Genomic DNA, 72,089 nt, shown 5'->3' on the forward strand with positions numbered 1-72,089 from the left:
AGACTATGGGGATGTGCAAAATGGCGGGCACAGCCCGCCAACACCTTGACTCTTATATGCAGGAATTTGTGGGGCGAAAGTGCCTGGCGGGTGACAGCCCATTTAGACGCATTCTACATGCACTAAGTTTGTTGATGAAGTAATTATGGGTATTTATTATTATTATATTTATTCTTGTTGTTCTTTAATTATTGCTATATTTAATCATTATGTTTGTTTGCAATTAATTTATTTCTGATATTTGTTCATTTTGTTCTTTGCATTAATACAGTTATTCCTTAACTCCTGTTGTCCTTAATGTGTCAGATATGAATGATATTGGATGTTCACAACCAGGCCACTATCAACGTGAACCCGAAGCGTGGCGAGCGCAGCGAGCCTGTGAGGGGCAGCGGTACGCGTCCTCCGACCTTTTAATACCCCCACTATCCACGTGGAGTTGATCTTATATAGTGTGGCGAGCGCAGCGAGGCACCGAGCCCGAAGCGTGGGGACGCGTATTACTCGCCACGCTTTGGGCTCAGTGGCTCGCTGCGCTCGCCACACTATATAGAGACATCTCCACGCAGACGTGGCTAGTGGGGGTATGAAAAGGTCGTAGGACGCGTACCGCCGCCCCACGCGGACTCGCTGCGCTCGCCATGCTTCAGGTTCACGTTCATAGTATAATGGCGTTAACAATGGGGGGTATTTAGCCATCAGGGTGGGTACACAATTAAAAATGGGGTCTGGGGGGCCATTTCACATATCAAACAGGCATCTGGGTGCCTGTACAATCGGGTCAAATCGCGTTGCATCGCATCTCATGCAATATGATTGTATGCGATGCGATACAACGCGGTTTTAAGGTGCGATGAAAAAAATCGGGCGCCCAGATAATACACAAGTACCCATCATTTTTACATCTGCAAACAACTTTTACTATCACTGTTAATGCTTGTATTTGCACTGTCAGTTTTGAAAATGCCCAGCTGTACCTCTAATGACCTCACCTCTCCTGCTCTTCCATTGATAGTAGGTGTCCCCCAACATTTTATTCTTGGCCCTCTTCTTCTCTATCTCTATACGTCCTCTCTGGATGAGCTTATTTGCTCACTCGACTTCCACTATCACATCTATGCTGATAATACTGAAATCTACCCCTACCTGTCCAGACCTCTCTCCCTCTATCCTCACTCATTTCTCCAACTGTCTCTCTGCTGTCTACTCTTGGATGACCCAGCGCTTTTTTAGATATAAAATATCAAAGACTAAGCTGACCTCTTCCCACCCTCCTGCATAAAACCTGATCATCTCTCATCCTAACTTGTTTAAGCCCACCTCTACCCCTTCTGTGTCACCCCTGTCTGTCTAACCCTCCCCTTTAGAATGTAAGCTCTCACGAGCAGGGCCCTCTCTCCTCATGTGCCTTTCTTAGAATATATAAACCTCTGCCACCCTGATGATTGCTGCAGTGTCCTGTCCCCTGATGCAGCTATCCATATTTACCATGTACTTGTCCTAAACTGTCTTGTGCTTTAATTTGGTATGTGTTTTTGTTCATAATTATTCTCTCTAGAGCGCTGCGGAATATGTGTGCGCTATATAAGAACCTGCTTGGGGGAGCGAGTGGCAACAGGGGGCTGCGTGGGCGCCGGCACCCGCCCGGGACACTGACAATTAATAACTAACCAGGTTTGCCGCCTACCGCCAGTGCCGTAACAAGGGGGGGAGCTAGGGTACAGTGGTGTAACAATACTGCGCAGACCCCTCGGTGGCTTTGTGCAGCCAGCACCGCCGGGGTCTGCGGGAAGTGCCGCCAAGTCACTGGCTGCTGTGCAGGGACGGGTCAGAGTGCAGTCAGTGCAGCGCACGCTCCACCCCCAGTTCCCTGCTGCCGGGATTCACAGACGCCGACTGTATAGAAAAACAGGACAGCTGAGCGACGGCTCAGCTGCCCAATCGTGTATCACACAGCAGCCTGCCCTGCAGCACAGTGGATGGCTAACTGAATGAATAACTCTCTGAAATTGTTCGCTCCGTGGGTTTGCACGTGTGCATTATGGTGAATGCGCAGCCCCCAGCATCAGGGAAGGGGCTGAATTAGTCCCTATGCGAACAGTTCTGAATAGGCCGAAGTGTAGCTGATAGTAGATGAACCAGAACCTAGTGCCAAGTGATGCTACACTTACACCTATACTGTGTTATGTAAACGGCATGTACTGGGACCTATTATCTATCTGCCCATCAAAGGGCCTAATTCAGACCTGATTGCACGGCTGCGAATTCACAGGCCGGATGATTATCCATAGACTGCGCATATGTACAGCACATAGTATGCACGCACGACGCCATCCTGCAATAAAAACCTGATCACTGGCCATCCTCAATTTGATTGACAGAAAGATGGTGTTTGAGGGGAGGTAACCGGCTGTTTTCTGGGAGTGTCAGGGAAAAAACAGGTGTGCCCAAGTGTTTGAGGGGAAGGTCATGTGACATCAGCACCGGCCCCGATCTGACGGATTCTCTTCCAGCCGCCAAGTAAGTCCTGGGCTACGCACGGACTGCACACACTGGGAAAATCATTGGATGGGGAGCACATACATGTGGATTTGCAGCTATTCGCCGACCCGGCTAATTTTCGCATGCATTGCTAAGCAATTTGCATGCTTGCACGGGGCCAGATTTATTTCACTTTGGCGGGCCGTCGGCAATCTGAACGCAGGGCTCCAAAAATTAGCAGCACAGTGATCAGGTCTGAATTAGGCCCAAAGCCTCAGCTAAGAAAAACCGAGCTGGAGGCTTGTGGCCGATCAGAGGTAGGGGAAGGTGTGGCTGGTTGTTACAGAGGCAAGTGGTACTTGTTTCCTATCTGGGCGCCCAGGTTTTCTACGTACGGCACCGTACTGAAATTGGATCGCATCGCATCGTACACATACACGATATTGAACGATGCGATGCGATCCGATTTCCCATAGGAAACAATGTGAAATGGCTCAATTTAGCCAAATTATAATAGGAACAATAGTAAATGGGCCAAAAACACCCCTGAACATTAAAATGTCCCCCCAAAAGTAGTTGACGCCACCCCGCCATCAACGTGAACCCGAAGCGTGGCGAGCGCAGCGAGCCCGCGAGGGGCGGCGGTACGCGTCCTCCGACCTTTTCATGCCCTACTATCCACTAGGGCGTGGAGTGAGAATAGAATAGTGTGGCGAGCGCAGCGAGCCACCGAGCCCGAAGCGTGGCGAGCGCAGCGAGCCCCGCGAGGGGACGCGGATACCTTCACAGTTATACGTGTCCCCTCGCGGGCTTCCCAGGTGTCCATGGCGACGCGGACACCTGGGAAGCCCGCGAAGGGACGCGTTTACCTGTGAAGGTATCCGCGTCCCCTCGCGGGGCGCGCTGCGCTCGCCACGCTTCGGGCTCGGTGGCTCGCTGCGCTCGCCACACTATTCTATTCTCACTCCACGCCCTAGTGGATAGTAGGGCATGAAAAAGTCGGAGGACGCGTACCGCCGCCCCTCGCGGGCTCGCTGCGCTCGCCACGCTTCGGGTTCACGTTGATGGCGGGGTGGCGTCAACTACTTTTGGGGGGACATTTCACTGCTCTGTGGGTTTTTTGGGGGTTTCTGGCCCATTTACCATTCTTCCCTATGCTGATTTGGGTAAATTGATCCATTTAACATTGTTTCCTATGGGAAATCGAATCGGATCGCATCGCATCGCATCGTTCAATATCGTGTATGTGTACGATGCGATGCGATCAGATTTCACTACGGAGAATAGCATGGTGCGCAATTAACTTAGTGGGCGCCCAGATAGGAAACAAGTACCAGGCAAGTTGTTACACAATATCAAAGGCAAGTAGCTACTTGTATCAACATGCCCCACAGTGCTACGTAACTCTAAATTATGGAATCGGGACTCCTGCACATGGCTTGCCTGTGCTCCCAAAAAGGGGGTGTGGCTCTGGCAAAGGAGGTGTTGCATCACAGCAATGCTGCAAATGCAAGCCACACCCATATTTGTCATCACTATGGGGGCATGCCCAGCAATCTGTGAGTCCCTCTGTCTGCTTTTAATAGATGCTGTGCGTGAGTGTCAGGGGTCTCCCAACTGCCCCCACCACGTAAAACTGTTACCCACAGGTGGGAAAGCGGGACAGTTCCAAAAGAATTACACTGTCCCACACAAATTGGGACAGTTGGGAGGTATGGTGCTACCATTTTTCTTTTCAGTTTAGGTTTTTTATTCTTTTCTATATAGGTTTGCCATGGTTAGAAATTATAAAAAAGAAAACAGACAGGGGTATAATACTTGAAACTACTTTTCAGATGGCAGCAAATTATGTAATCAATGGATTTTTTATAAAGAAAACCAGCTGGTTTTTTTTATCAAACTAAATTTTTGACACTACAACACTATACTATAGTGTACTATATGGAGTGAAAAGATAAATTGGTAGGAGCTGATGTCACAGATCCTCCCCTAAAAACCCTTTTCCGACACTCCCAGAAAATAGCCGTGTGAAACCCTCGAACACCGGCTTTCTGTCAATCAACTTTCGAATGGCCAACAATTTAAAAAGACACTGGATTTTATCACAGGATGGCCTTGCGCATGTGCACTGCAATTCCATGTACAGCCATTCATTAATTACTCAAGCTGAGAATTTGCAGCCATCTGAATAACCCTCTATTACCAGTTATTTTTATATAGCGCACACATATTCCACAGCGCTTTATTTGAACACTCACATAGTCGCTGCCCCAGTGGAGATTACAATCTCTATTCCCTACCACATGAACACGCACACACAGACATTCAAGGGTTATTGGGAGCCAATTAACCTGGCAGTATATGGGATTGTAGGAGGAAACCGGAGTACCCGGAGCACACCCAAGCAATCATGGGAAGAATATACAAACTCTGCACATATGGTCATTGTGGGAATCGAACCCATGACCTCAGTGCTGTGAGGCAGTAATGCTAACCATTACACCGTCCATGCCAAATGTAATTTTGTGTACAAAAGTTTTTAAATGAACCCTTTTTAATATTAAGATGTTGTGTTGATTATTTTATCAGTAACAACTTGCCCCAACCCCGTAACAACTTACCTTCATGATGGCAGATTGTTATGATTATATTTGTTCCAAAAAAAACCCAAGATTTTAACACCGAGTATAAATAGAAGAAAGAATACTGTTTTGTGTGTACATTTTTCTGTTTGGTTGTGGTGAAAGCTTTTTTTGAGATATTTGAATATTTGTATTTTTGTAACCACTAGCCCCGCCTTCCCCTATTGTAGACTCCATGGAGAAATGTACAAGATATAGAGCTGCAAATTTGGGTAGGCCGAGAGGGGAAATGGGAAACTTACTATTTGAATAAATGTGTTGGCCCCATCTGTAATTAGTTCTGGTATTAATGAAAGACACAATGGCATTATTGAGCTGGGGATGACAGTATTTTTTTTAACAGATTAACTTTATTTTTCCCCCAATTTATTTTTAAGATTTTTGTTCAAAGGAAACTTTATTACAAGATCTAGCAATGAGAACAGACGGTTTTAAGGCAAGAGGGGCTTAGAAATGCTGTATACCATAGCAGCATCATGGGTCTGATATGGAGTATGTGAGACAGAAGTGAATAAAGAGCTTGTCGTGGGAGGAGCTAGGTAGAAAATCACTGAGCACTGAGGGGCAGATGTATTAAGGCCTGGTGAGGTCATAAATTGGTCGCTGATAACGGACCAGCCAATCCGCTGTAATTTTTCAAACGCAGCCTGTACCATGGCAGTTAAGAACTGATTGGCTGCTGCGTTATTACCTTCCACTTTATCACTTCACCAGGCTTAATAAAGTTCTGTGTCAACATAAGCCAATATAGAGATATACCATTTCTGAAAATAGAGAGACGCAGGAGTAGAAGTTCCAGTGACCACAATTCTAAAGGTAAGATTTTTCAACCTTTCTAAAGAGGACAAATGGGAGGCTCTTGCCCCTAGCCTGATTGGTTGCTATAGGCAACAGCTCTAGTTATCATCTTCCGAACATTTGATATACAGTATCCTTGCTGTACAGAGAACTGAGACAGAAAGTGTTGCCGTCTTAGGGTGAGACTAGTACCTGAGGCTGTGATCAGTGGCGCCAAGAAGGGGGGGGAGCGGATACTTTTTACCTGTTGAGGGGGCTGGTCCCGCTTTCCCCTTTCATTCCCCCCTGCCAGCCTGTTAGTTCTGTCTTCAATTCAGAGACTGCAAATATTACTTACGTAGTACTATTTGCACAAGGGGGGAGTGGCTATACCCTTCAACATTAGCCACGCCCCCTCACACAGCTGTCGGTGCCCCTGACTGTGATCACCGATTTCATGGTTACAATCATAAGCTAAAGGTGGCCATGCATCTACAGATCGATTGTCAGATTGGGCTGGTTGGAACAAAAACCAGGTAATATCTGAATGACAGGTTTTGGCAGTTTTCAAGCAATTCAAAGCAAATGGTCAACTGTCATTTGCTCTCATCCATTACCAGGACTTTGTTCCAACCAGCCCAATCTGACAATTGATCTGTAGATGTATGGCCACCAGAATCATTTCTTGCAAGGTAATGGAATTAGGCTGCCATGTACATTCAAGAGATGTATCTATACTTTATGTATGATATTTCTATGAGGCCATTGTCTGAGCAGGGCACATAATATATCAAAGGTCACCATCTATGAAACATCATATATTAAAGGTCTCAGGGGCTAATTCAGGTTGGATTGCATAAGCGATCCAACCCGCATTATGCCCAATTCTATTGATGTTGTAATTGGTTGCTTCATTTAGGGTTAAGTGGTAAAATGCGATTTATAATGCATCACTACTCTGTTCTGGAAAATATGAAAGTGTGTGTTCTCTCCTGTGCATCTGCTGTGTGATCTGGAAACTGTGACAGTTATTTGCAGGCACACCTTAAGCAGGGTTTTGTTTTTTTACTCCTAAGGGGGGTATTCAATCCCCCGCCACTATTTCCAACGGGGGAAACAGTGGTGGATGCCTATTCAATACTGTCTTTCCCGACAGCATTGAACAGGGATCTCGGCAGAACGGAACCGACTTTAGAAGCAGTCAGGCCCATTCTACCGAGAACGTACGTGGATTGTCGAGCTCCCGGCTGCAGCGCAACGATTTATGGCCGTATCTCATGGCCACGGCACCTTTTCGGCTTTCGGCAGGTGGGACATTGCATCCCACCTGCCGATTCCTAGTGGAGCTGGCTGAAAACAGGACAGGGTCATGGCTGTCGGGCCAGCCTGACAGTTGTGACCCAAGATTCAATATCCCCCTAAGGCTGAAACTGGGCACATCGCCTTGTTTAACATATTTATATATGTGGCAAAAAAGACGTGGCGCTTATTATTTTCATGAATGGTTCTTCTGCATCATTTTACCTGCTAAATCTGCATTACATCAATTATCAAGTCTAGTTACTCAAGGACACTGGTTCCTAACTGACCTACAGTATCCAAAGGGGAGAGAGAATGAGCTACAGTTGGGAGGTTGTCTCAATATCAGGTAGGAATTGTGCAGTGCTCACTCTTTCAAACCGGGAGTTAAAGCAGGACATCTTTGTGGTTACTGTGTTGTTATCTCTATGTTAACCACATTAATAGCTGATGTATTGCTAGGAGTTACTTTATACATACATCTTTGTGCTCTATCAGTGGGACAACTTGGTCTTGACCAGAAAAGGTCAAAGGACATTCCTTGATTTTAGGCAATGCCAATGCTCAAACACTACAGTAGGACTGTGGAACAGTTTTGTCCTCATTTATCTTTAATACAGTTGTGCCAAGCAGACTCTCTTGGCACGCCAGGTGCTGTGAGACTCTACTAACATTGGGCATCTTTTTTTTTGCATCTTTTGCTGAGACGTGATGCGGCTACAATGCACAAGGAGATTGCTGAGTACCACGGAACCTGTCTCCCACTGTTTGGTGTTTTGAGGCTAGACGTATGAGGACACATGTAGTTTTAATTCACCAGTGATGTAGTGTTTTGTTTTGTTTTTTATTTAAAATGTGTTTATTGCATGTAAAATATTACCGTCTTATGCCTTCTGGTTTGACACTTCAAAATAGAAAACAGTGTAGTTTACTGTACATGGATTGTTTCAGTAACTTTTTCTTCTTCTTTTCTTCATTTATGTGGTGTGAAAGCTGTAGTACGGATGCTTTTTTTTTTTCTTTTAACCATAACAAAAAAATACCTGTAATTGCCTTATTCTGGAAGAATGAAATACATAACCTTGTTCCCAATTACGCATAGCAGAACACTTTTAAATAAATATTTATTTCTATGCTTATTGCTTAAAAAATATTACAATATTTTTTTATTATTATTTTCAAAATGTACCACACATTTCAAACTTGCCTCTGAAGGATCCAGTATTTCTGTTGTGCAGACAATTTTAAAAACACAAAACCAAAAAAAAAAAAAGGAAAGTAAAAAAAAAAAAAAGGATAAATTAAAAAAGTATAATACTTTTCCCCTTGTCGTTATTCGTAAAGATTTATTAGGTTTATTTTGCAAGTTACTGTTTGAAAAAGAAAGATTATGGTGCTAATGTTGTATGACAGTTCACGCCGAAAGCAATTTCCATAAGACAGATCTTACATTGACCCCTAGATAGGCTGCATTTTCTGGTAGAGAGATACTGGGTACACAATTAGACATGTTTACATACAAGAGTTAACCCATTAACCTGGGTCTTGCATTATAATATCCACCACATTTTATTTAAGCTTTAGCATATGGGGCAATCTAGAGCTGCTGTGTGACATCCATTATCCCCATAGACATTTCCTATATAGCTGTGAAAAAAAAAGGCACCTACATTTGATTTAACTGGACAGAGCCTTTAACTATAACAAAAACATAAGATTATTATATCGTGCTCCTTGGAAATTTTCTAAAAAAAAATTGAAAAAAAAATGGTAAAATAAAACGACAATAATTTACCATCTGTTCTGTAATATGTAATAAACAGTTAGATTATATATATTATATATATATGAATATATAGTAAACCTTTAGGTGCCTCTCAACAGCAGGTAAGTTTGAAGATGGTGGAGGAATATAAGCCACTTATTGGAAAAGGAACTTTCCGTTAAGGTTACAGCATAAAAATTGGAAGCCCGAATCTTTCCGAAATGATCTATGAGTTTAACATTTGTGCGAATGAATACTTGAAGGATGGCAGGAATAACGTTCAGCACAAGGTAGGCCTCCAATGTACTGTAATATCATCCATGCTGAAATTTTAAAAATAAAAAATAAAAAAATTCCAGTCTCGCTTTTAAAAAAACAAAAAGAGAAAAAAAAAACAGCCATTGGTTTACGGAAACAAAAATCGCAGATATGGGTTCACACAGTTCTTGTGTATCTTATGACTGTTCGAGGATATGAGCGACAAATTAACAGCGAGACCAACAGCAGCTTATTCGGTGACTCTAAATCAGCGGATTCCACATTTCACTGGGCCCAGTTGCGGGTTTAAAAAAAAATAAAAAAAATCCACCTTCTTAAAGATCAGCTGATTTAAAGTTACTTGAATAAGTCTATAGGATGTCTTAAAATGTGGTTGCACAGAGTAATGGACACAGAGTAGATTGTCACTTTGAGGGTCATTTGTTTTTTTTTCTTTAATCCATGCACCTTAATAATAGACTTGCATGAATTTACCACAGGTTCATAATGGCCTTAAACAGATAATGCTTACAGAGCCTAAAGCTTCGAAAATGCCTATCTGGCCTGTACATATTTCATTAAAAATAAACTCTATATAATAAATAAATATATAAAATAAATATAATGTTGCCTTTGGAATTTCTATAAATAAATTTAAGGTTTTTTTTGTATTGTTTGTTTTTTTGTGTGTTTTTTAAACTTTTGTCTTTATTTTCGCTTCCTTTTTTTTTTCTCTTTACTAAGAGGTCTTTGATTTATGCTCGGTGGGATGGCACCTTAATGAGCAATTAACCGAAAAGTCTTTTTTTTTTTTTTAAAGTAAGACTGCACCCATCCATGCCTTGGTAAATGAGCGTATAACTTGAGCAGGCCTTCAGCCGAAAATCCTGATGAACCGAAGTATGGCAGCTATGCTGATATACGATGAATTAAGGGGTGATCAAAAATTTAAAAGCTTGTCTATTTCCCAGCATGCATCAGGCCTCATTCCTCCTTGCTTTTGCTTCTAGGATTTTTTATTTATTTATTTTGCTCTTTGCCTTGTAATAAATCAAGCACGAGTGGGCACAGACTTTTCATTCTGGAGGACAATCCTTTAAGTGCAGAACAGAATCAGCATGTTCGATCCAAGCCTCCATCATATATTATGCATGCGACAAAGTTTGGCAACAGTGCAGCTGAAGTGATGACCCAGCTAACCAATAGGAACCCACCGGTGAAACTTTTTGAATTAATATAGTGGTTACTTTTTAAGGGCTTGAGTGAAGGAACTTTCTTTGTCAACTTTGGCTTAGAATATCTTTATATAGTTCAGGTACTTTTTCTGGGTCCACTGGTCTAGGTAAAAAATGTGTAAATTTCTGATGCCGTCTAGTCCTATTCCCTTCTCTTGGAGTACCATCTTTATTCAATGCTACATAGTATCGACGTCCTGTATCCACATGTTTATAGAGGTTCGATGAATAAGTGTTGTACCAATTTTCTTCGAATTGCTCTCGAAATACACACTCCTGGGTCAACTTCTCCTGCAAAGAATAGACAAGAAACATCCATCAATGACCATGGCCATATAAAAAATATCATGTCATTACAGTGTTAGTTCAGTGTTCAGCCTAACAATGGTTACTGGTGCTATCATACCAAGCAGCATCTGTAACGTAGCTATGATTTGCAGGCAAAGCAGGTTATACAAACTTGCCCTGTCTGCTACTCTTCAATACTGACCAATTGTTAGGTACTACTTCCATTATGCTATTTTGTGAACATAGATCAAGGTCAGCAGATCATTTCTCCATGCAAATAATTAAAATTTCTTCATGTACATATTCCGCTATTCAGGATCGTTTCTGCCATGAGGAAAGTTAAGAAAAAAGTGCTAGGGGCAGCAGGCAAAAGGACATTTTACACAACTTTTTGGCACAATAGTTCCACCACAAAAATGATCATCTTTTCCTGTATCTTCTATATAATCTTTTGCAGTCAATGCACAATGACAACATCCCAGTATAATACAGTGCCAGTGTATAATTCAGTGGTTCCCAACCTGGTACTCTGCAGACTGGTTGGTGGCACTTGAAAATAATATTGGTAATGGCGGAAGAATAATTCTCCCAATGGCAGAAGTCTCCCATTCCGCGCAGATAAACCATGTTTTGTCACTTCCGGTTCTATCTGCAGCATCATCAGCATCTCCTCATGCTTTTGCCTCTGGGAGCTACCTGTGCAGGTATCATCTGCTCCAAGCTGACACAGGAAGTGGAAACAGCGCCATTCATCTGCTCCAAGCTGACACAGGAAGTGGAAGCAGCGCCATTAATACTACAGGTTTTAGCGGGAACCCAAGACACAGTACATAGCCAGCGGCCAGACACAGAGAGAGACCCGATTCCTGACCGCACGCTAATTCTCTGCTACTCCTCGTAAGTACTGTGGACAATTAAATCGAGAAGAGGGGGGGTACTCATAAATGAAAAGTCTAATCAAGGGGTACGGGAGAGAAAAAAGGTTGGGAACCACTGGTATAATCAATACCAAGGCAGCTGTTTGGGGTAGACAAGGTGGTCTGTTATACCACACTTTCTTTTACAAAATTGCCAAGATTGTATCACATATTTCACATACATATTACGAGACGACTCTGACTGCACAACTCTACATAAATTATGCAATGTGCCAATTTCACATCCTGATGAATTATAAAACATCTGCTCCATTTGCGTGGATTTTTTTACTTCATTTTATGAGACTGTAAAACCCCCAAAAAAATACTTTATAGGGTTTTTGGAATTTGTTTTGTTTGAGAAACATTAAATATCTTTTTTTCTCCACATTGCTGAAGCTAAGTGACTCTAATATTTACATTGAGGTTTGTTATTTTGGACAATTGCTCTAAATGTGCCAGTTTTGCATCTGTGTGCAGTAATATTTCTGTGTGAAGAAAACAGCGAGCGATTTCCGTGCTGCTTACAGACGTGGGAACCAGCTTAAAAGCCTCATTACAACTACCAAAAGTTTAAGTTTTTGCAGTGTAATACTAAAAACAGGTTCCTCAGCAAAAATCCATACAAATATCTCACATTCGTAGTTTTTTTTCCGGTATTGTTTAACAAGATTATAACATCTCGTTTTGCAGAGTAGGTGATAAATTAAAACCGCAAACTATTTTAGGCAGGTCGCGGCTTGCCATTATTACGCTGTCATTTTAAAGAAGCGTTCCAATAGTACGAAGAAGCCTTTGACAGCAACAGACTGTGACAGCAGCATCATCGCTGGCGGTAACATTTCCAGGTGTAAGTAGGCTTACCATATCATCCCTTTAAACCGGGACTCTAATGGATTACACAGGTTCTGTGGTTGACTAAAACCAGGTGAAATGCAGACTTGAATTAAACCAGCCACAGAACCTGTGTAATTCATTAGTGTCACGGTTTAAAGGGATAGTATGGTAAGTTTGGGGGCAAAAGATATTTATGCCTTTTGGTAAACCTGCCCCCAACTCTTTGTAACGCGTGTGCTTGGTTTTTTTGGCTCACAAATCTTGAAGGCCACAAACCAGAGCTATAAACTGCCTTACATAAGAGTGAATGATTATATATTGAAAGAGAGTGAATAGATAAAAGGTGGTCTCTAGTTAGAGGCGTTATGGAAGAAATCTCATGGTCAATTAATTAATTATAACAGAAAATAAAAGGCACAGTAAATGTTTTTAAAGGCCGTAGTACAGAAAAATGTTACTATACAGTACATAGCAACCACACGGTTATAAGGCCTAATTCAGCACGGATTGCTAATTGGAGAAGTTGCAGTTGACTGCACAAAGAAAGCCACTGCCCGGACAGAAGTATTTAATTAGTGGCATTTTTTTTTTTTTGCCGAATGTGATTTTTGACCTATTCAATTTGACACACAATTTTTCGCCTGGGTGAAGAATTCAGCAGTGCTAAAAAACTTTTTTTGTGTGGATCTACAGTACGTGTTTCCGTCAAAATTGCAGTCCTTTTTTGCAACTTTTTGAGGATATTTTTCTTCGATACCTTTTTAACATAAAAAAACCTGCATCATCAAAAAATGGCTTCAATGGCAATGGCATCCATATGCATTTTTAGTTGCTTGTTCCCTTCGCAGATGCACAAAGCAAATGGTCATTCGATAATCGCTCAATTTGGGAACTCTCTAATCAGCGATCCATTCTGAATTAGGTCCATGGGGGTCATTCTGGTGGGCTCACTAAGCAGAAAAATGTAACTGTTTAGCGAGCCATCTAGCGCTGACCACCTCTGCTGCGGTCCGCTTATCCCCGCCGCTTTGTGAATGGCTGTTTTGCATAAACATCCATTTGCAGGGTAGCGTACGGGGCCAAAATTAATTGATGGTCACCGACCATCAAATGATTTTTCCACTGCTTGCAAATATAACTTAGTCTGGACTGACCTAGAATTGCGACGTTCGGGTGCGTGAACACCTCTGGAAGGCAAGTGCCTGTCTGCATACACATGGGGACGCCCAGCGTTTTCCTGGGCACACCCACCATTTTCGTGGGTACGCCTAGAAAAAGCGTAATGCCCCCATCTGCATCCATCCTGCCCCCTATCCTGCCTGCAACTATGCTATAACTATAGATCGTACGCTAGTGAGCAGGGCCCTCCTACCTCTATGTCGGTTTGTTACTACCCAGTTTGTTTTATAACTGTTTCCTATTGTAAAGCGCAACAGAATCTGCTGCACTATATAAGAAACTGTAAATAAGTCACCGAAGGCGCCCGCACAGAAGCCCTGCACATGCATAAGAGAATATGGGCATGCACAGTGCTTTAACATCGGTCCACGTTGCAAATTCGCTGGGAAGCGAGCTAACTAGAATCACCCCGATAATGTGATACATGGTACATCTTTTCCACAAATGGTGGTAATCAGAATATTCAATATATGCCACCACAAAACATTGCAAACTGAAAGTTGCAATGATGTAGCAGAGGATTGTGGTGTCAGAAAGGCGCGACGCTGAATGTAAGACACAACTAACAATTGAACTATGGATAAAAATGGCCGCCACAGCTTAGCCTGCTATATTTACATCCAAATGCTGTGCATGCCGTATGGGACCTTTAATGACTCCTGATCCTGAGGCTTTTATAATGTCTACTGATCACAGGACTATTTCAGACTTTTAATTATTTATCTGGGTGGATGGTAAAATGCATTATTTAATATCACCCGAGGAATCTCTTAACTGGGAGTGACATGTACAGTGCTTGGAAGGCAGACAAAGAGCTTGTGCACTCTTCCAACCCCTTCGTAGAGACCTGACTTCTGCTGTACTATAAAATAATGGTCTGTTTGAGGGCGTGTTCCAGCCTCTCCCAAGTAAAGGTTAATAACGTGAGGTAAAAACATGCATATACTGAACCGTGCCCTGAGCAAGACTTCAAATATGGAGCACGGGATTTTCCTTCATCGTTTTAGCTCAGTCTATTCCATCGTCGGAATATCCGTGTCATTTTTTTTCTGCCTAGACATTTCCCTAATTTTTCACCAGACACAACCTAGACCAAAACGAGCTGAAGCCGTCACACACTCTACCAGTCATGAGTATGGGATTTTCTGTATAATGAGGACTATTTCCTCCATATTCTATTATGGAAAGTGCACAATGGAGCTGCTTGTCCCGGCTCGTCACGAAGACTGAGCGACCGATTACGTAAGCAATACACACTAGCCAATCGGCTGCTCGATAATACCCCTCTCAGGTATTGTCGAATGACCCGAGTTCAGCAACCCAGCAATCCGACCCAGAAAAGTAGCGTTATTCCCGGATTGCTGGGCAGTGTGGACGAGCCCTGTTCACTTCTATGGAGGGGGCAGCAGCGTCACCTCAGTGCTGCCTCCTCCCCTGCCTGCCGCGTCACCGCTCTAGACTCTTGCATAGTGCTAGAGTTTACTTCTCCCTAGAGAGGGAGCGAGGGGCACAGAAAGTCGGCCCTCTCCTCTGTTAAACTGCCCCTGCAGGGTGGAGTTGTCTTTAAAACAACGAGTAACATATTTCCATATAGACAGGAGAGAGGGAATATGAAAACAATTAAATAAACAAGATCATTGCAGACATAAAATATATATATGTCATGGTAATGGACCACCGCAGACATAAAATATATGTAATTGTAATGGATGAGTCTCGCTGGGCCTCCTAAGTTAAGAACACATGGGTGGGAAAATAAAAATGTATTTTGTTTCCCTTCTATTTGTGACATAGCTGGCGGACACAATGGAACGTTTAATTTAATGCCTGTGGCACAATATAGTTATTGTTTTGATTTTGGAACACTGAAGAGATGCTTGAAATTGCTAGGCCCCTTAATAGTGACACGTCCCGAATGTCAAATCATAGCGCTCTTTTTGTTTCCTCTGTTTGCTGACATATTTCTCGTTCTTTGCCAGCTGTACTGTTCCTACGTTCTTAGTTTTCATATTATTATATAAAACAATATTATTTGTCACCAAAAGAACAGCTATATGCTTTTACAATATGAGATTTAAATCCATTTATTCTGGACATAATTGCACGGACGGTACTGTAAGCTTTAACTGCCGGGATGATTCAGTACGCAAACTTAAAGGTTTGTGCTAAACGCTGTTAAGTGCTTGCAGCAAAACCCAGATGTGACTCTCTCGGTCATGTGACCAGTGACGCCCATCTGGGTACTGGTGCGCAGGAAACTAATGGAAACAAATATTTTATCAGCCGCTCACTCCAGTTCTTGTTAATGTTATCTCTGGTTTCCCCGGATAGCGTGGCTGAGTATTCGGAACCATGAACACAAAATCCCCAAAAAAATCCCCATTTTTTTCTCCCTACAGCTATCTTCCTCAGGATCCTTGTCAATGGTTTAGTCATCCTCCATGCTGTCAGCATCGTTATCCACCCTTGAGATACAGCATAACTTGGATCACATCCACTCAAGCACTGACTTTCTTCTCTTTCTGGTGACTGTGGTGGACTCTGTCTCAGTGCTGCTGTCTTCCGGACCTCCTCTGGTCTCTTCTTCATCCGCACTGATCTGCTGGTTCTGAGAAAGGCACAATGGGGTCGCACGTGAACTTTATCATTACCGTATTTAGGTTTGCAATGCACCATTTGTCTTCTGTCCTCTTTTACTTTGCAATATGTTGTTGGCTTTCCCCTTTTCTTGCTTAACAGATGTGGATAAACTAGGAACACTATTGGCCAGGTATGTCTGGCTGCTCACTATCCATGATGACATGAGCCAGCACGGTCTCCACCCCTGTGGGTTAATCAGGATTAAACACACAGCGGGTGTAGACGTTTCATGGTGCATTATCAGGCAGTATGGGTTCATGGCCGTGATGCTGAGATTTGCATTACGGCATCATGTCATCACCATCCACCTCTCAAGAAGCCAAAGCGGGTTTTGAGAAGGGTGGCTTACTCTCCGAGGAGTCTGGGAGGACTGAGGGCGGGATGTTTTAACATCCGCTGCCCCTCTCCGCCACCATTTTGCATGCACACGTATATGCACTCACATATGCGATTAGCAACGCAAAGGACACCACTTGCGATAAGCGATGTCCTTTACGAAGCATCGCTGCTGTAGGGCATGCTGGGAGTGATCCTTCACAGACCCCTCACACAGCGATGCGGACAGAAGGCCATAGGCCTTCTATAAGGTATTGCCAGTGAAAGCTGACGATTCCCTCCACAGCGCTAACCCGGCGGAGGGGCTTTACTGCATACAAAAACGCATTTTCGGTTTAGAGTCTCCAGTAAGGGTATGGGATGCAGTTATGCTTTCTACAGTATTCTTTAAAGACAAGCTATACACAGATAAGATGTTAAAGCAATCATCTTTCTACAGTACTGCTCCTGCCTGCCATAAAATATAGAATTAGCTTCACTGCACTTGTAACAACAGTAACTTTATCATATCCAGATGTAACAGTGTGGTATTTTGTATGTTAGGATGCAAATCCTTAATGTTGCAGACTAGTAAAGAGACTGCCTCAAATGTTTGGTAACAGCTTCCAGTGCGCATATGTATATGGGTGGGCTGGTGGTTTAGGACCAAATAAAATGATTTATGGTCTATGTCAGGCATGTCCAAACTGTGGCCCTCCAGCTCTTGTGAAACTACACATCCCAGCATGCCTTGCCATAACTGTAGCATTCCCTAATAGCAAAACTGTGGCAAGTCATGATGAGACTTGTAGTTTCACAACAGCTGGAGGGCCATATCAAATTCCAGAACCACAGAACCTTGCATTCTGGTGGAATCGATGCAATAAAGAATACAGTATCTATCCTTATGTATCAATGCCTATTTCCCTATAGATTGTAAGCTTGCGAGCAGGGCCCTCCTACCTTTTGACTGTCTGTAAATACCCTGTTTGTTGTATCCCTGTCTCCTTTTGTAAAGCGCAACGGAATATGCTGCGCTATATAAGAAACTGTTAATAAATAAATAAATAAATAATGCCTGGTCTATGTGATTGGCAGCCACCAGCACTGGTTTTGCCTATGATAAGATATGTGAACACACAGAAGCACAGCCCTGTTCTCTACCATATAACTAAACCTAGGAATGACAGGCACGATTTAATCTTTTTTTTCTGATTTTCTCAATGAAAAACTTTTGGCCTAGGGGGTGCAGTGAGAATAATAACGATACTATAAGGCGCTGTGATTAAAAAAAAATTGTTAACTATTTTTTAGTTCATAACATTATTTAGTAACCGGGCGAGGGCGGTTAAGGGTGCTGTAACCCATAGCAACTAAATTAAATATTATATTAAAATGATAAAATAGCCTGTAATCTGATTGATTGCTTGATTACAGCTAATTGGGCCACATTATTAAAATCAGGGAAATCATAAAACTGATGCAGTATCTCCAGGAGGGGATATCGCCAGAAGGGGGAGTTAGCGCTCCCCCCACTTCGGCAGACAAGATGTTAATACATCTCGTCAGTCTCCCCTCCTGCTTCGCCTTGTTGATAGCGGCGCTTATAATAAATCTGTCCCACAGTTTATAAATTGACAGCTAAGCTGATTATTTGGTACATTAGGGTTAATGTATCAAAGGTTGAAGTGAGGTAAAGTGGAGAAAGATATAGTACCAACCAATCAGTGTCTATATTAAAGGCTGTTTGAAAAATTATCATTGGTTGGTACTTTTGGGCCCTGAAGAGAGATAATGTGGAGAGAGAGAGATAAAGTACCAGGCAATTAGCTCATAACTGCAATATTAGGCCACAAGCCACAGTTCGTTGTTTCCAGGCAAATCGGAACGGAAAATCGTGCAATGTGTACCCAAGATTGCACCTTCCCTCAGGTCGTTATCGATATCTTTTGGTTGGTCAAATGCAGCATGGCATGTTATATCGTCGCACTGTACCACAGCATTGTGCAGTTTGTACGCCTGGTATGCTGTTGGTCTGTCAGCCAAACGCATCGCTCTAATATGTACGCAGCCTTACAGCTTATGGTAGTTTATCTTACTCCATTTTATCACTCTACAATGCTTTTGGGCCTACATACGTAGTGATCCCTGGGCATTTTCTAAGTGATCTCACCAGATCGCTCCGAAAATGCCCCTACACCACTCCGTGTATAGGGACACTGCGATAGTGATGTGCGGTCCTGTGCGTCACTATCGCCCCAGTGATTAATATCCCGCATTTTGGATCAATCTAATGTACCGATTATTGGACAGTATGGGTCCTGCGTCATTGCTCGCATAGCAACTGCAGACATCAGGTGACTGACAGTCTGTAGCCAATTGAGTGTGGGGAGAGGGGAGTGACAGTCTCCGTTTCCCAAACTGATGCATATTGCTTCCATTTTCTGGTAGTGCCAAAGCCAGGGTCTCTGCCCTCTGACAGAGATTTCCTGGATTCAGCGTGGTTTATATACGAATATGGGAGTTCTATTAAAAATGGGATGTTGCTATGGGCAACCAATCAGATCTTGGGCCAGATGTACTAAGCTTCAAAAGTGATAAAATGGAAAGTGATAAACAACCAACCAATCAGATCCTACCTGCCATGTCACAGACTGTGTTTGAAAAATGTCAGGCAGGAGCTGATTGGCTGTTTTTTTTATCACTCTCCATTTTATCACTTAGTGCATCTGGCCCATTATCTATTATCTGCTAGAAGGTGCTAAATAAATAAGTAGATTCTGATTGGTTGTTATGGGCAACATCCCATAATTTAATAGAATTCCCATCTTAGTAAACAAACCTCAGTGACGGAGTTGTGGCGGCCGGTCTGTGTAACCTCGGGGAAGGGGGGGTTACTCAGCTGGCTGATGGTGTCGCAAATGATCCAAGGCTGGATCCTCAGACGCAATACTAGTTCACACATGCATGCCAGTGGTGACTATTTATCAGCGTCCTACTGCATTACCATATGTAATCCTTCCCAGGAAGCAGCAGTGAGACTTACTACAACCACATCTGAATCCCACCACATTATTAGTGCACTGATCCAGCCTACCTTGTCCCACATATTCAGAGAAAAGCATCAGTGACAGGAAATTGGCTCATACATTACAATCATTTCCTCATGATTACTTTCTCCACACATATGTGTTAAAGCCTCTTTACAGTAGGCCAACAACAATGTATTGTTCCCTGTAACATTAAAGGGTACAACTGCAAATGTTGTATTCAAGGAAATTCCACGGCAGGTTTGCTAAGTGATTTGTAGAGTACACAAATAGGTGTGTGAGAACCATTGTTCAGCGGTACCAATACACAGATGTGCAAACTTCCTGCCCTCAGAGGGAGAATGTGGTAAAAGCTGTCTGCAGTACACAAAGATGTGCCACCTTTTCTCATGCAGGTCAATGGGGACCAAATACACAATCTAGATGTCTGAATGCAAAATACAGTCAGGCTGTCCTAAATGTGGATTGAGGGAAACATGGCTTGAAGATCATGTAATGGGTTTTCTCATAGTCTATGCAGATTTGTTACACAACATCTAAAGGTCCATACACACTGGGCGACTATGCCCAGCGTGTATGGACAGCGATGATGACAATCACCGCTGTGGGGAAAGCTGCTCAGTGCATACACACTGAGCGGCTTTCCCCCTGCCCAGCACCGAAGGAGGGAGGATGGCGTTGCATAGCGCAGAGCTATGCAAAGCTGTCCTCAATGCCGCTTATCTGCTGGGAGCGAGCAGCAGCGCTCATCGCCGGGGCATACACACTGGGCGGCTTTGAGCTGAAAGCCGCTCAAACAGGCTGTTTTGAGTGACTTTCAGCTCAAAGTCGCCCAGTGTGTATGGGCCTTTATTCTAGGAATAGACTTAATTGTAACATAAATGGATGATGTCATTACACCAAGGGAGGGAATTCAAGTGCCTGCAGTAATTTTTTCAGGCAGTAAAACGGTACTTTATCGCAATTAGATCCATTTTCCCACCTGAGAAATTATTTTTTGATTTGTTATGTGATAAGTTCCTGGTCCTGCGTATTTTTTCAGATGCGATCACGAAAACAGGGCACTTATTGGGGATTTTTTATTTCGGGACCTCAGCTATGATATCTCTCATTAACTTGAACTTCCAGACAAATTATGTAGCAATAGTTAGTGATCACATTCAGGAGAATGCTGTTGTTAATATATATAAATCCTATTGTATGTTCAAAAGATAAGTAGAAGCGACAAACGACCAGCGGGAACAGGCATAGGCACCGTGACAGAGAGCGCACACACTGGAAGATATAAACGATCTGATGTTCCCGATCCATCTTTATCGCCCACATCGTTTGTAATGCCGTCTAGTGTGTATGCAGCTTTAGGAACAAAAATGTGGTGGGGTGGTAGAATTCACTCACTCAGGAATTGAAAGTGCATGTTACGTACACGTGAAATAAGTTACAGTAGGAGCTGACTGGGTGGAACTTTAGCTCTCTCTATTTTTTTACTCTATCCAACCTTTGATACACCCCCCCCCCCATGATTTTGAAGGGGAAAAAAAAAAACAGTTACAGTGAGAGCTGATTGGTTGGAACTTAGCTCTCCATTTTTTCTCTTTCCAATCTTTTGATACATTGCCCCCCCATGATTATGAAAAAAAAAAATTCTTTCTGGATTCACAATACATTCTTTGTGGTTTATGCACAGTGCTTGAAAAAAAAATGATATAGGTATCAGAATACATTTATGTATTTGTTTCATCGGGAGACGCAAACAGCCTTGTTTTCCTGAAAGACATGAAGGCCGCTGAATACAGGGATGGGCTGAGAGTGCTATGTTTGCAAATCCCTTTCAGCAAGCCGGTGTGATCTCTGGCTGGGTCCCCTGACAGAAACGTTATGTCTGATGCGTATTGCTTAAATGCTCTGGGTTGTCCTGCATGGAGCTGTCCTTACTCACTTTGTTTTGAAAGCCCTCAGGTTACTTTATTATGCAAGTTCTGCTTCCCTTTCTGAGAAGGCCTTAAGCCGTCTCACCCGTAGGACATTATCGGACACATCAATGAAGATCTGTATAGACGGGGGACACCAGCAGGGGTCTGACAGGTTTGATTTATGGTGCTCTCCTTACAATGTGGAGTATTCTTGTGCGTTTCAATTCGTTTTGAGTACTCATTTGACTTTTGTACATCTATCACACATTAACTCGTCCAGCGGGACAATCCTGTGGTTACCCCCTCAAACCCAGACACCATCATTTTCCTTTTCAATATGCCCAACGGTTTCACAAGTCTCATAGCACGAACAGGCCCCCGAACACATAAGATCCTATATATACTCTGTTGTTTACTTAATGAAGATAACTGTGTGTACGGCAGGTGTCAGTAGACACAGAATGCTATTTACACATCCATAGACAGTAAAAGCAGCTCTCTCTAGACACCATGATATTAAAAAAAATTCCATTTGTAAAATGCTATGGAATATGCTGCGATATATAAGGGTAAATTTATTTAGCTCGGTGAAGTGATAAACTGTCTGGTTTTTATCACCGGCCAATCAGCTCCTACCTGTCAATTTTCAAACCAAGCCTGTAACTTCACAGGTAGGAGCTCATTGGTTGGTGATAAAAACCAGTTTATCACTTCTTCGAGCTTAATTAATCTACCCCTGTGAATAAATAATTATTCCACCTACTGCTAAACAAATATACTGGACTACTATGAATTGTATGACTACCTACTGCAAAACAAAAATGACTCGTTTGTTCCAGCAATATGGGGGTTAACATTACTAAATCAATAAAAATAGCAAACATTATCGACAGCTACTTCCAGCTGAGCCAAGTTGGGCCTAATTGCATTTACAGTAGCTAAAAATGCTTATAGTCGCTCATTACAGCGGCTGGACCACCCTTATCTGTGCGCATGGTTTCAGCTACCATTATCAGTGACATTTTCTGTCTCTTGATCCTACATCTTAAAACAGATTTCACCAATATAGCATTTCCATACCTCCCAACTTCTGTCCTGATGAAATAGGGACACTTGCGCGGCTTAGGGGGCGGGGCGTATGCAAATGAGGGCGCAGCTTATGCTAATTAGCCGCAACCTCATTTTCATACGAGAATAGACGCTGTGCGCGTGCGCAGTGTCTATTCTACTAGATTGGGGGGTCTCCCAACTGCCACCCCCCACAGCGGGACAATGCCTGCCGCGGGTGGGACAGCGGGACAGGACCCGAAAATCGGGACTGTCCCACTGTAATCGTGACAGTTGAGAGATATGCATTTCAATCACTGCCCCGCAACACCAGTCCTCCCACAAGTGGAAATGTCTGTTATGACTGCATGCACTCCTATACAGAAGAAGATGTACAGTATCAGGCCTTGAAGTAGTATGTACCAAGCAGCGGCGGTACATCCCACCACCCATCGCACATGTACTGCCATATGCGATGAGCAACGCAAAGGCTTTGCGATCCCCACCGCTGCCCGGACTTCCTTGTTTCTTATGGGGAAGTCCAGCTGCACATGTGCAGAGAAGATGGCGGCTGCAGGGCATGCTGGGAGGGATCAGTGTCGGATCCCTTATGCAGCAGCGGTGCAAAGAAAAGCCCATAGGTTTCTTTGGGGTTGTGTCAGTGATGCCCCGACAGGAGGGTCTTTAGTGCATTTGAAAATGTGGTGAAAAAAAACAGAAGCCGGGGGGGTTTTACTGCATTTTTTTTTATTAGTACAGATGGAGGCGCCTCTCATTTAGCGCCAGCGCTCACCAGATCCCATCTGCTGGCGGAGAAGCGCTCCGTCTGACGGGGATACGCAAGCGTCTTACACGCACGTGCGTCCCAGTCTCTCGGCAGCGGGGGGGGGCAGAAACCCAACCCGTCTCCGCTTCATGGAGACGGGCAGGGTTAGGAAGGATGTGCTGGGGGGCTGCGGGCACCGTCGAGGAAGCGGCGGGAGGGCTCAGACGGAAAAGGCGCACGAGCGTCTCATGCACGCGCGCCCCCTTCCGTCTGATGGCGGGTCCTGAGGATTGCCAATAGAATCGCCAGGACCCGCAACAGTGAGAGCGGCTACAGCTGTGCATCCGGCACTTGGAGAGAAATAAAGTTACACACAGCAAGCAGTACTCTGCTTATAACGGTTACGATCTGGTCTTTCAAACGATTGACCCAGACCGACGGTTTCGGGTGACTGCGACACTTTTTGCATGTGAAAGTGTTAGAATGGGAATGGTGAGGTATGGACAAATAAAAACCAGGATGAAATGTGTTGCAAAGTGTACAAGATTCGCTGTGACAGGAGCGCAGTGTTCAACGTGTGTTTGGGACATGGGCTGCTACACGTGGTGAAAGTTTAAAAACTTACCGACCCATACAGCTCCCCTTTCTCTCTCATTCCCAGGTACAGTCCGCTTTCGACACCTCGGATGCTGACCAGGCCCACTGCTATACTAATAAATTCCAGGATTCCTACAAACAGAAGAGACAGATTATATAACCTCAATTAACGAAATGATTTATTATTATCATCATTTATTTATATGGTGCCACAAGGGTTCTGCAGCGCCTGACAATACACAGATGAGCAAAAACAAAACAAAAAAAAATAACGATTTAAAGTACAAATGCAAATTAGGACAAGTACGTGATAAATAAAAGACAGTTGCAGCAGCGGATAATTATAAAAGTGTCAGAGATATATTCTTACAAAAGCACATGAGGAGAGAGGGCCCTGCTCGTGAGAGCTTACATCAGGATGCTCCTTCTTTACATAAACATAACATCGGGGGAAATCACATTAGCAACGGTAATAACCACTGATTTGACAGGGGCTATCCTTTTAGTCCTGATGTTGGCATTCTTATCCCACTGTGCCGGCATTTATCAATCATCTATCATTTTTGTATGCCGTAAAGCCCCTCCGTCGGGGCACTGCTACTGAATCACCAGCCATTGCCCATTAGCAAAATCACATGTTGGTAACCAACGCACCTGGCGAAATTCGCTGAATGACTGTTAGTTATATAGTCCACGCTGCATTAGTATTGGCACTAAGAATGACCCGTCCCCACAAGGGGTGGGCACTGGGATCAAACAGACAGACAAGTACAGACAAGCGCCAGTACATCTAAATGTGGCAACATACTAGTTGAAGCAGGAGGGTCGGGCGCTTGCTCATGACACTAAATACTAGTATATGTCACCCTCCCTGTTGACAAGCAGGGGTCGACAAGCATTAGGTCAACACCGCAAAGTTGACATGGGGTTAGGTCGACAGGGTCATTAGGTCGACATGGGGAAGGTTGACAGTCAAAAGGTCAACATGGGTTTTTTACTTCTTTTTTTTTGAGCCGACATGTGCCGATAGGCGGTATTTCATGCCCTACCATCCACTAGGGCGTGTGGGAGAATAAAATAGTGTGCCGAGCGTAGCTTGGCACCATGCCCGAAGCGAGGGGACGCGGTTCTACGTTTCAGTGTCCATGTCGACTGTTTCGGAACTCGGGACAAAAAAAAAGTTAAAAACCCCATGTTGACCATTTGACTGTCAACCATCCCCATGTCGACCTAATGACACTGTCGACTTTGAGGCATGTTGACCTTGTAGTGTCGACCTAGTTGCTGTCTGACCAATGAGCCATACCCGATGCGATTTGCCTTTTAGAAGTGTATGTAAGCATTCCCAGTAACCAATCCCCTGGTAGAATTTATGGTACTTGTTTCCTAGCACGGCCACAATCGCGGCCATCGTGTACCTTAAAGTTAAGGTACACGATGGACGCGATGGACCCGATTTCCTGTGAAATCAGGTCCATTTTGCCGGCAAAGGCAAAATCGGGGGCATCGCGTCGGTCGCGTGCATTAACATGGCCCCCGACGCGACCGACGCGATGGACGCGATTTTGCCATAGGCTTCAATGTTAAAATATTTTTAACATTGAAATCGGGAGCATCGCGTCGGTCTTGTGCCATTATAATGGCACAAGATGAGATGGACTTGATTAAGTCCATTTTACATAGCAAACAATGTGAAATGGGCCAATATGACCCATTTCACATTGTATATGGCCCCGTCATGGGTTACGCAACCCCATTGTGAGCGTCACCCCACGATTGACGCCAACCCGAAGTCCGCGAGGGGCGGCTGGTGCGCGTCCTTCGACCTTTTCATACCCCTACTATCCACGTCGGCGTGGAGTTGAGAATATAAAGTGTGGTGAGCGCAGTGAGCCACCGAGCCCGAAGCGTGGCGTGCGCAGCGTGCCCCGCGCGTGGACGCGTATACCTGTGAAGTTATACGCGTCCGCTCGCCACGCTTCAGGCTCGGTGGCTCGCTGCGCTCGCCACACTTTATATTCTCAACTCCACGCCGACGTGGATAGTAGGGGTATGAAAAGGTCGGAGGACGCGCACCGCCGCCGCCCCTCACGGGCTCGCTGCGCTCGCCACGCTTCGGGTTGGCGTCAATCATGGGGTGGCGTTGAGGGGGTAAAATTGGGGGTCTGGGGAATACTTTACATTGAATCCAATGTAAAATAGGGTCCCAGGGGCCCTATTCACATTTGATTCAATGTAAAAATCGGGTCGATCGCGTCGGTCGCATCGCATGCGATTTGGTCGCATGCGATGCGACCGACGCGATTTTTCCGACACGATCACCCCGTTGCAAATCGGTGTGGCCGGGCTAGGAAACAAGTACCAAATTAATCCCTGCACATTTTGAACACCACTTTAAAGCTTCTAGATTTTGTGAAGGGATTACACCGAGGAGTCTTCCCCAGGACTATCAGAATGATGCATTGCAGATAGCAGCCGGCTGAGGCAGCCTCCCAGAATCCCCTTCTTACATCACAATGTGACTGTGCAGGACGAAGCTTCTATTTTTAATCCCAGTGAATTAGCACATAATACATTAATACAACAGAATGTGTTTCATGTCCCAGAAGCACAAATCAGGGGTGGGCAACCTGGGACACTCCAGATGGTGCAGAACCAACAAGCCTGGGCATGCTGGTACTTACAGTTCAACAGAAGGAGGGACATGCTTGTTTTTGGAGCATACTTGTTTGATTATTCACCTTGCCTTGCTCTGTTTGACAAAGAATAAGGTCCGGTATTGGGTTTAACTCTTACTTGATAAATAAGACTAAGGGCGGGATGTATTAATATACGTCGCCGCCCGGCCGCCACGATGCTAGCGCATATGTACTAATATATGCGGCAGGCATCACCGTGCGGTGATGGAGGCCCCCGCGATACCTGTAATGTGGTTTGCGGGGGGGTCTCCGTCACCTCCTGGGCTCTGCAGCGGTCCCCAGTGTCTCCTCCTCCCCCTGCAGGTGGAAGGACATCCCCGGCTGTGACATGCTGGTGGGGGAGGAGGAGCAGCACGGAGGATGGGGATGGGGGTGCGGGCGGCAATAGAACAACCCGAAGACGGTGCGGACGGGTTTTGGTAAATTTGAAAATGCGGTAAAACGGGGGTTTTACCATATTCTCGGCTTAGTACATCCCGCCCTAAAGGACCTGTGAAAAATAGCAGAATTATCAATAGCTACATGCATGCTGAAAGTAGCGGAACCTTACATTTCAAGTCTAGGGTGGGAATTTACTAACACAAAGACAAGCAGGGACCAATCGCACTGGAAAGAATTTCGGAAATGAGATGTATGACCCCTCAGTTGTGATATAATACAATTTATTATGGATACTACCAGAAGGGTGTGCTGCCACTGGACATCAGATAATGACAGAAAGACGATGGACAGAGAAAGGAATGTCTCTGTGTGGCGCACCAGAGAAGAAGGATTACATAAAATATAGCTTTTAATTTATTATTTTCTAAAAAGGAGCAAAATAAAAACACAAATTGACACATACATACACAAACATGTATTTAAAACGGGATAAAGCTATCCCTGCAACGTGAGACCCCACTGTTGCCTGTACCTTCCAAATAATATTTATAATTTTAATATAACAATTTTTCAAAATAAATGCTTGGTTTTATACTGTTGTCTGTTTTTTACACATGGGCATTGGTGGTTCGCAAATATGTTTCTCTGTAGTGGGTATCACAGTTTATTTAGTTGACACTCACTGTGTCAGTAAGTCAGTAAATCTGATTATTTTTATTCCTCTGTGATATATCGAGGTGATAGAGAATATTTACAGTCACTGGCCGTGATTTTAATAATGTGTTCGGGGTTTTGACATATATACGTCCCCCGTAATGCTGCTGCTGAGGAACGAGACCCGAAGCAGACCGTGGTCTGTCTTCTGTATCTCGTCTCCGACGCAGTTTCTAATAGCCGCCAGAGACTATCACGAAGGCTGCAAACGCCGGGGAACGGATAACACCGGGTGTGCGCCTAAGTTAGCTGGGCACAGAGGTCGCGGTCACGGACGTCAAGTGCCGCGCCTCTGGTTCAGCTACTACAGAGTGCGATGCACCACTTAGATACTATGCCCTATCTAAACAGATCAAAATGCATTCAAATTTGGGAAGGGAACAGGGGGTCACATGGAGTGTTTGGTCAGCGCACGCTTCGCTGGGGAGCTTCGTCAGGACCCTGTTGCTCCACCCCCGGATGACATCAGCGATCAGGCAATAAGCAAGGTCACTGTGAGGACCTTAATGCCGCAAATGGCGGGTCGCTCCCGGGACGGACCCATGCCCAAATCCCAGGAATGTCCTGCCATTTGCCATCAACTGAGGCACATTTTGCCTCATGCCTCCTAAATTACTATTGGTTTAGAGCAGACAGCACATAAAGGCAAGTTCCATTAATGCATAGCTAGCAGCAAATGTTTGCAGCCTCAAGGGGAGATGGACTTGTTCATTAATACCCTTCCTGCCTTTTGCACAATTTTGGAAATCATTTTACAGACATAATACAAATGTTCAGCATGACCTATAGAAAGTAAGAGAAGACAAGATGTGCAAATGAACCCTGCTAGATGCACAATAAGCAGTAACACTAGAGAAATGAAATAAATAAAAAAAGAAATCAAGCATTGAGAAATTGGTGAGCCAAAGGGCTTGCAATCTAGCGGCAATAACCTTTAAAACCACAAATCCTTAGGAAGACACCAACAATATACGCAAATGTTGTATTTTTCATCCGGTACAAAATGAGTAGCCTGCAGCCAGGATTGTTCTACAACGACAAAGGAAATGCACAACTGGGGCATGTTAAGGTGTGTGACGTGTGGCGAATGTATTGACACAACTTGACCCTATTTGCCAAGAGCAATTTTAAATCTGACTCCGAAACACTTCAGAATCCTTTATTGTCAACACTTCACCTTTCGTTCCTGTTGTCTCATAAATGATTCATGTGCTTTGCACATTTTATCTAAGCGCTGGAGACACATCTGAGGCTGGCTCTGCGACTCCAAGCCCTCGCACACAGGCTTCACATTCATTTTATCAGCACGGACTGGATATTGTGTCACAGCTTTCTGCACTTCAAGAGTCTAGCACCTAAATCCACCTAATGGCATTGACACAGCCGCATGGAGAACTAAATATAACTTGTGCGTTTTACATTTATTGCGCTAAGAATACACGTGTCTTGGAAAATGTACCAAAAAATTACAAAAAAAAACCCCCACATCCGGTAACCTATATCTTTTATAATTTCATAGTAGACAATTAATATTACAGACGGAACACGATTTGTAGATTAACCTTGTTACAGAGTACAGAATACACTATCGGGGAAATGTACTAAGATGTGAGTTTTATTTCACATGGGCTGTTGCTATTGGCAACCAATTAGATAATATCTATTATCTTCTAGAAGGGTCTAGATAAATAAGTAGATTCTAATTGGTTGCCCATAGCAACACCTCAGGCCAAATGTAATATGGTGTGAGATTTAGAAAATGAAAGATTTTGGGTGGGATGTAATAATAAACATCGCCGCCCCTCACCGCCTGGCCTCCGCGATGCCAGCGCATATGTACTAACATATGCGGCTGGCATCGCGGTGTGGTGATGGAGTCCCCCCGCGATACCTGTAATGTGGTTTGTGGGGGGTCTCCGTCACCTCCTTGGCTATGCGGCGTCTCCTACTCCCCCCTGCAGCCGGAAGGACATCCCCGACTGGCTGTGACATGATGCAGGGGAGAGGAGGAGCAGCACGGAAGCCAGGGAGACTGCGACAGACGGTGGGCGGCGATAGAAACCCATAGGCTTCTATAGGGTATCGCCACCTTTCGGTGGCGATACCCTGCCTTGCGGTGACGCAGCGGCGGGGTTTTAGTACATATGAAAATGCGGAAAAACTGAGGTTTTACCGCATTTTCGGCTTAGTACATCCCACCCTTTTAGAGAGTGTTCACTTGAAGCGGCAATCCTTTACACTGAAAAACCAGGTTGCTATGTACAGTAATTGATTGCTGCTTTAAAAAAAAAAAAAAGATTATCACACTGTATTACATTTGGCCCCCCATGTGAAATAATACTGCCATTTTAGATATCCTCCTATACGTCATAGAAATGGTATAACAAATGTTAAAAGAGAGGTTAAATGGGGAACATACTGTAATGACAATACAAATCTCTCTGCAGGGCCAAACTAATAATCTGCTGTTCAGTGCAACCTGTGTAATTGGTTTGGCCTTTTTTCCCTAATGGGGTGAGAAATTGTGGTCTATGCTGGATGTTAATCTCAATATCTGTTCATCTATAGATTTTTTGGACTGTATACAAGTCATACATTTTTATGTTTTAAATCACTCATAAAAAGGAAATAGATACTATTACTATAATAGGTCATAATCAAAATGACCAAATTATATGAGATTATGCTAGAGGTTGAATGGCAGAATCCATTTTGGGATAATCCATATACAGACAATGTATGAACAGAGCTACAAATGCAGTTCCTTTTGACCTATAATTAAAATATAGGAATGTACTGAATCCATGACTGGAAATGGCATTCTGATGATTGACAACCGTTTTCATTCAGCCACATGAATCCGAATCCTGATTGGCCACAGTATCAGCGACTGCTTACTAGGTTACCACAGATAGGAATAAAATGTATCATTTAGGTAAAATAAAAATGTAGTACTTGGGCCCAAAGGCTTTATTTTAATATGCAGATTAGGGTGCACTTTAATATTTGAAATGAGCAGAACTGTTTTTGAATGGTCCAGTATCTGGCTGCACAATTATAGATACAGTGCATCCAGCCACTCATGCCCTCATATTCTGTGTTCCTGCACCTTTCTCTAATTTGCCCTTCAGTTTTGTAGCCCCGGGCCTTGCTCAGCCTGCAGACCAGCAGTTCCACTCATAAGGGGGAGGTGTAAAACACTTTTGTTGAGGACTTATCAATTGATATAATTCCTTTGTTTTAGAAGGAGCATGTACAGTACGGTCGTCCATTGCCACTGCCTGCAATCGCATATTACAATCGAATAGCTCCCTTCAATATTGTAGGGTCCATCGTCTCTCGAGCCTCATAAAAAAGCACTTACATGGATTTTTACACAATTAATTTTGAATCTCTTACAAAATAGACTATGCGCTAATCAATACCAGTCATGTGCTGCGTAAATCTAATAAAGGCACGGTTTAAGTCCCCAGAGGGGAACATGTGCAGCTCGAAAAATGCAGAGATGAAATAAGAGGGACGCATTCCTTAAATTGGTCAATGCATTATTCAGGGAGTGAATGGCCCGGTGGTTAGCATTGCTTGACTAAAGACCACGGTCGGAGGTTTTATTTATTTATAAAACAAATAAATAAATAACTAGAGCTGGCCATACACCAGAACGATATCAGACTAGAATGCACGATTTTAACGGGTTGTGCGATGCACATCGTGAGGTGTTTCGGTAGGATGCGCGGGCCCGCGGGTCCTGAGGTGGATCCTCAGATGTTATGTGCTGCACGTAAGATCTGAAGATGCTAAGGACCAGCATGCTGGCAGTTGCAGATATACGATAGATCTTATGTGAAAATAGACACATAAGATCTATCTAATCATTAGAAGCCTCGGATCTGATGCTGGTCTTTCCTATGTATGGCCAGCTTACGTGTATAGGTATGCACACGGCTCAATTCTGTCTCATGGCAGATTTGCAACAATCCAAAGTGACATGCTCCTCCTGCATCCAGACATATCCCCATCCTCTTATCAGAATGGGCCTTATTCAGATCGCTTCGCTCGGACACGAAGTCGGGCAGCGTACTGATGTTGTGCGTTTACGCATGCACAGAACCATTTCTGCGCATGTCTGTACGCAGGGAGCGTGCGCACACGGCAAGAAGTCTGGGCGCCGAGTGCTCGCTCCTGGCTTTCCGAGCTGGGGGTGGAGAGGGGCATTGCGGCCTGATCCGGGTCATTACCATATGCACACGTCCTGCGTTTCATGGGCTTGGGTATGGAAATGCGGTCGTGACGTGCGTGCAGACGGCTGACTTAACCTGATGCCAGCTGCCCACCCATATCCCTGCTTTTCTTTGCTCATATGTACAAGTGATGGAATTCAGTGTGCGAATAGGCGGCACGGCCATGCATGCGTCTGAGCGAAGCGTTCTGAATAAGGGCCCGTGTCCCTATACAGACAAAGATAAAAACAGGTCTTGCACATGGTAATAAGATATTATATAGTTTAATGAATGTATAAAGGGCCTAATTCAGACCAGATCGGATGGGGACGAATTTGGCCCTGTTTCCGATGGTGGGGGTCTGCATATGCGCATGTGCAGACCCCCTGTTTGCACTGGCATGGCTGGAAAAGCCGGGCATTCCCCTGGGACTACAGGTGAGTCGATGCCTGCTTAGGCCTGGCGGTTGATGTCACATGATGTCAGAGCCCGCCCCCTTTTCAGTTTAGCCTGACTCATTTCCGGCCACACAAGTGAAAAATAATCATTCAATGGTCGCCGTGTGGCCGCATTCGGGGAGATGTGTAAGTGGAGGTTCACGCGGCAGGGGGGAGGGGGGGGCAACGTTGAATCGGACAGCGTTTACCTGTTCTCCAGGCACCCTAGCGAACAGGGTCGGAATCAGGCCCAATATTTCAAAGAGAAATATACACACATATACAGATCACCCCCCGAAGGTAAAAAATATATATATATCTATACAAAAATAAAATATTATTAAAGTTTCATTAATAAATAACGAATAGTTAAAAAAACACCAAAAAATATTACATGCAGGGGTTAACAATTATGTTCATTTAAACACACACACACACATAAGAAGTCAGAATGGAAGTGACGCGAATAGAAGTGTGTAATTATCATCCTGCGCACCCACAGCGAGGCGAAACAAGCTCCGAGCAATGAGACAAAATGCTCTTTGGAAGAAAAAGGAAGAAAAACATTGAAAAAAAAATTATTAGGGTGAAATTTTTTTTTTCTTTTTAAATGATTAAAATGCCCATAAAATGAATGGATGTATACACGTTATAGTATCAGATTGTAGATTGTTTTCTCGATATGGCCACTACATAAGACACAACTACAGTCTATTAAATAAACTATGTGCTGTATATAACAATGTAACGGAGGGCGTTTCATGGATCTCTGTAATGCATGTGACACTGTCTCACATGTTCTGTAACTGATTTTCTGGTCTTTCCTTTGCCTCCTGTTGTCTCTTTTGTTCCTCGATTTGTGCTGCCTGCGGACCACACATTGCTACCCAAATGTCTCACGAATAGGACGGAGGGATGGAGGTCGGTTCACTCATGCAAATATCCTCAATATGTTATCCTCGGAGAGCGCGGCGTGTCACTTTTGGTTTTCTTTCTACAGGCCACTTTCCCATCTCTGACCTGTTCTGGAGCCAAACACCGCAGATGCTCTCACTGAGGTGAGGTCCATAACAGAACACAGGGAGCATCTCACTGTCTGCTCATGAAGAGAAACTAGATGATCCCTAAACAGCAGTAACATTACATTTGTTTACATTTATCACCATCGTTTTGGACTTTACGTGTACATTACATGTTATTTCTGGGGTATATTTGTCCCCTCGTTATTAGCTTAACCTTTTTATGACCAATTGCATGTTTCCAGTGACACTGGTAATATCAACAAATAAGCCCGTACGTAACCCTCACAAAAATATTGTTTAGTCGATTTTCCTTTTTTAGAACATAAAGCATTGTAGCTCGTACTCCAAAGCATTGCGATTCGTTATAATCAGATATTTTGATCTGATAACATCTTATATTTTCATACATTTAAAGGGAAATTGGAATTTCAATAGCACAACACAGCTCAACTCAATACATTTTGAATAATGTCCATTTAAGTGGACAAGTTGTCATAAAGGGTTCAGCAGTTCTACATTTCCCTGCATGGTACACAAAAGGAATTTTGTTATGACTGGACATGTAGATTTAACATGGACTGAAGTTCGCCGTGTAGTGACATTTCCATGTTACACAAAGTTCTGCTTATTCCGCTTATGGTTCCCTTACACTAGGGCGATTTACTTGCAATTTGGTCACTTTTTATGCGATTGCGGCTATAAATCGCATGAAAAGTGTCAATATCGCATGTTGTTGATATCAAGACCGATATGCGGTCCTGTGCGCATAGCATTGGAGCATGAAGATTGTACTTGCTGCTCGATAGATTTATCACATCTCAGCAGGCTTGGCTGAGATTTCATGCGATACGTTGTATGCAAAATGCCTGTGTATGGTGTATCGTATGTGGTTCTGTCACCCGGGAGGTTTCTGAGCGGTTCAAGGGGGATCGCGAATGACTTCTCCCCCTGTCATGTCATGGTAACATATGGAGAGACCGCTCTAAAAAACGTTAAGCTCCAAGTACAAACATTTGTGTTACCAACATTGCTGGGTGTTTCTATGCATCCCAATAATGGCAAACAAATTCTGGGTACAGTAACAAATGGTGATAAGCGCAGCCACATATCCCCCCTAATTGAATAGCCCCCTTGGATTCAAGGCTCAAAAGCCAATTTCCTAACTAGAAAATATGTATTGTATTTATAACCAACAACAAAGTATCTTAATTACCAGAAAATGCATTACTAATAACACTTAATTTAAGACAGCTGGACTATGGCAAAAATAACCCAGAGATACATCGAGGGTGGGATGTACTATCCAATGGCGTTACATCCTGCCACTTGCATGGATCTGATCAGATCCCTTACAGTAAGGATGCAGAAAGAATCCCATTTGCTCATAAAGGGGAAAAGCAGCAAAAATTGGTGTTAGCCTCCACATCGAAAATCAGCAGAAAAAAAATTCATGGGGTAAGCGGCTGCACTGTTACAGGTGATGAGACCGCTACTTCCCAGCAATTCAAGCCTCCATCTAGATCTAGAATATGAAAACTTGCACCACAATATTGCTGATATTGTAATCTACTGTTACACCCGGACAAACAGATATGATTGGCGTTGTAGTAGTGCATCATCAAATATAAGACGGAGATTTCCACTTATCTGACTGATAGAAGCAACGTCTCAATAGCTGCCATGATACTACTGGAAAACATATTTCATGGGCCAAATGTCCCTATTAGGCATTCCTTATTAACCCCGCTGCAGAGGGAATCGCCAGCAAAAGCTGGCAATTCCCTGCAAAAGCCTTTGGGCTTCTTACCGCAGCACTGTGTGAGGGATCCGTCACGGATCCCTCCCAGCATGCCCTGCGGCTGGCTCGGGCTCACTGCGCATGCACAGACGGACTCCTGGGTCTCAGACCCGGAAGTCCAGCGCCGTGGCCGCATCGGAAGGGAGCTGTCCCTTGCATTAATAATCGCATATGTTAGAGCATATGCGATTAACAATGCGATACCCGTTGAAGGAGGGCCCCGCCCCCAAAGAGGATTGGAGTTATGTGTAACACGTCTTGTAGCGCATGGAGGAGAGATGTATGTGGTCACATCTGTATGTCAGTATTAGGGAATTTACGAAAAGTTTAAATCTACTTAGAAAGTTTAATTATGATCTCATCAAAAACAGATGCAGCTACTGTGCCCTTTAAATTCAAATGAGCCAATGGTGATAAATGAATGCATAGTGGAGAGCAATATATACAGTATAGGAAGGTTCTGCATTATTGAGTTCAAGCCAATGTATGCATCAGCATGCAGCAGTACAGTCACTGAGGACTCGTCCACGCAGCTCCTGCAGCTGAATCAGGGGCAGGAGAAGGGAAGTTTAGTCAGCATTAACACTGCTCCAACCAGCCAAGATCCTTTCAACTGCATTAAGGGCCTTATTTTGGTTCACTCTTTCTGACAAAATCCTTCTTAGATGGACAAAACCATGTGCACTGCAGGGGGGCAGATGTAAAATGTGCAGAGAGAATTAGATTTGGGTGAGTTTTTTTGTTTCTGTGCAGGGAAAATACTGACTGCTTTATTTTTACACTGCAATATAGATCTAACTTTGAAGTAAAACCCCACCCAAATCTAATTCTCTCTGCACAAGTAACATCTGCCCCACCTGTAGTGCACATGGTTTTGTCCATCTAAGAAGGATTTTGTCAGAAAGAGTGAACCAAAATAAGGCCCAATATGTAGTAAGCAAGCAACCGCAGTGCCTCTGTACCAGCAGTTCTCTGTCATCTTCCACCTGGGTACCCCTGGCAGATCATCTAATATATTTGTAGTGACAACATTTGCAAAGCAATACATTTGTAATGACTATAATTCCTATTAGATAAAATGTTGCGGCACAGAGGGTCATGTTCTTACGCACGCCCCGGTTATGCGTAAACTGTAGTGGGGCTGGTGGTGGTTATGTATGCATGCGGCATGCCACACTCCGCCATGCTATAGAACACTGCTATACACAGCAAAGATCTAGTAGGACACATCTGTAGGTCACACCCATAAGTAAAAAGGAAAGGCATTTTTCCAATTGACTATAAGCCCAATCCTAGCAGATGTAGAGGATTAGATAGTGTTCACTAGAGGTTTTCTTTAGGGTAGGGTGCTAAACACAGTGGAAGAGACATCTGTGCCCACCAAAGCAGAGCTGTAACTTCACAATCGTACCCCAATACAAATTATGCCACACAGTAGTGCTCTTTAGTCACATTACACCCTACAGTAGCCCCTTATGCATGTTATGTCATTGTAGCTGCTCCTGATTGGTTGCTGGTAGACAAGCTCCAACTGGCTTGCGTACAGCCCCAGATTCAAAATAACAGATGCCTCTCTAAGGATCCTCTCTAAGGACGCCTATCGGTATACCAGCTGTAATCAGTACAGGTAATATGTGCATCGTGGATTGGCATGATGTGCCATTCTGGAAAGGTACATTCACAGCGATGAATTTAATTCCCCAAAATTACTTTTGCGCTGTATGTGAGGTGTGATTTTGGTTTGCTTACATAAATTATCTGGAGGGACAGAGACAAATCGAAATCTGGCATGGCGGAGGAATGGTTATGCACCTCACTTAGGGCCAGATGCACTAAGCTTCAAAAAGTGATAAAATGGAGAGTGATAAACAGCCAGCCAATCAGCTCGTAGCTGCCATCTCACAGGCTGGGTTTGAAAAATGTCAGGTAGGAGCGGATTGGTTGGTTGTTTATCACTCTCCACTTTGTCACTTTTGAAGCTTAGCTCATCTGGCCCTCTTTCTGCCTGTACGTCTCAATAATATTAAACTGTAGATGTAATTGCTAGTAATGTGATCCGTTTCACACAAGCAATACATTGCAGGGTTTAAGGAACCAATAAGTACGCATAACCATTTAGACAAAGTTAGTTCCTTTATTTGCACAGCTACATTGAGAACATATATTGGACAGATGAGATTCTCATGGTAGTATAGAACAGAAACCTTCCACTAGCAACATGCAGGAATAATCACACAGCGCCAGATGCACTAAGCTTCAAACGTGATAAAATGGAGAGTGATAAACAGCCAGCCAATCAGCTCCTACCTGCCATGTCACAGACTGTGTTTGGAAAATGTCAGGCAGGAGCTGATTGGCTGGCTGTTTATCACTCTCCATTTTATCACTTTTTGAAGCTTAGTACATCTGGCCCTCTATCTGTTCTCTTTGTCATTCAGGTTAAACACAGTTTGCATTAGTTATAATGTTGGGTAATAAATGCAAGTGTCAGCACAATTATAACATGAGCAACACAAAATCCACTCAGGTGATTATAATAAGGTTTAGATTTTTGATTGGCAGCGCTTATCTACCTGGAAAACTGACAGCTCATCTATTAAGGGCCACCTAAAAATGTTTTTTAACTGCCGGGGTAATGTTGCCATTTAGATCACAATGCTAGCGCCCATAAAGAAGACGATATGGCCAGATGATATAGCACTATCCCCACAGTAGAAGTTCTGAACTTAAATCGTGCACTTGTCTTAACTTAGTATTACCATCAATACACATCTAGCTACCAGTCAGCACAGTGTAACACACTGCACGCAGCTCTGACAATGACAGTGGTACATTATATAATGGACTGATAACAGAGAGGGCTGGATTACAGGACAAGCACTGGCTCAGAGTCCCAACAGACTAATCGCCCTTCATCGCTGGTTTAATTTTCCCTGGGACCAGAAAATTCTGTGCAGAAGTCTTTAGCCATGAGGCCCTAAGTTGACCTTTTTTTCCTGTCGACCTTTTGACTTTGTCGACCCTTTGGGTGTCGACCACATGGAGAAATTGAGTGTGTCCTAGTGCTTTGAAAATATACAAGGTCTGTTCATGCTTCTTTTGCACTATAGGTTTGTACTGTAGAAAACAGAGGGAACAGAGTTTTTACAGTTTAACATGAACTCTGTACTCAATGCAGACTGAATATATGTGATAATATATAACGAGCAGGGCCCTCTGCCCTCATGTGCTTTTCTTTCTCTTACTTCAATCATCTTTGATGGCACCAAATCCTGTGGTTTACTGCCATGCTGATACTTATTCCAGAGTCCGCTGCTGATGCAGCTGTGGTTATATACCCTGTACTCGTCCTCTATTCTATATAACTAAGTCATTGTGTTGTTCCCCCTGATATTTATTCCAGAGTCCTCTGCTGATGCAGCTATGGTTATATACCCTGTACTCGTCCTCTATTCTATATAACTAAGTCACTGTGTTGTTCCCCCTGATATTTATTCCAGAGTCCTCTGCTGATGCAGCTATGGTTATATACCCTGTACTCGTCCTCTATTCTATATAACTAAGTCACTGTGTTGTTCCCCCTGATATTTATTCCAGAGTCCTCTGCTGATGCAGCTATGGTTATATACCCTGTACTCGTCCTCTATTCTATATAACTAAGTCACTGTGTTGTTCCCCCTGATATTTATTCCAGAGTCCTCTGCTGATGCAGCTATGGTTATATACTCTGTACTCGTCCTCTATTCTATATAACTAAGTCACTGTGTTGTTCCCCCTGATATTTATTCCAGAGTCCTCTGCTGATGCAGCTATGGTTATATACCCTGTACTCGTCCTCTATTCTATATAACTAAGTCACTGTGTTGTTCCCCCTGATATTTATTCCAGAGTCCTCTGCTGATGCAGCTATCGTTATATACCCTGTACTCGTCCTCTATTCTATATAACTAAGTCACTGTGTTGTTCCCCCTGATATTTATTCCAGAGTCCTCTGCTGATGCAGCTATGGTTATATACCCTGTACTCGTCCTCTATTCTATATAACTAAGTCACTGTGTTGTTCCCCCTGATAATTATTCCAGAGTCCTCTGCTGATGCAGCTGTGGTTATATACCCTGTACTTTTCCTCTTTTATATTCAACTGTAAAGGCCCCCATACACTAGTCCGACTTGTCCTAAGGACAAGCCGGACCAGTTTGCCCTTGAGAGCCCCCGGCAGCTCCCCGGGAGGCTTGTTTACAATTTGGCGCCCCACCACCCAGCAAATAGCGCTACAAGCTCCCAGCCATCACTGCCCGGATCCCCGCTGCCTGGATGCCGCTTCCCAGCGGCCGCTGCCCGGATCACAGCTGCCCAGACCCCGCTGCTGCATATAGGTGTGTGACAGCGGTGCTTCACTGCTGGTACACACCTATGGATCAGAACAACACATCGTGGGTGCTAATAAGCACCCGCGAAATGCCACTGATGGGTCCGATCCGACAGATTGAACCTGCAGCAGTAGGTCCAACCTAATGCGCACGGGACCGCACATTGTGTCGGATGAGGTGTCAAACATCCGATTTAGGCCAATTTCTCGGCCGGATCTGTCAGTATATGGGCACCTTAAGTCACTGTTTGCTTATTCATTTATGTACTCTGTAACTGGGCGCCATATAAGTAAAGGATGATAATAATAATAATAACAATAAGGCTAATAGCAGTTCTCCATCATTTTCTCAAAAGGAGAATAATCCAAATAAGTGGACAGGCGCATCCATGTTACATCATCCATCTACAGAAAATCGCGGGGGAAAAAAATAAATAAAAGGTTTTCATTTTCTGCCTTCGTTCCACTTTAGTAATTAGGTCAGTGACTTTGATTCACTTGTGTTCCTGTGTTGACCAACAGAGCATGACTTATAAATCACAAGTCGGAAACAAAACAGCAGCTAGAAAGAAGTCGTAGGCTCCTTGGTATTTTATGGGCAGGTTTTCTGTTCTAGTAATTTTACCAGGCTCTGCGGCAGGAGATGAGGCAAAGACCACCACACGGGTTACAGGATCTGTGTGGATGCCGCCACCAAAGATGGCCGCACTTCCCATACAAGAATCAGATAAATATGTTCGAAGTCAACGACTATCGGTCAGTACATGTGATTATCTTCTCATCGTGCTAACACAAGCCCCTGTTCTCAACATCCGACAGTGGGGCAGATGTATTAAGCCTGGAGAAGAGATAAACTGGAGATAAGGTAAAAGGAGATAAAGCACCAGCCAATCAACACTCAACTGTCATTTTCAAACCCAGTTCATTGGCTGGTGCTTTATCTCCTTTCACTTTATCTCCAGTTTATCTCTTCTCCAGGCTTAATACATCTGCCCCAGTGTCAGGTTTGGGCAATGTATGGCTGGCGGTGGCCCAGTTTTGCCCAGTCTTTATGGAAAGGGACAAGCCGCAAAACTGCCAGTAATAATAATCTAATAATTATATTTTTCCATGATTAACAAGAGTCTATTAGTCAAGTAAAAACAGCCTTTCCTAGATGTCAATGAAAAAGTCAATTTTAGGCTACCATACTGGCACACCAGGAACACAAAAACTGGTATCCTGTGGACCCCAAACCCAATAAAAGTATTGACCTGTGTGTGAGGCCTTCAGCCTATGCAGACCTTCTGTATACAATGTGACCTGTGGTCAGGTCTAAGGAGCATCATATGTAGGGCAGTATGGATGGTGTAATGGTTAGCATTCGATTCCCACCATGGCCCTAACTGTGCAGAGTTTGTATAGTCTCCCCGTACTTGCGTGGGTTTCCTCCGGGTACTCCGGTTTCCTCCCACAATCCAAAAATATACTGGTAGGTTATTTGGCTCCTAACAAAATTAACCCTAGAATGTCTGTGTGTGCATGTACATGTGGTAGGGAATATATGTAGCTCTGTAAAGCGCTGCGGAATATGTGTGTGCTAAGAAATTGTTAATAATAATATAAATAAATATGTAGGAACATAAACAATACAGCGAAATAAGACGCATTTGTCACTTCTCTGTTATTTACCATAGTGGCACCAATTAGTTGAGCACTTAGCGGGTGGGGAGGGTGATTTAACCTGTTTTCTAAGCAGGACAACTTGAAAACTATTTATTTCTATTTTTAAACAATTAGATTATAGCTATCATTTAGTACAATGTACAAAATGATAAAACAAGAATCTGATTGGTTATTACAGTATAAGCAACATTCCTTGTGTGCTCCTTAGAAGGTTTGATAAATCGCCCAAAAATAATATTATGCGTATAAGTGAGGAAATAAACGCTATATAGATTTATTTGATCAATACTGCTAATAGTCTACGCCTTTTACGTCTGTGCACAAACTACGGTCACGTTAAAGGTAGATGTCCTCGGTTTCACTTTTGCTACTGTATATTATGAACCTTGGATCCTGGAGCTGTCCAAAGTAGAAATCTAGAGCAGTCATATGACAAGCAGTTCACATATCGATAGTGATGAAGAAATGTCTTAACACTAAAGTTGGCCATACACAGTGGCGGTACTTGTGGGTGGTGAGCCTAGGTGCAAAATTATAATTGGGGCCCCCTCCTCCACCCCAACCCAAGTTCACAATATGCAACATGGCAGTGGGTGACAGGGAGAAACAGAGGGAAGCAGGGGGAGGCATCCTGAGTGTGACAGGGAAAAACAGTGGGTGACAGGAAGAGGGTGACAAGCTTAGCATTGGGCCCCTTAGTCCTCAGAAGGCCCGGTGTACTGCACCTGCTGAGCCAATGGTAGTTCCGCCTCTGGCAATACAGTAGTACAATTTGGCCCCTTTCTAGACAATAAATCGTGTGAAAAGAGTAAAACCGTATGTCATTATCTTGCACGGACCCCTACGCATCAGATCCGGAGATAGTCACCGATGCATCAAGGCCTTATGATATACCAGGGCAGTGAATGGGAGCTCATTTGAGACATTGTATGTAAAATGACATGGCTACTATTCGATATATACATAATCTGGGATGTATAGGGTGTTAAACAGTCTTGTTATCATTCAGCCTTCACCTGGAGCTACTATACATTCCCTGTTACTTTTCACACACCTGAGCGGTCTTATCTACTGTCATAAAGCTCTCTGGTTGGCAATCTTACCATGGAAGAGAGGCCAGAGAGGACATTAGACTTGTGGTTATTATCACACATGTACTGTATAGATGCAGCCTCTGTCCATTCTAGATTATTACCATATTCTTTGAAATTGCTGCGGGTATTTAGATCATATTTTTGTTTCGATTTTACTTTAGAAACAAATGAATTTGGAGTTTTGTCATCACTATTTTTACTAACACAAGACCATAATGTTACAGGACAAGTGGCATTATTATAGCTCCAATATCTGGATACATTTTTTTTATATTTGGAGTGACATTAAGGTGTCACATTAAAAGGCCAGTAGTAATACCACTGGTTGCGAACATCTCCATAAACCAGGCATGGCCTAACTGTGGCCCTCCAGCTGTTGTGAAACTACACATCCCAGCATGCCTTGCCATAGTTTTAGCATTCCTTAATAGCAAAACTGTGGCAAGGCATGATGGGACTAGTAGTTTCACAACAGCTGGAGGGCCATAGTTTGGCCATGCCTGCCATAAACCATACTCACCTAGTCTGGGATACTGTATGGAAGTTCTCTGAGATGTGCCGGGTTTGTACAGCGGGGGTGGCTTATATTCGGCAAGGAAAAACCATCCTTGCTGTCCAACCAAGGATTCCCTTAAATCCTTGAGTCTGCTGCAATTTGTGGTGAGCCCCGCCATTTTGATGGCCACACTCGCCATTTCCACCTTGCTGAAAAGAACCAGTGGGGTGGAATCGGCGAGTGAAGGGGACGGAGTTGAATACTCTTCATGGCGAGCTATTGGCACTGCTCGCTGTATGCCTTGCTGTCAGGGGCATTGAATACCACCCAGTGATGCAATAACCTGGGTTATTGCTTGGTCCACCCGGATCACGGCTCAGTTAAAATGGGTCCATGAAAAATAAGTGACCCAGATTTGGACCCGGGTAAGGCTGCAGTGTAAACAGTGAGCAGGGTCATATGATGCTGGTTCAGTTAAATCCTTATGTATAGCCAGCATTTAATGTCAAAGGAAAGACCAACCACTAACCCAGGTTCGTCTTGCAGAGTGAACAGGGTTAAAGCTACTGTTACACGACTACTGTTGCAAATCCCATTCACCTCTCCGGTGAAGTAGGTACAGCAATGATGAACACCCGGCCCTTGTCCGTCCCACAGGGACCTCCTGGAAGGTTATCCTAACGAGTAGGCAAGTATGCCATCATCTGGTCTGACTGCCTGTCCCCACTGCGCCGAGAGGAGCGTAATGACTAGAATTTGGTCATGATGGGTTCTGCCCACAGTATATGTTTCTTTGCAGGAAACCGGTCACTCTCAGGAGTCCAGGAGACCACCCAACATTTTGGGAGACCCCTTTTAACCCCCAACTGTCCTTTGACAATAACTGATTGCTCAACAGTTTGTGTTTTCACAGAAAAACCAGACTAAATAAAACAGATAGAACGCAGAACCCAGAAAATATCTTAAAATGATCTCACAAACCAAAAAAAAAAAACGAAACCGCTTGAGAGCCGCCTCTATCCCTACATGTGAAAGTGATTAATGAGTAATCCATACTGACATACATCTGATCTGCAGTCATTACAGAGAGGTTATAATTATCGCTTTTATAGTGGGTGTCAGTGTGCTGAGAGCATGAGACACGGTACGATGATCGGAATATGCATACATCTGTACGTGATGCATAAACAGGTATACAAAACAGAAATAGAAAAATACTTAAGCGCAGAATTGTGCCCAGAGGCCCAAGATATGTCATATAGGAATAGGCCAGGTTGGGAAACAAATCCATTGAAATGAACAGTGAATATACGAGAGTGCAGCTACAACATTGTAAAATAGAACGGTCACATTTAGCACCAGTCTGTACCTGCATTGGGGGGCGGATCTCCCCCTACTGACAACTGCCCTAAAAATGGCAAAATGTTGATTAGTGGCAAACATTGAACATCAGCCAAAGCCAGCAAGTCACAGCGTCTTTCTTCCCCCCAAACCTTTGTTGTGTGTTTCCCATGTAGATCATGGTTTTGTGTCTGCTGAAGAGACCCAGCAAGACAAGGAAGTGCATACATCTACAAGACAGGAGCGTTGTGCGGTGGCTGAAGGAACCCAATAAACACATAGATACTTGTTAGGTTATATTGTATACATGTATGATGTACGCATGGCAATGCTAATATTGTAGGTACCTGTGAAAATAATTAAGACCGTACTTTGGACCTGATTCAGCTCTAGTCCCAAAAGTGCTAAATAGTGTGATTCTAGTACGTCTGCATATGCACAAGCCTTAAACTAGGCTTGGCCAAACTGTGGCCCTCCAGCTATTGTGAAACTACACATCCCAGCATGCCTTGCCAGAGTTTTAGCATTGCCTAATAGCCAAACTGTGGCAAGGCGTGATGGGACTTGTAGTCAAAAATGCAAGCTAAGTCTAAGGACCGGCAGGGAACGAAGACAAGGTGGCAGTGTTATCATGGTGGAGACACGGCATTGGCAGGACGGGGTCTGGGAAACCATACGCAGCTGCTGTGTGCTGAAACATGACCGCCCTTCGCAGTTCAGCTGCGCAGCCAGGGGGCTACCAGTAAGATTGTGCTGTATAGTTTGCAATTTTTTTTATTTTGCATCACGAGGCGGAATGCGGCATGCTGGGCACCATGCCCCCTCCTACCGGGTTACTCAAAAAAGTGTAAAAAAAAAAGTCTTGTTCTTTTTCTTAGTGTCTTGTGTCATTTTACAGAGCCCTGTACACATTTTAGTCATGCATGACACCCCTTTTCAGCTGTGACTTCAGAAAGTCACTCAGTGTAAATGTTACATAGCTTATGCTCTTAGACAGTGGTACTGTTGCTAAGTATAGTCAGCAGCAGCCTCTGGAAGTCATTATTAATTGGCAGTTTTAGCCACAGGATTTAAAAAAAAACAGTAATATCATCAAATCCAAAACACTCCATTTACACTTTATTGTTGTCTTTAATACAAAGGCCAGAAGCGCCAACAGATTTTTTTTCTATGCAGGGTAAACAGTGGCTGCTTTTGCATGTAGTCCACAAATGTAGCTTTATTTTTACACTGCAATTTAGATTCCCGTTAGGACAAACCCCTCCCAAATCTAATTGTCACCCTGCAGTGCAGCATGGTTTTCCCAGGTGCAGTTACTTGCTTTATTGCTATACTTTCATATATACTTTCATATTATACTTTCATATAAGAATCAGGCCCACAGAAAATTTAGAGGTAGAGATTACACAAAAGGTAATCCAGAGTATTTTTCCCTTCTTATTTGACGTTTTTGCTATTTCTCTGTTTTTTTATTATTTTCATTGTTCTGTGGTTTTTGTTTTTTTTCTCTTGGGTTTTCTTTTAATGTCACATAATGCTTAGACAGCTTGAAGTCTGAGCTAAGAATGCACAGCCAAGAGGAGGTGCTTTGGAACAGGTTTGCACAAGTTACGGTAAATCTTTAAAGAGACTCGAAAACCTATCAGGAGGCAGGTTTTACGTATACAATGCAACAGAACAGGTACAGGACAAATGTGTGATCAAGGCGAGAAATCCCATAATCTGTCTAAAGTACCAGTTACACAGACAACATGAACTTAAAAGCACATTTGTTCTTCACAAACACTTGTTAAAAAAATATTCACACACACACACACGCATTCATAGTACAACTCTACTGCAAACAATTGCATATTTCCATGAGCATCTTTAGAGCATCTTTATGGGGACAAACGAAAACCGGCAATCTACCGTAGGTGTGATAAGGAATCAAGTTCTGGAACATGTCTCACAGCTAACTGAATCAACACCATAACTTTTAATTAGCTCGTTCTGTAATTAATGAAAGGGAGTGAAATGGGTTGTGGAGCAATCTTTCACAGAAATATGACAATGCTAATTGAGCAAAACCTGAATAATTCTTTAAATAAATAGGTTCCACATTTAAAAGTTAAGCCTACGTCATGTTGAAATGGTTTACAGGAGCTTAAGACTACATACATACACAAATACAGATATATATATATATATATATATATATATATATATATATATTTTTTTTTTTTTTTGGTCTTTAAATGAACAGCAGACTTGACATAGGTAGTAAAAACTGGCAAATGGCACTTTAGCCATTCCATGAAGATGTCCCTAATAACCCCTTCAGATCGCAAAGCTAGGTCCGACCCGGGATCTCGATCTCTGACGCTTTCACATTAAACCTGGGTCGTCCGTAATTCAGAGGGTGAACCGGTTTTAACCCTTCTTATAAATCGGTTTGTTTTACCTGGTGGGTTAATCTGGGTTTGGCAATTTCACACCACACCTTGACCCGGGTTGACAGGTCAGCAACCCAGCAATTACCCGGGTCCAAGGTGCGGTGTTAAAGGGCTATGAGTCTTGAAGATATTCAAGTATGTATCATTCAAACCCAATGATTGTATCACTCATCTATCATTAAAAAGATTGTATTTTTAACAAATTAGTATACAGTTATATATAATATTAATGTCTCTTTTGTATCACCCAGTATCTGCATTCATTTTGCATAGTGATGTCATCATCTGTGACATCAGGGCGAATTTGAAACATTATTGACCAGGAAACCAGAAACATTTGTTTTTTACTATACATCTCCTATAATATTTTGTAAAATATCTGTAACTTTTTGAAGACATATTACAGCAACCAGATATATACATTTTTTTATTGGCTACTGTATTTATTAAAGTTCTGTTGTATGTACCGGCAAAGAGATAACAGAAAAGTGATAGCATACACTATCACCTAACTGACAGTGCCTGCTTTGAAACAACACTGGAATCTTGGGTATCGTCTATATTCTCATACCCTCCAAATGTACCGATTTAGCCGGTACAGTACCTTTTTTTAATGGTCTGTACTGGCTAAATCAGACTGTAGCGATATTTGATAGGCAGCTCCTCTGTCTCTGGGAATTGTAGTTTTCTTCTATTACACTGCTGGCTGCTCTTTGGGTTTGAGTGGCCTGCCAAGACTACATTTCCCAGGTTGCACTGCAGGGGGACTCAGCGGGACGGCCGTCCTGCCCTTGCTTAGTGATTTCTCCCCAGAACCCCTGAACCATGTCTCTGTTCCCAGGGGAGGGCAAAATGAGCGTGAGCGCACACCATAGAGCTAAGGGGTGCTGCCAATACAGGATTACAGCTGATGGGCAGCTGAGGAGGGCACAGGAAGCGGGTTAGTGCTGCTAACATGATACCCAGGTCATCCTGGGGCCCCGGGTACATGATGTGAATTGAGGCCAATACACATTCGGAAAGGGGGCTTGGCCACACCCCCTTTTCCACTGACCACTCCCATTTGGTTCTCTTCTTATCTTCTAAGTAACAGCAACTGCAACAGTCAGGCAGCAAGGAGGGCAATCAATGGGGGCTTAGAAAGCCATCATTCCATCAGATGGTGACACTCACCAGCATGGCTTGATGAATCGGCTTTCTGGCCTGAATACGGACTGAATTGGAACTGTAGAGCATTCTGCCTATATCAGATCAGTGTACAATAGATCCCCAAATACCATGTTCTCTGTTGTTTGGGAAAAAAAGATGATCCTGCGTTTTTCATGGTTTGGTGGATTGATTTTGCAATAAATCATGTCTGGTTTTACTATGCTTCTCAGCAACGCATTAAGAGGGCCATTCATTCCCTCTGTGTTTCTATGTTACATGAAAACCTGCAAGCTCAGTATGTGTTTATGGGAAATATTTATTGAGCATATAACAGCACCACAGTATCCTGTGAGTCACTCAAACACATTAGAGACAGCGAGCCAAGCTGACCACAACACTGGCAGCAGGGCTAGCAGTGAACAGCATTACTGTAGCACTGAAGCTATATGCTTGATGTAATACAACAAGGGGGCAACTAGGGATAATACATAAATCATTGCGGTACGGTGTATACCTTCCATCATAATTCTCATTTATCACATAGCTATTAAACTGCTTTCACAGAAAAAGAAGTATCCTAGGAATGTACTAAGATGGGTACCACAGTAAATCTCCGATACACAGTCTCTCTGAGGTAAATGTATGAAGTATGGAGAAGTGGTATGTTTCCCCATAAAAAAATATTATGTGCAAGGTGGTAATGCACCAGCCAATCAGCTCCAATATGTAAATTGGCAGGTAGGAGCTGAATGGCTGGATCATTATCACCTTGCACATAATGATTGATTCTCTCCCCTGCGCATTCGCACGGGGAGCGATGTTTTCTGTCTGCGCATTTCTGCACATGTGCATATGCTGGGTGCGAGCAGTGGTCCCATGGGAACGTCCAGCAATTCATGGGTGTTCCCATGAAAACGTTGGGCATTCCCATGGGAATCAGGCAGTGATGTAGGTTTCACAGCGTTGCGTGTGGACCATAATGAGGCCCAATGTTCTTTATGGGATATATACCACATCTCCACGCATTACACATTTACCCCTCTGTTTTCTAGGAACAACACACCCCATATATAACAGCTTTTTGGACCTTGGCCCTATATGAAACACTGGATATTAGGAGATTTTCACCATAATAGGGATCATTGGTGAAGGAAAAGAAGATGCCCCCTCTCCCCATTCCATGTAATGGTGTCTACTAAAATGCAAAATGCAGGTGCGTTGCAACCAGTTTGAGGGCCTGTAACTGACAGCAGCCATGTACATAGTCAAAATGGCTCCAGCTTCTCAGATCCATGGCTGCAGGGCTACTGAGAAGATCGATAATTGACAAATGTGCATCCGATGGTTGCATCTTTGTAGACAAGCAGCGGTTCAGTGACGCCTCTAGTTGGAGTCTCAATGCAAAAATCCTGCCGACTGTGAGATTTGCATATTTTCGCCCAGCTGCTGAGTATACATTCGCATTTCGATCAGGCCTACAGCAGTGTACAGCAATACTCTATTGCTTTTCACACTTATTTTCCAGCAAACTCCTAGGCTGAGCTAAATTCTCAGGCATGCTTTAGCATCATGTAAGAAATCCTACCATGGCTACTGTGACTAGAATATTGGTGCAAAAAGAAAATACTCACTCGCTCTGAAACAGAATAAGGTTACCGCGATGGGGGGCATTGCCAGAAACAGATGGTGATGCCCCATAGAAGCCTATGGGCTTCTGCCGCGACCACCCTCACCTGTGTCCGGGCAGCACAGTGCTGTGCTCCGTGTACCTGTGACCTCATCCTCCCTGCATTGTAAATCCTCTTCCGGGTGTAACCCACCCGCCCGCAGCAGCCCCGGGTAAGGGGGGGAGGGGGGAGCTGCCGGAACCCGCTGCACATTGCTGGCCAGATCGCAAAGGACAGCTCTTAACGCAAGAGCTGTCCTTTGCCATAATTATCACATATGTAGCCGTCAGTGAAGCCCCCAATATGTAACAGATAAATGCTATATATAAACTCCATACTCTCCTCATTCATATAACATGCAGCCTAAGCGGACAAGTGAAATGGATATTATGGTCAACAGAATAAGGTATTACCACTTAGTAAAGACGGTCCTGGGCATGGACCATATGCAGTAGGTCACCCAGTGCTTGTAGAGGCACAGCAGGCACAATGGGGCAGATGTATTAAGCCTTGACAAGAGATAAATACAAGGGTGATAAAGAGAGATAAACGTCCAACCAATCATATACTAACTGCCATGTTACAGGCTGTGTTTAAAGAAAAGTCAGTAAGGAGCTGATTGGCTGGATGTTTATCTCTCTTTATCACCCCTGCATTTATCTCCTGTTAAGGCTTAATACATCTGCCCCAGTGTATCACATCGCCCAGCACCCAGACTATTACTGGAATGGTGACATCTGGTGCCAGCTCCTCTGTGTCACTCTCCACTTCAGCAGGGCCAGCGAATCGACAGATGGAGAAGCCACCAGCAGACCATGAGATTTCTCTCGTAGCGTGACTACATCATGACTAGGGTGGCCAATCCCGGGATCGGCGGGATCCCGGGATTTGGCCCCAAAATGTCCTGGATTTCAATCCCGGGATTGGATTATCCAATCCCTGGATTAGACTGCGCATGCGCAGTCTAATGCCGGGCAGCGTCTGAGCCCTCGCTCAGACGCTGCCTGGCTGTCTCCGACCCGGCGTGTGGCCTGCGCAGCGTAATTAGGTCACAGGTCACGCTGCGCAAGCCCTAGCACTACACCCCCACCGTCGGAACCCGCTCGCCGCTGGACCTCCCCCAGCTGCCTGCCTCCTCGCCAAAGCCACCTGCTTCCCAAAAGTAAGTGTTTGGCCCCGGCACCTGCTTGCCGCCAGGCCACCCACATCATACCTGCCGCCTGTCTCCACATCGCTGCCACCTGTCCCCCTCCCCAAAAGTCAGTTAGTGTGGGGGCACAGGGGCAATTTTATTTTAGGCATGCCAATCCCGGGATTGAGCATTTTTCAATCCCGATTCCCGGGATTGAAAAAATGCCCCGGGATTGGCATCCCTAATCATGACCAGTTTCCAGTGAGAAGATGGCGTGGCTTCCATTTTGTAGCATGATCATTTGAGCTGGCAGCATCAGCTAACATTTTCCCTACGGCACAAAATTGGTTAGGACCAATGGCGCTTGAAACAAAAAGAGAAACATGCATATACCAAGACATTGTAGATGCAGCGGGGGTGGGGAACACTGTATCGACAATGTTATTGTTGATGGTCATTAGGTTGACATGAGGTTAACAGGAACAAAAAAAATCAACAGATGAAAGGTCAAGAATGCTTATGGTTGACATGACAATGGTCGACACATAAGTGGTCAATGCATTTTTTGTGTTTTTTTGGGGCCAAATCTTGTATATTTCATGTTATGTGGCCACCATCGATACCAGCATGTACCCTCGTGGGCTCACCAATTTTTTGGGCAAGGTAACTATTCTCTATTGATGTCCACGTGGATAGTAAATCAAGCAAATGTTGAGAACACATGTGAAAAACCAAACCTTTTGTACCTGTCGACCTAATTCATGTCAACCAGACAGTGTCAACCTACAGACTGTCAGCCAATATATTGTAGATATATTGTCTATAACAGGGGTGGGAAACCTTTGGCCCTCCAGCTGTTGTTAAACTAAATATCCCAGCATGCCCTGCTGCTGTTGTGCTAGTTAGCCATGCTAAAACCATTGCTGGGCATGCTGGTATGTGTAGTTCAACAACAGCTGGAGTGCCAAAGGTTCCCCAACCCTGCCCGATAAGAAGGGCCAGTGGTGGAACACCCAGGGGAAAACCAATCAGATCCTGTCTCTTATCTTCTAGAAGGTGATACATAAATAAGAAGTAGATGCTGATTGGTTGGCCATAGCAACATCCCATGTGACACACTGAAGATTTGTCTGGTCAAACACTGCAGGTGTAATAGCGTGCAGCAATGTAGTATACTGTAACTGTGGCACGAAAACAACCTCCCACCTCATACATTTTAGAACATGCTTTGAAAGTTGACTTTTCACGTTGTCAGTAACACCCATGATTGCTCCCTGCTCTTCAGCTTGTCCAATGATTTAACCTCAAGAATACAGCACAAATCTTAACCTCATCCATACAAGCAGTCGCCCAATTACTTTGATCCTCAAATCACCTGCAATGCTGAAGGAAGAGTTGGGAAGATAAAAATCTTATCGGAAAAAAAACAAAAACCCATAGCTTCTGATGGGCTGGTGGCAGAATCATGCCATTGCTTGTATATGAAAGCTTGCGCCATGATAAACAATCCTGGAGATTAGACGTGACAGAGACTTCCTTCTCACCTTGTCTGCACTGGAGGCTCTGCCCCAGTAACACACTGCAGACGTAGTCTACAAGCTATGTCAGTTGTGTGCTGTAAACGTGCACAAGGGAAAAACGAGTGTGAGTTCTTCTGCATATAATATGTAATATACTAGTGCCAAATTCAGTTCAAGAATACAGTGCTAGGTAAGTGTGATGCTTCTGATTAGTTAACTTGCACTCTACCCTTCCCCATGTATGTACTTCTATTGTTGTATGGTCACTATGACCATATACATTTAGACCAACTTATGTGACAGGTCACAAGCAGAATTCGGACACCCATCTTGCCACTGAACACTGCAAAGTTATACCCCTTTCACACTGCACTAAAAACCCGGGTCTGACCCAGGTTGTTGCCGGGTCGAACCGGGTCTCTGTGCGGTGTGAAAGCACTGAAAGAATAAACCAGGGTCCAGCAACCTGGCATTCCGACCCAGGTTAAAAGAAGGTTTTTACCCTGGTCGGACCCGGGTTGCTGGGCAGTATGAATGGGTAACTCGGGTTGAGAGACCCGGGTCCTGTTCACTTCTATGGAGGAAGCAGCAGCGTCACCTTAGTGCTGCCTCTGTACCCGCCTGATGTGCTGCTGTTCCGCCCTGCCCCTCGGATGATGTCAGCGACCCGGCAATAAGTGAAGTGAAAGCGGTATTATACCCCTTTCACATTGCACCTAATTACCGGGTTCATGCTGTTTTCTTGCCAGCTTGACCCGGTAATTGGTGCGATGTGAAAGGGGCAATCCGGTAGCAACACGACAATACGAATCGGTAAAAAAGAAGGGTTCATTGCCGTTTTGCTTTGCGGTGTGAACAGGTTCATCTGGTCGAGCGACCCATTTCCCATTCATACCAATGGAAGAGGCAGTGCTTGGAGCAGCGCCAGCTGCAAGTGCTGCCTCCTAGCCCGACCCCGATGACGCTCCGCCGCGTCCCCAGATGACGTCAGCGAATCGGCAATATTGCTGGTACGCTGAAGTAATCTGAACAGACCAAAATGCAGAGTCGCACCGGGACTGAACCATTTCACAGTCCCGGTGCAACCTGCATTTTGTGGTCTGAAAGGGGCATAAGTGGTCTTAAAAACATGCTAATGCAGTTTCCCAAACACCGATCAGTCCAGATTTTAAGGATGTTATCCATGCTTGAGTCCAGATGTTGAATCAAATTGACTGAGGTACTAATTAACCATTTGAGTGCCAAGTGAATTTCTCAAACTAGGAGTGAAAATTACCAAGCAAACATTTGTAATAATCATAATTACCTGTAATTTTTACCTTATATAGAAAATATAATCTTTTTTAACACACATTTTTTTATTTGAATTTATATAACAAATGTGAGCGACGCTGGCATTTTTAATGGATATTTTGATCAACTGTCAGAGAGATGTTGGCCCTCAAAGGGTTAAGTCACATGTGTACAAGCACAGATATACTTAAAACCCAGACTGTAATGGCGGAGATTTTGAAAGTCTGCACTAAAGCATTCCCCAGCGACACTAACTAGATATACCCAGCCAAGCCAGATATTAAATGACAATCATTTATATTGTGATCACAATCAGGGTGATGTCAGGACAGTTTGCCAGATCCATCCGACAGTCGTTCAGCAGAGATGTGAGAAGGGACAAGTGAAGGAGTGATTGTGCTTACCCTTTCAGACCACCGCCGGGACCCGGTTTATATCTGGAGATGACACATGCCTTTTAGGCATGATCCAGGTCAAATGACCCGGGTCATGCCTTTCAAACTGCAACCACCCAGGACTGACATGGGAAAAAAACAGGAGGAATGGCCCGGGTCAACCTTTCACACCGAGCTGGGACAAGGGTCATGTCAACATGCCCTGGCAATAACCAGGGTTCCCGGCTTGGTGTGAAAGGGTATTAAGAGTAAAAGCTGATTGGTTGGCACTTTGGCCCTCATTCTATTCGATTCACTCTGTTGTGACATCGCAACGGGGACCAATATTGTAGATTTATGCATGCGCAGGTATCCCCTGCAAAGCTGCAAATGGATGTTTATACAAAGCATCCATTCGGATGCCTGCAAGGACATTCGCCATCCATCGGGGGGGCGGGTGTTCGCACGGGCTGCGTTAGTTGGCTCGCAAAGTAGCGAAATTCGCTGCTTTGCAAGTCAACCAGAATGAGGGCCTTTATCTCTTTCAAAACTTTGATACATCTCGCTCATGTGCTGTAACTACATAACAGAAAGGTAAGCAGCTCTACAAAATGATAGGTAGGTTAGGAACATACAGGAATTAATACCCTACTTAGTTCACCTCTAACTTCCATCATGAAAGTATAGCTAATTATACAGTCCGGTGACACCTAATAAAATATGAATGTACTGAGAAATGTAATGATAAACTAGGAATAAAACTATTTGTCACTGATCATTCAAAATCCTAAAATTAAATCTGTCATTGATTTGCAAATACCACCGCCCTCGCCCATTTGTAATACTATTGTATGTTCTGAGATGTTCAGTCAATCAGGTGTGCCCATCGTTTCAGTACATTAGAGGGCATCAGGGACACCAGAGCAACATCAAAAATGCCATTTCTGCCAAGATCCTGTATGCAAATCCACTTTGAGTCAATCTGCAATGTTCTGCAGTAGGAAGCAGTGTGGCAGTAAGGAGGGCGGCGGTGCCCAGTGACCGATGCCAGGTTTTGCAAGCACATTTTTATCATGTGCCTACGAAATGCAGCATTAAAACATTTTCTGTGCCATGCGTCAATGGAAGAAGGTCACCTACTGATGTGACTTTGCCTTTCTGCCTGCTCTCCTGCATCTGATGTAAAATGCAGTGGTTCTGCTGATGCAAGTGGTACGCCCACATTATGAAGAGTCACTGAATTTAAAAAAAGACTAGATTTGTCCTACGCTAAAGGAGACTGCATCACACAACGTGCCCCTCATTTTTGTAATCCCACCTACACTTATACATCTTATTACATGAGTCAGCCTTGCATTAGTAAAGATGCCAAATGAACACACGCACATATACATATATATATATATATATATATATATATATATATACATATACATAAATGCTGTTTGTACATTATAAAGTATTACATGTGTATCAGCCAGCAGCCCCCAACTATGCAGCATTAATTAGTTTTGACATGAGGCACTCATGATTTTCACAGTGACAATTACTTAAACCAATTAGCACCCATACACATGTAAAACAAGGAGAGATAAGCAGATAGCTTTCAAGTTGGAAAATGCAGATTTTACCGGCGCTTCAGGGCACAAAGTCACAGGAATGTATAACACAGAGGGAAACTTCCCAGACTGTTCTCTGCCACTGAGTGGCTGCTGGAAATACATATTAACCAAATGATAAATGGCTAGAAAAGCATGCTTAGGGGAAGGAGGAAGCTATCACCGGTGACCAGAATATGACATTCTTATACTGTTATGGAGGCGGCTCTGTGTGTTTTATGATGTGTGTGTATTTAGAAGTTAACTCTTTCACTGCCACCGACAACCTGCTCCCTGCTGTAAAGCATGTGGAGGGGACACTGCAGTTCCCTTCCACATGCTTTCACATTTAAAGGATATGCCCTTTAAAAAAAAAAAAAAAAAACTTAAAGAACCTCTACTATACATGATTAAAAAATGTCCAACCATGTATATACAGTATTATAAAGACCTATGGGATAGGCTAAGGCTTCTAAGACATGCCTGGGATCTTAAGTGTGATGATTATACAATATTGGTGTACGTCTATTGCTACATATACCGCCCCCTTATATACAGCTGCCAGGAACTGCCCGGCTGTTCCCCTCGGCAAGCAACGTGTTAAGAATGATCGCGTCTGTCCCAAAGGCAGGGAATTGAGCGACTGCCTTGATGCACTCAGTATTACCGTGGATGCTGCTGCTTTCTCTCTGCGGTCTGACCCATGTGCGGTGGAAGCCGGCGTAACTTAGGACCAGCCCGCAGCCCAGAGAGCACGGTCACACACATACACAAGACACCTGCTGGAGGCGTGGAGCCCGTGCCTGGGCGATCAGCAGCACAAGATGCAGCCCTATTCCTTGCCCAATACAGTACTGCACCCTGAGTGATCCCAATTGGGGGGGCGTGTATGGCTCACCCATGGGGAGATCCACAACCTGGGAGGTCCATAGTCAAGTAAGTCATTGTATATGTCCTCAGTGCTGCATCATATGCTGACCTAACAGACGTCATACAGTACAGGATCCCCCTGCACACACACTTGTGTTATAGTGACCCCATATAAACCGTGCACCCTGTTCTATACAGTAGTAAGGTGCCTGGCATCAGCATATTATAATAAATACCAAAGGTATATTATAAAACACCCCAGCAGTACTTCCCAATCACTGCAAAGCTGTCACCTAGCCCTGCTGCAGTGTCCCCGGGCTGGGTGCACCGTCCGGGTGGTGATCTCACCTATCTGACTAATGCACCCACCCTGCAGGATACTGGCACACAATCCTGATCTTCCTGCTCGCCATCCGCATCACCCAGGGATCTTCCAGTTCCCCACCATAGTCCTATACATAGTTGAGTTATTAACTAATAAATGCCTGCAAACATCTCACCCTCTAATAAAACACCCCAGTGTGTGGCTTCTTGCCCTAAGCCCACTGTGCACAGGCGATCTGCATGTTGCAGGACTGTCACAAGTCATTGGATCACATAAAAAGCACACCCCAACCTGCCTTCTGTACCACTGCTAGGGTGGCATAAGTTGGCACAGGCTCATTGGCAGTTTCCCTGCAGGGAGAACGGCTGGTCACATGGATCATCATTCCCAAGCTCTGGAGGTACCAATGTGTGCCTTTATCATTGGTATGTGTGTGGGTGACTTTACACTTGCAGCAATGCAGAACAATGTCCCAAGGGTTAAATCACAGAGAAAGAGGAGGAAGGGGGGGGGGGGGGGGGTATGCCATGCGTCCTCCAGTCTCCAGCTCCTACTGCTGAGTCACAAATAGCACCCTATAGAAATATAAGCCTATGGTATGCTTTTTATTTAAAATTAGTCCGGTCTATGGATTTATCCGTGCATGCAGCAGATGGGACCCCCCTATTCCCCTCTGCAATCATACAGGAATTTTGGATAGCAAATGGCACATTTGTGATTCCCATATTATCACCCTGCACCACGCCTCTGGAAAATACAACTGTTTCATTTCTAAAAGAGGGGGGGGGGGGGGGAATAAAAAAATAAAACCACTGATCAATAGCCAGGAGTATCAGCTGCCAATACATGGGAACACTCTGGCCTGCAGCATACAAAGTATCACCCATCACTTCTATTCTTGTTCTAGTATTGTGACAACTAAAAGCAACAACTGATCCTCTTGACCATTCACACACAACATTTAAAACAACAACAAAAAACAGTTATTTTCAGAGTAAGTTTTCTTTTCACCAGCCAATCAGTGACAGCGCCTGGCTATGTAAATCATACAGTACCTGCATTGGATGTCTGCAGTCAGCAATTTATGCCATGTAAATTGTGACTGCATGTTCGTAAGGGAAATACCTACCAAATCTGTTGTGGTCTTGCCTTGTGCCCTGGATAGTGCCATTGGGAAATATCTCTAAGTGGTATCCAGTCCTGCAGTAGAGCTGCCTCCTCCTAAGGATCCCCTTTAAGTGTTCCAAGTCAGTGACTGCAGATCCTCTGGGCAGCCCCCCTGCCTCAGACTGGCTCAAGTGGTCACTTAACAACATAGGGTTATCCACTGGCAAAACGGGTACATTCCCAAAGGACACCGCATCCTGCAGACCAAAATAGTTCCCAACTTCACCCAAGGGAGCCATCAGATCTCTCTGCCTTTCCTGGTGCTGGATAAACAGATGAAAGAGGAGCAGCAGGTCAGGTATATGTATATATATATACACACTGTATCCTCTGAATCACCCACAGGGGTGGAAAGGGGGAGGATGGTGTCTCTTCAATCCATTCAGTGCATCAATATAAAAAAAAAAAAACACTAATATTCTGGGCTGAGAGCTTCAGGTTCAAGGTCAAACCTCTGTGAGTCTAAGGAAGCAGCACTTGAAGCTCATCCACTAGGCATATTGCTGCCTACACATCCTCAGCAGCAGCAGCAGCAGTAGTAGCAGAAGCCGGCAAGGAGGGCTTCAGCCTGTCCAGCAGCAGCAACCAGGGGGGGAATCCAGACTTTCTCCATTGGGGGTCAGATCAGCACTGCTCATGTCAACTTCCAGCACCCAGGAGAGGTGTGGGGATGTTTTAGGATATGCAGGCTACGTCAGAATGTATGGATCCTGACTCCAGGAAGACACATGCGCTGTATAACAGACCCTGCACACATCAGCATGCATCCAGCAAGAAGGGGATGGAATCAATAAATGTAACAACATCAAGAGGAAACTTTTCAGGTGCAAGCTTTGTTATTCCAGTATTGCTGCTGCTTCTGCTGCAGGAGGGGGAACCAGCAGAGGTGCAAGTGCTGCTGCTGCCGGGCTGCTGGCTGGGAACAGGTGTCTGTGCTGGGCAGGCTTCTGCTGCTGATCTCCTCCAGCTCTGAGGCTGTGGCTCTCCATCCAGCTCGCAGAGTGGCGCAGCAGCAGGCATTGGGCTGGGTTTAAGGTAGCCTTGCTGCCTGCCTGCCAAGCGCGTCCTCCCGGGTCCTACAGCCCGCTGGCTTACCCCCAACACACACACTGCTCTGCGGCAGCGCTTGCAGCCTCCGTCCTGCCCCACAGAGTGACCACATGTACTGCAGCAAGGGTGGCCGAGCTCCCTATTGCTCCCGAATTACTTGTCATGGCAGATGTATACACATATATCTATCTATATATATATGACTATGTACATTGGGCACCTCTTATAATAATAGTACAATATGATATACACTATATATGTGTGATATATATATACACACACACACACACCCACACATATATATATATATATATATATATATATATATATATATATATATATATATAAAATGTGCTTATTTTAAGAAATGTAGAGTGAAATTAATTACCAAAAGGGGGGAAAAATACTTAGGGGCACATACATCAGCAGGTACCAACTGCAAAGCCACCTATCTGCCTTCAGGGTGTGCCCATCGGTGGGCATCGATAATCGTCGAACAGTCGGAGGATCCGGGAAATGATGCATGTTAAAATTGTCCGATCCTATTGCCAGGATTGAGGGATCTGGATTTTTAAACATGTTCAATATCCCCCCAACCCAACTGTTGGGGATCGCCCCAATATATCAAAGATGTATGGACACCTTAAGCTTTGGAGAGAGATGAAGTGGAGAAAGGATAAAATACCATTCACTCAGCACCTGACATTTTTCAAACACTCCAGTACTATGGCAGCTAGGAGCTGGTACTTTATCTCTCCCATCTATATCACTCCCTATGGCTTACTGCATCATCCCCTTACCTTATAACATCAACTATGTTGCGTAGAGCATGCCGCTTGGTTTTTAATAGCTGCTATGCTAAAATTAAATGTAAAACAATTATTAGGGGTCAATTCAATTAGCTTGCGGACTCAATTAATGGAAGACGCACTGATTTTTTTTATACGGCTCCATAAGGCCGCTTATAGGAACCTTGCAAAATTGGGCCAAAGGAGGGCAATTTCAGGTATAATTTCTAAGCTGCCAAGGCAGATGTATTAAGCCTGATAAAGTGATAAAGCAGTGATAATGCAGTGATAAAGTGGAAGGTGATAACACAGCAGCCAATCAGCCGTGTTTAAAAAATGACAGGAGTTGATCGGAATTGTGTAAAAACCAGACCCGGACTAGACCCCGGACCGGACATCAAAATCTGCAGTCCGGAGCTTGAAGTGTCCGGTCCAGGGGGTGTCCCGTCTGGGGGTGTCTTGACCGGGGAGGTCCCTGTGATAGCTATCACCAGGGATATGGGGAAGGGGAGACCACAGCCTTCCCGTGTGGTCCAGGCCGTCCCGTTTTTGCTACATGCCTGGACCATACAGGGAGGCTTTCTTCTCCCCATCCTCCACTCCCTGGTGACAGCCCCCCCGGAAAGGACACCCCCCTGGACCGGACGCAACAAGCTCCGGACTGCAGATTTTGATGTCCGGTCCGGAGGTCTTGTCCTGGTCCAGTTTTTACCCATTCCCGGAGTTCATCAAACTCCTAAGTGTCATTTTTCAAATACAGCTGATTGGCTGGTGCGTTATTACCTGCTAATTCATCACCGCTTTATCACTACTTTATCAGGCTTAATACATCTGCTCCAATGTCCCTTCATATCACCGGTCTAAAGTGATGAGTGATAGTCAATCGTGGACACCCATTTAAAAACTAGGGGGCAGGGGGGGGATGCTTATTCATCTTCGCATGTCAAATAATTCAATAGAAATTCCCACTGAGTTTGGAATATACGGCTGGATCACTGGATACTGACAGTCAGGCACATCATTTGCTTCCAGCATGCTGCAAAGTCTTAAGTAACTTTTTTTTCCCATGTTGTCAGTTTATCAGCCGAGCAGTGTGTCACAGGTAAGAGCAGCAGGATAACAATGTTGTGGAATAGAATGACTGGCAATGATTTATAAATCCTGGGAGAAACAGTGCCTCAAGTGGCCCATAGGTGAACTGCTCCAGCTATGTACAGATCTAATAACTGTAAAAGTGAGTTTTTTGGGGCTAAAAAAAAGTTTTAATATTTATTTCGAAAAATAAAACAGAAATTAGTCAAATGTACAAGAAAAGCAACACATAGCAAATAGAGGTCCTGCAGACACTGTTATACTACTCATATACTTGTGTGATTGCATTCGACACGATATTGGGTTAAATTTCCCTTGAAGCTCACCTTTCGATAAATCACATCGAAAATGCTCTTTTTGGAGTACAATTGTTATACAATCATACGATTTATCAAATGCCCATTGCGATTGCATCTAATGCTGTAAAAAAACACACCAGATTATCAAACAGTCATGTGCACAGTGGGTGGAAGAGGAGTGGCCAGGAATCGGACATCGTAGTTCGAAAAATCAAATGCACCCAAAACAACAACGACCGCACGTAAATTCGATAAATATTATGTGCAGAACATAAGATCATGAGACGCGATATTGACCGGCGTGCCCGCGCATCGCGTCGAATGGTACATAAAATGTGCATACAATCATTCGATTTATCGAACAGATGTGATGGAAATCGAATGATCGCATGCAAAATCTCACGTGTATGTGCAGCAATAGTGTATTAAATGATTTTGCAAACTTGTATTGACTTAATTTCTGGTGTTATCATACAACTTGGGGGCAAATGTACTACATTTTTGGGGAGAGATAAAGTGCTCCTAACTGCGATGTTACAGTTGAAAAATAGGTAGGTTGATAGTTTATCTTTTTCCACTTTATCACTCTCCATGGTTAATAAATCTGCCCCTAGAGTTTTTGCACAGAAGCATAACTCTAGGAGACAATGGAGTCACCTGCCGCCCGGGCTCCTGCTCCCAAGGGGGCACCTCTCCTCTCCTGCAAGTTTGAAAGCCATTGATATTTCCTCTGTGGTTGACTCCCCCTCTAGACGTCAAACTCTCTTTATTTTAGATATAATATACATAACATGCATACATATACTTATATAAGGTGGTGTGTGTGTGTGTGTGTGTGTGTGTGTGTGTGTGTGTGCGACCAAAATTTAGCCTCCAGGCAACTGGGATGAACTTAAGCCACTGTTTTTGCACCAAATGACCTATACAGCCGACCATTGGTAGTGCTTCTTCCAGAATTTAGCATCTCATTAACATAGCGCACAGCAGAACAACAGCACAGCTCAAGGATCCTCAAGCTGTACTGTTGTGCTGGTGATTTGTCTTGACAAAGACCCATCAAGGGTCGAAATGTTGACAAGAACTATGTGATTATTTGAATAAACTTTGCTTCCTTTGCTTAATTTGCAACCAACTGGTGAATATATATATAGATATATATATATAGATAGATAGATAGATAGATAGATAGATACATATATAGATATTGCCTTTTGGAATTTTTTAATTCACGCTCCATCCTTACAGTAATCATATTAAATCCTAGCATTTTCTAAGCCATTCCAGAAGATGAAATATGGCTACGCTACATATTAAACGTGCAGCATTTGTCCGCGGTGCAGGCATTATGGATGCACTTGTGAAACACATCACTGAGGAGTTTAAAGGGTAGAGGACATTATGGTGAAGGATTATCTGTCTGTTTTACTACATAGCACGTAAAGGCTTAAGGAGAATCTACCATAAAAATATGAAAGGGTTATTTGCCATTATATGTGCTATGACCCTGCAACCCAATCCGCTGCGGTGAATATTCAGAAATATATGGTTACATTATGGGATCCGCAAAGTGCCATTTATTTCTTTCAGCTGATCCTCTGCCTGTCGTCTTGGATTGTTTCCATTTTTTGCCAGGGCTGGAGGGCTGCTCACCTCCATACACGGGGCACAGGCAGATTAAAAGTCTTTCCTGCTTCTAGATCTGGGGCCAAGACACATTTCCTACACTGATGAGGGACAATGACTACGGGGGGACGATTCAGACGCCTGTGCTGACATGGTCAAACATGAGGCTGACATGGTCAAAATGTCGACATGGTTAACGGTTAAATTGTCGACATGCCACAAAGCCGACATGAGTGTTTCGTGATATTTTCTTTGAAGCCGACTTGTTCCAAGTGGGCATAGAGTTAGATTATAACATTGCCCAGCCATGTGTTCACGTCGACCTATGTCGACATAGACAAAAAGTCAACTTTTTTACATATTTATGATTTCTCTGCTAGAATCAACAGGACCAAAGGGGGGGGCAGCAGTGATGACTTTAAACAGATCGCAAGCAGCGTGGCGGAGGTCCCAATGAAGATTTCCGTAATGTGCCTTTGTCATCATGTGTGTCATCATGTGTATTCCACTAAGACAGGCATGTCCAAACTGTGGCCCTCCAGCTGTTGTGAAACTACACATCCCAGCATGCCTTGCCATAGTTTTAGCAGTCCCTAATAGCAAAGCTGCGGCAAGGCATGATGGGACTTGTAGTTTTACAACAGCTGGAGGGCCATAGTTTGGACATGCCTGCAATAAGATGTATTTATTATAAGGAATAATGTGCATCTTATTTGCAATCTAATTTGACCAGGAACCACATGGAGACTCTGCTGATTTATTTGATATATGACCAGGGTTGCCTTCTTCTGGTCTGCCCGCTCCAGGAGAGGGCATCCAGTTCTTTGAGGCAGAGGAGGCGGGGCCGCTGACGGAAGGGAAAGGGGGCAGAGCTAAGGAGATGATGCGTTTTTACCTGCACGATAGGCTACGAATACACACATATATATGTATATGTCTTTTCACATATATACACACTGAGCTTCAGCTGCTGCATGGGAACGCATGAAGGTCAGTGGGTCACTCATTGATCATTGTCAATGACCCAGTAATTAATGCATGTACCTCTAGGCAAAATGACCTAATCTGCAGTATAGCTGAGCCAGAGATGGTAATGGTTGCATAGCATTAACCTGTACAAAAGGAACGGTTCCATAATATTTTTAGCCAGAACTACTACACGGCAATGAATTGTCACATAAAAATAGAGGCCAAGGGCTTGTTAACTCTAGAAGCAATCAGGAGGCACAAGTTAAACATTCAGAAGGAAGGTAATTAGTAGACAAAGCACGTGGGAGGCTGAGGTCTGATCTAACCCCTGAAATTACAGGATGCACCAAATGCACAGGACAGAAAACCTTTAGGTCAAAGGTAAACTGACAGTAACGTCCCCCACACCAAATATACAATGGATCATTTTACTTGGCACGCTGGGTTATGGCCTCATCCTACAAGCAGCTGGAGACAGCAAATGATCATTACCTTTTTTTTTTGCATGTGTACATTATTATTTGGTGAAAAAGTGTCCTTATTGTGCTGGGCTGTGTGTGCGATACATTCAACCTGCTAAAGATGGCGCAGTCTATTCCATTGGCTCATTACGAATTTGTTCCCAACTCACCAAAAGGTTGCTGAGTTATTATTACATTTTATTTATAAGGTGCCACAAGCAGTTTGCTGCGCCATACATACAGTATGACACACACATAGACTGGCCCTACGTAATGTGATGCCCTAAGCAAGATTTTGGCTAGTGCCCCCCATCACCTCGGCTAGTTCTGGTTCTGACCCAGCACCTCTCTGTCAAAACGGCACAGATCACAGCAGCAGCGAGCAACTCTCATCACCCCTCACCCATAGCAATCCTTATCCACAGAGCTGTAATTAGACATTTTGGTGCCCTGTTCTAGCGAGAAAAATACAGTAGCGCCCCTCTATTGGAAATAGGTTGTGGATTTGCTGCAAAGGGCATGGTTACACAATTGTACCCCCGATTCAAATTATGCCACAAAGTAGTGCATCCTTACTCACATTGCATTACACAACAGTGTCCCTTATTCATGTTACGCTACACAATAGTACCCCTTTACAAAATGCACATTACGCCTCACAATATTGCCCCTTATTCACATTATGACACATAGTAGTGTTCATTGTTTACATTACACCATATTGCTCTTTACTCAAATACACCTCAAAGTAGTGCTCTTTATACATGTTACGCCACACAGTATGGTGTGTATAGATAGGTAGATAGATGACCTAAGTACCTACAAGCATGTATATCTGTAAATCCAGGAAGTATCACAATCAACACTCTCCAGCTAATTTTCACAAGCCCGGCTAAGTAATTTGCATGCTTACATGGGGTGGGATCTCACTTTGGTGGGGCAGCGTATACCATATCACAGGGCTCCAAAAATGAGCATCCCAGCGATCAGGTCTGTAACTTGACAGTTAGGAGAGTATTGGCTGGTTCTTTATCTCCATAAACTTTATCTTTCTCAAAATCTTAGTACATAGGGGCTGATTCAGCCCCATCCCCGATGATTTTGCATTGTGCATAACTATTGTCACCCATGTGCATGTTCAGGCCCCAACTCCAAGCGCGTTTTTTATCGCAGAGGCTCCAACAGGGGGCCTTCGCTTGGGTCCGCCCAGCGTTTTATGGGCGGCCCTCTGACTGAGCTCTCCCAACCAATCAGAGGGCTGCCCAGTGTTTTAAACTGTTTTTTTTTATTCTGCAGCTGCTGCTGACCCCTGCGCCTCCCACTAGCACTCCTTCACAGCGCTAAACTACTCATACGAATGCCGCCCGCCCTCTTCCAGCACCCAATGTGCCATCGCAGATAGCATGCGACAGCCGTTACTGGATGAGGGCACTTTAGATACCATAAGATGCGATCGAATGCGATGGGACTTTGACGTTGCATCGCAACCAATTGCATAAGTGTATGGGCAGCATAGGTTAGTCACATTCTATTAGTTCTACATATTGGGCTAAATGTAATAGGGTGTGAGAATCAGAAAGTGAGAGATTTAAAAAGGAAAAAAAAGCAGCAATCATTTACATGGCAAAACCAGGTTGATTTTGCCGTGCAATTGATTGCCGCTTTAAAAAAAATGGGGAAACTTTCCCTAAATCACTCACTTTCTGATACTCATTACATTTAGCCCAATGTCTTACTTATCGCCGTGGATCTTGATCTGGATTAGCTACATATTTGCATGATGATGTAATTGCGGATTTGGCACACATCAAACCTTCTGTACATGTTGCGTACCCTAGTTTCCACTGCTGTGCTCAGGTATGAATGCAGCAATTGGGAGAGAAGAAGGCTGAAGGGGGGGGAGGGGGGCATGTGGTTCTGGTGACCCAACTAGCCACCATATAGATGTCATATTTGCATACATTGCATACATCTTCTATTGCACATATTGCATATTGTACATGTTTGCTTTGCATGTACGGCATAGTCTAATTGCATGTTTCTATTCCATTTGTACCATTATCTTATCTTCATGAATCTCAGTACTACACAAATACACCATTTACCGGATTCTCACATTTAGTTTTGATTTATTGAAAAGTAGAAGTGTTTATTTATTATTATTATTTTATTTATAAGGCGCCACAAGTGTTTCGCAGCGCCGTACAAAGGAACAATACAGGGAGACAAAACTTGGCATAACATTGAATAAATAACAAAAGTAGAGTACAAATAGAGCGCCACAGATCAATACACATTACAGCTTAAATGTAAGTAGTGAGGACTCAATCAACATACAACTAGAGGCTTGAGGCCAATGATGGAGATGAGTATGCAGACAAAGATGGTCACTGAGTGAGTATAGGAGAGCTGTGAGTGAAATGTGAAGAGAAGTGGGTTTTGACAACAGGAGGGAAGAGGGCCCTGCTCGGAGGAGCTTACAATCTAGTAGGAAGGGGAGACAGACAGATTACAAGAGGTGCAAGCAAGTGGGTGGTGGCTAGATAGTAGGATGTAAACAGGCAAGGGGTCGGAGAACCAGCTGGTTTATGCAGTGGAAGGGTACGCTTTGATGAATAGGTGAGTTTTCAGTGCCCGTTTGAAGCTGTGCAAGGTCAGAGAGAGTCTAATAGAGCGAGGGAGTGCGTTTCACTGAAGGGGTGCAGCACGGGCAAAGTCCTGTACTCTAGCATGGGAAGCAGTGATCAGGGTGGAGGAGAGACGACAGTCGTCAGCCGACCGTAGAGGGTGGGAGGGTGTATGAATGGAGATGAGGTTAGAGATATATGGAGCAACGGAATTAGAGATGGCCCTGTATGTGAGTGTGAGGTGTTTGAAGAGGATTCTGTAGGGTAATGGAAGCCAGTGCAGATTTTGTTGAAGGGGAGTGGCAGAATTAGAGCGGCGGGAGAGGAAGATAAGCCTGGATGCAGAGTTGAGGACAGATTGGAGTGGAGCCAGTTGGGATCGAGCGAGGCCGGTGAGTAGAGCATTACAGTAGTCAAGCCGTGAGATGACCAGTGAGTGGATGATCAGCTTAGTTGCACTCTGTGAGAGAAAGGGCCTGATGCGAGCAATGTTGCGTAACTGGAACCGGCAAGAATGGGCCAGAATAGTGTTTATATATATAAAGTGAAAGAGGACCGGCACTCACCACAATCAGGTAAGGTGAAAAAAAATCAGGATTCAAGCGATGAGGTAATAAATTTTGAAGTGCTGCAGCGACGTGCTGGTTCCTGGTCATACTGTAGGTCTGTGTGGAGGTATTGGCAACTGCTCTGGTGCCTTCCGCAAAGGAATAAGGTGGTATGTGGCAGTGGCACTCTGGAGGCTTGTTTCAAAATGTAAAAAATTACATGCCCTTGAAAACGGGGCGTGTGTCCCCGAAACGTCAGACTACTTGAGATGACGTGTGTCGTTTGGTCAGCACTTCCACTTTACTGTAAGAAAATGACCTTGGTGCCCTCCCAGGTAAAGACTTGTACTCCACCTCCAATATGCAGAGATTCGGGCGGCACTCTTTGGATTTGTTCAAGGAATAAAACACCTGGACACAGGATAGTCCTGTGTCCAGGTGTTTTATTCCTTGAACAAATCCAAAGAGTGCCGCCGAATCTCTGCAAATATATATATATGTGTATATATATATATATTCTATAATAAAAGAAGATGGGCGCTCCAATGGTACATTACCACTTTAAAAAGACGATTTTATTCAGTAAAAGAGGGTGAGGTCACGTACCGCAAATAGCGGCTCAGAATTTCCGCAGAATGGTACACAGTACCTAGCAAACGTTGGAGCGGTTACACTCTCTCCAGCTCCAGAGTCACGCTGATGCTAGGCCACGCCCCTATGCATTTCATCACACCAGACTTCGTCAGAGGGCTGACAATATAGCTGTCAGGGATTTCTTTGTAAAATACCCTTGAGGACTTAATGGTATGCAAAAAAAATTCGCACTTTCCGAAATCGCACCATATTGCATTTTTTTAAATCGCATTTTTTGCTGTGAATTCGCATATTTAATGAAAATGAGCGAATTTGAGAAAATGTGCGATTTAGTGTTTAAAAAAAAATGGAGTGAGGTCCCCCTCCTGAGCATAACCAGATTGGTCATTAAGCCAGACCTGGTTCAAAAATACGGGGGACAATATGCGTAGGGGTCCCCCGTATTTCTGAAACCAGCCCCGGACTCTTGGACCAGTCCTGGTTCCCAAAAATCTGGGGGTCCCCCATATTTTGAAACCAGCACAGGGCTCCAACAGCCCCCAGTGTCATGCAACAGCTGGGGGACACTTTTTGTACAATGCCCCCCCCCCAGCCATACCAGCACCGTGGCTGGTCAGCCTTGGACAGGGTACCTGGCTTCACCTGTCTAGGGCTGATGCACGGGGCTTTCACCAGCGTCCGTGGGCTTTGGACGCCAGACTGATAGGGTTAAATAATTCATACATAATATTGCTTTATACAGGTGAACTACAAGTGCCAGCAGGCCTCCCCCACATACTGGGACTTGACGAGCCACAAGTCCCAGCATGCTGGGCATTAATGGGCCCGCTGGGACTTGTAGTCCACCTGCAAAAAGCATGTTAAAATACAACACACACACAGAAAAGAGTACAACTTTATTACACACACACACCTCACTTTTACACCAATATACTTACAGAACCAGGGTCCAGCGCTGCCTCCCTCCTCCACAGCCAGTTCACCCAGCACTGACTGCGGGGTGAGCCAGCTTCCTCTATCACTGCTAACAGCTTCTATAGCGATGTACCAGAGGCTATTAGCGTGGTTGCCTCGATGCATCTCCATGGATGCCTGTGGCATGACACTGCAGGCTGTTGGTGCCCAGTGCTGGTTTCAAAATACGGAGGACCCCCAGTTTTTTTGTCCCCCATATTTTTGGAACCAGGACTGGTCCAAGAATCCGGGGCTGGTTTCAGAAATACGGGGGACCCCTTCGCTTTTTGTCCCCCGTATTTTTGAAACCAGGTCCCGCTCAATGAGCCCGGGGCTGGTTATGCTCTGGATGGGGGACCCCAAGCAATTATTATTTTTTTTTTTTTACCTTTACACCTAATTTAACACAGAACCATACACAGATCTCAATGCTATTTTTTTGGCGATTTTTGGACTTTTTTTTGGGGGGGGGGGGTGATTCCAAATTCGCACACCATTAAATTGGCGATTTCTATATTTTTCAATGGGAAAACATCTGGATGCCAATTGAGAAATCGCCACTTCTGAATGTGTGAATTCGTGGCAACAAGTGCAATTTTTGACGCAATTCGCATCCCATTAAGTTGGCGATTTAGGCAAAAAGTGCGAACTCGGACGTTATTGGCGATAATATCGCACCCCAAAAAATCGCATCCTATTAAATGTCACCACATATATTGATTGGGTACCACAAGTGTTCCGCAGATCAGTACAGAGGGTGAACAATAACATATATATAAGGCAGACCAGTACAATAACAAATAAATAACCCTACAGCTCTCCCCACAGCTAATAAAGCAAGGAGAATATTCTGTGTAAACTGTAACTTGTGCCCAAAGAATGGGCTGCGGTGCAACTAACAGGTTAAGAGATGCTTGTATCGGTGCCAACCAATGAAGTAGAGGAGCCAGGGGCGGAACAACCGCCGTTGCAGATGGTGCAGTGCACCGGGGCCCAAGGCGTTCAAGGAACCCACTGGCCAGTGCTGCCTTCTGCCCAAACTTTCAGGGTATTTTTTATGTGTGGTGCATGTCCGCGGACAGCAGTTTCAAAACAGTTGAAGAGAGTGGTGCAGGGCCAGGGGTGTCGGAATAGGGGTGGAGTGGGAGGGGGCGTGCGGAGTGTCTCCGGAACTGACTGTGACTGTGTGCAGTGTGCAGCTGGGTAACTTCCGCCTGCTAGTACCTGCTCCCACCCATGTCACCCACTGTCTACAGTATCTCCCACCCGTGTCACCCTCTATCTCCCACCCTTGTCACCCTCTGTCTACAGTATCTTCCACCCATATCACCCTCTATCTCCCACCCTTGTCACCCTCTGTCTACAGTATCTTCCACCCGTATCACCCTCTATCTCCCACCTGTGTAACCCTCTGCCTATCTCCCACCCATGTCACCCTTTATCTCCCACACGTGTCACACTCTGCCTATCTCCCACCCATGTCACCCACTGTCTACAGTATCTCCCACCTGTGTAACCCTCTGCCTATCTCCCACCCATGTCACCCTCTATCTCCTCTATCATAAGCACACAACCCACAGCCTATAACCCTAACCATACACACACACACCCCACAGACTATAACTCTAACCATAAACACCACGCAGCCGACACCCCTAACCAAACACACATCCCGCAGCCTAATATGTGGCCACGACCCTTCCCCACAAAACAATGCGCTACATTTTTGTCACTCGCCTTTGGCACACACTGTTCCTATTTCGAGCATCGGGGGGCCCAAAGCATATTTTTGCACCTGGGCCCACAACTCGCTAGTTCCGCCTCTGAGTGGAGCCAGGGTGCTGAAAAGCCCAAGGTGGAGATGTACCAAGTGTTAAAGTTGTTTCCACTAAGCTGGGTACACACTGGGTGATATAGCGGTAACAATATCGACCAGTGTTAGCCGGCTAGTGAAATATCGGGATCACATCACACATGTATTTTTCCAATACCAGCCTAGGATTAACGCAGGAGGGTTGGTCATTCATGACACATGACATTCTATTTAGCAAACTAGGGATGGGGATCATTAGATCAGAACCATCGGTAAAATGGTTCTGATGGTCACTATTTAACCCTTAACCATCGCTAGGTCTCCACCAATGTTTCCTCAAAAAACAATGTCTTTGTTTTTTTCTCTCTTTTGCTGCTGCTGGTGACTGACAGAGTGATAGACCCTCTGGTCAACCAACCAGCTTCAGCCAATAGGACAGGGGGCAGGCTGGTTGGCACCTTACTGGCCCTATACCTTAATCCACTGAAATTCTATGGGCCCATAATAAATGGAGGGCCTGGATCTGTAAATCCACTTGCCATACTGTTATATATCCGATACTGTTATTTCAGTCACGTTTGTGTATGTGTGAGATATGTATATACATCGTATTTGCAGACCTGGAGGCACTCCAATATAGTAACTAAACAATGGTGCAGTGTCCATAAAATATTCCTTAAGAACACACTGACCTCCCCAGTACGTGGGTAAAGTAAAGGAGCAGCTCTGAGGTATTGATGAAAACAGTGATTTAATGTATAAGCGCATAAAATATGAGACGCTTCCAGCAGCAGCCAATGGCAGTTTAAACTGTGACACGCCCCTGAGGAAAAGTGGCATGTGCCAGATGTAACAGCTGCTGGAGTAAGCATCTGGTATATTACACCAGCCGTTCTGGAAAATATCTTTTACTGTCAATGGTTATAAGGGGCAGAGTCCGTCCATTGACTCATCCCCCCCCCTGGGTGTTTTGTACACCCAGGTGAAAAACAATGGCGCCGGCTTTCAAGGCCTTGTTTTCAATTGCTGTTAGGGTCATGGAGAGTAATCCTTTGTGTCTTTTTTGGTCTTAATTATATCTGGTCTTGTAGAATACTTACAGTACTGTATGCTGATCACCGTTTCTATTAATTGCACTATGGAAAATAACGACGAAACCTGACATTGTTTAAAATCAGAGTGCATTATGGGTCAGCTAATTTGCATACGAACAGCAGGGCATGCTGGGTAAACAACTAGTGCATCATGGCTCCTCCAACAAGCTTGGCTCCTCCAACAAGTTTGACCATAACGCCCTTTCCCACCAGACATTGCAGCTAGACCATCAGTGGCCTAGTTCATGGTGTGCCAAATCAAACCATAAGGGCTGTTTCACACAGTACGGTTCCTGCCGCACGGTGAAATCCCGTACGGCCAGGGAGCCGTGCCGCACTCAGCAGTTGTGAATGGACACTATTGTGTCCATTCACACGGGACGGCCACGGCCCGGCCGCACGGCT

General features: G+C 44.2%; 1 protein-coding gene across 2 annotated transcripts; it reads right to left on the bottom strand.

Moving 5' to 3' along the window:
* Window positions 1–8,217: 8,217 nt before the first annotated feature.
* Window positions 8,218–58,785, bottom strand: FGF9 (fibroblast growth factor 9). 2 transcript variants are annotated; one of them, XM_083169919.1, is made up of 3 exons: window positions 57,735–58,783; window positions 24,035–24,138; window positions 8,218–10,748 (listed from the first exon to the last, which is right to left on the bottom strand). In XM_083169919.1, the coding sequence occupies exons 1-3, from the start codon at window positions 58,009–58,011 to the stop codon at window positions 10,503–10,505; spliced, it is 627 nt and encodes a 208-aa protein (XP_083026045.1). In that variant the 5' UTR covers window positions 58,012–58,783; the 3' UTR covers window positions 8,218–10,502. The 2 variants fall into 2 exon arrangements, with proteins under 2 accessions (XP_083026045.1, XP_083026046.1); XM_083169920.1 differs by having other exon boundaries at window positions 10,612–10,748; window positions 24,039–24,138; window positions 57,735–58,785.
* Window positions 58,786–72,089: the final 13,304 nt, after the last annotated feature.

This window comes from Crinia signifera, chromosome 2 (assembly GCF_055691185.1).
Source record: "Crinia signifera chromosome 2, ASM5569118v1, whole genome shotgun sequence".
Lineage (NCBI taxonomy): Eukaryota > Metazoa > Chordata > Amphibia > Anura > Myobatrachidae > Crinia > Crinia signifera.

Excerpts from the sequence above, each read along its gene's own strand:
- FGF9 (XM_083169919.1), bottom strand. The coding sequence starts at position 58,011 with ATGGCTCCCTTGGGTGAAGTTGGGAACTATTTTGGTCTGCAGGATGCG. Across the intron at positions 24,139-57,734 it reads GCAAGACCACAACAGATTTG|GAATCCTGGAATTTATTAGT; the intron begins GTAGGTATTTCC and ends TTCTGTTTGTAG. Across the intron at positions 10,749-24,034 it reads AAGGGGAGCTGTATGGGTCG|GAGAAGTTGACCCAGGAGTG; the intron begins GTAAGTTTTTAA and ends TATTCTTTGCAG.